The sequence below is a fragment of the Rhyacophila brunnea genome, unplaced genomic scaffold (assembly GCF_057557595.1).
Source record: "Rhyacophila brunnea isolate RB1 unplaced genomic scaffold, BYU_Rbru_1.0 scaffold_28, whole genome shotgun sequence".
Classification (NCBI taxonomy): Eukaryota; Metazoa; Arthropoda; class Insecta; order Trichoptera; family Rhyacophilidae; genus Rhyacophila; species Rhyacophila brunnea.
Window position 1 is genome coordinate 2825743 of NW_028232945.1, and position 72089 is coordinate 2897831.

General features: G+C 25.5%; 1 pseudogene; it reads left to right on the plus strand.

Moving 5' to 3' along the window:
• Positions 1-40978: 40978 nt before the first annotated feature.
• On the plus strand, positions 40979-44503 carry LOC147068689 (uncharacterized; annotated as a pseudogene).
• The last annotated feature ends 27586 nt before the right edge of the window (positions 44504-72089 follow it).

A 72089-nucleotide genomic window follows, 5' to 3' on the forward strand; every position in this document is an offset into this window, starting at 1 on the left:
AAAATAAAAACAAAAATATAGCTTTCATACTTTCTTTGCCATCTTATTCGGTTCTGGTTGTCTTTGTATTTTTATTTTAATAAAATTATCATAGAAGTTAAGATTATCATGATGATTTTTGTATGCTCCGGTGCCAGCGATATTTTATTTTATTATTACTTATTTAATATTTGTTTCTATAAAATTTTTTTCGTTTATATTTTTAAATTCAAATATATTCAATCTTTTAACCTGCATTTTTATTCTAAAGAATTCTAATGTAGGTTGTAATAATAAAATAGTTTAGATTATAATTTTTGCTTTTTAAATAAAAGAATAATTTAAAAAATGTTTATATTATAATTTTCTATTGTTAAGTCTAATTTGGTTCTTATTTTTGTATTTATTTTTTAAACCTTTTAAATCTGATAGAATCATGCCATAAAATATAAAAAAATATTTACTTAAATTGGATAGAAATATAATCGCGCTATTATCTGCAATTTTTTATATATTTATTATTTTCTTTTATTTGCACAAAAAAATATCAATTCGAATCCTAGCTTTTTTAATTCATTAGTTTCTTTTTTAATTGATTGTGAAGTTCTTTAAATTAAGAAAAATTACATAAACTAGAAATAAATTTCCGAACCCAGATAATTACACATATAAAATCAATGAAAAACTATATATGGATATTTTTAATTATTTCTTAAGAACGAATAAAAATGAGTAAAACCATTAAAAACTTAGGAAGGGAGTTGAATATTGATATTTTGTAAAATTGCATATATTTCATATAGTTTTACTTATTTTTGTGGTATTTTATTATTCAAATACATTCAATCTTTTTGTTTTTTAATTGTCGAAAATAATTTAGATAACTATTCCCTAGTTTGATATATCAATTTGATATATAGTTTAAAACGTAAAAAGATACTAATATTAGAGATCAAAAATCTCACAGTGGTGGAAATATGTGAACTTGTATTATAAGCAAAAATTGGCAAGACTACGATCGTAAAAGGTTATTTAACAGGCTAAAATCTTTTTTTTCAAAACACCATGATGTTACACAATTCGAAATATTTTTATATTAAAATAAGATAAAGTATTTCTTAATAAGCATTAGAAGAGTTTTTATTTAGCTAAAACATGATGCTTTCACTAAAATAAATTTTCTGAACTAACCAAATCTTGCATTTTAAAGGTGACTTTATTTATTTCTATGTATATTAATGCTAAAAAAAACTTAGATAATACTTTCGCACCCAAAATAGTGCTAAAGCTTCACATATCTGCAGAAAAATTTTGTTTGTGATTCGCTACCTTTACAAGAAATTTATTATAAAATCTATTTTAATTTATAGTTTAGCTACAAAGAAATCATGTCTTTCACAAATCAACATTTCATCGGGCTATTCTTTTCGTCGTTCTCTGATTTTGTTGGAATATTTATTGATCTACGTAGTCGATTGGAGTCTTCAATGTTTGGGACTTCATTTTTAATGCAATCATCAATTCTTTTTTTAGTTTCTTCATCGTTTTTCGGGTCTTCAAAGCATTTAAATTCGATGTCTCTACATTTTTTTTCTGGATTTTTAGATTCTTTCTCGGAATCTGTTTTACACTTTCCTCTTTGTCCTGAATCTAAGTCTGGCTTTTCAGATTGACATTTTCCCGGTTTGGAATCATTATCTAGTTCAGATCTAGGCTCTTCATTTCCAGAAGAAAAAGGTGGCAGACTTGGATCGAATGTCTCAAATTCAGTATTTGGATCCTGTTCTTCTTCTTGATCAGAATCGGAAATGGGTTTATTGACTCCATCATTTTTAGAATCTTTATTTACAGATGGCTGATCTCCAGGACTCTTATCAAACTCCTCGAAATCAATATCACTTTGGCCATGAGCTCCATCTTGAATAGAGTTCTCACTTTCTGAAGATACTTCAAATTCTCCTGGGTTTATTTCGCCATCTATAGCGCCTTCTTCGTCTACTTTATCTTCTGAATCCTTTTCTTTCTTTTCAAAACAAACAAATTGTTTTTCGTCATCAGGATTACATCTATTGATGATCGTAAAATTAGGAGAGCAACCAGGAGCTTCTGGTTTTTTTGCTTCTTTATCCAGAGGAACTATATTTTCAATGTATGGTTTTATGATGAATCTTTGGTTCGAATTGGAAATATCACAAAATTTCATTTCTAATGATTTAGTGTCGTTTTCACGATACTCCAAGCATTTATAGAACCACCATGGAAATTTATATGTTGGGGTTGTGTGTTTTATAGTAAATGTTCCGTCTTTTTTTAATTTTATTTTCCAGAGACTGTTTATAGAACCATCAGCTTTTTCGCATGGCAAAACACCATTTAAATCTGCGTTCGGGCACATTTTATTCCCATTCACATAAATAAAATAATTTTTATGATCTTTAGTGTCACTTTCAACAATTTTTACGATTTTATCTCGTTTTGGCTCATTAATATTTTTTTCGTCTATAAATTCAAAACTCCGATTTTTGCTATCATAAACTAGGGTGGAATCGTCATTCATAGCCGGTTTAACCTCAATGTCAACATTGATAAATTTTTTGGGAATCTCTGCCATAGCATAAGCTATCATTAAAAATATCATTTCCTTTTTATTCATGTTGAATCAATTGAGTTTTGAATTTTAAACACGATCAATATATTTTTTAAAACTATAAAGACCTATGAAACTATTTTGAGAAAATATAATTTAAATTCAATTGTTAATTATACTGTAGATATGTTTAATTGACCGCGTTATTGTCTTGTATATTGCATGGGAGAATTATATATTGTTGTATTTTATTTCATTTTTAAATCTGTAAAAAATAAAAGATTAATTTGACCATATTTTTCTCAAAATGCATTATATATTGACTTTTTATATTGGTTTTTGGTATTTCTTTTGTTTTAAATAAAAATAAAGTGGATATAGAATATCAGACGATATTGATGGCTTGTATGTATAAATTTAATAAATGATGCATGGATAAATCGTTGATAGTTTTTATACCAAAAAAAAACTTATAATCAATTTAAAAACGTGAATAAACAAGTTTTTATACATGCATATATATGAGAAAGTTTTATAAGATATTAATCTTGAATAAATCGTTCATAGTATTGTTAACAAGTGATATAAAATATATCTACTAAACTTTTATAATCAAATTTAAACATCAATTGAAGAAATCCCACGTAAAAATATGCTTTTTAACAATACTTTCATAACACTTATAGATGGGGTATGTTAAAAACAAATTAGCTTAACGGTATTTTTTGGAATTTCTAATAAAATTATTTTATGGTTTTATAACAATTTTTTATATATCAAATCAGTCTAGAAATATCTTCTGTATTATTAATAATGATTACAGTTATCCTTCTCTGAATTCTAATGTGAAATATGATTATTCAAAGCCATGGCATAAATGAGAAAAATATAGGTTATAAATTTGGTGATTTAATAAATCATAAATGATTTTTTGTGTATTGTAAAGAAAATTAAGATAACACCCGATTTCAACTGTTTATCTTTTACAGATTTTACTGCCGATAAAAAGTTTTATTTATAAATTTATAAAACCGATTGTGTTACTTATATAACTTAATTAGTAGGCACATTAGCGTTTTTCAAATATTTATTCATATAAATTATCCCACAAAAAAATAGAACAAAACATGTGAATTACAAATATAATTTTGTATAATCAAATGTGCCATGAGTATGTGTTTTATTTTTAACAAGAAGGGGGTGCTTTAACCGTATGAATGAACCCATTATCAAACCTCAAATATTTTTATATTGATCAAAACACATTATTAATTTGCACTAAATTAAAAAGAAGCTTTTTATTCGCGTAAAAACACGATTTTTATATTCGTATTGGAAAAATTGGTTGTAATGGGATAGAGACTTTTATATTTTATATTTTGTACAATATTATAAAAAAATACTCAGATTTTTTTATAGGTTAAAACTAAGTAGATTTGAATAATTATGACAAGAAATGTTAAAGTTTTTTATTTTATTTAAAAAATTTATATTTGTAGTATTGAAAAAATATAATACGCTTCTGAATGATAAACAATTAGTTAGTCTCTTCACTCTAGAAAAAATTCATTTTTAGATTTTTTTTGCGCGCAAAAAAGTATATATTTTTTATTCTATAGTTCATTTTATTGTTTAATATATTTCTATTTTACTTTTTATCCCTTTTTAGGGAAAATTATGCTTAGATTACAATTCTTATATAAAAACCCGCATTTATTATATTTAAAAATGATTTCAATGGCTAAAAAATCATATACCACATTTTTTAATGACACAATAATTATTTTATTTATTTTACAATTAAAATTGATTCAAATAATCAAATTTATAGATTAAGATGAATTTTGAGTTATATTTTTGGACCTTATAGATCACAAACAAAATTTTAAAAAGCAAATCTTTACATTGAATATAATTGAAATGAATATTAAAAAATTATGCATTTTAAGGTTTATTGTGCTAAATTATATTTATTAGATAAAAAGAGTGTTTATTTCTTTTTTTAAATTCAAAAATCACATTGTTTTTAGAAATAATGTAATTAGATAATATTTTATGATAGAATTTATAAATAAATATTGGAGTGTTATATATTTTACATATAATTTACATTTAAAGATCTATTAATTATAATTAAGGACATAAATATAGTTTTTTTTTAAAAAAAAGTATATAATTATTTTTTTCTTTGTATCTTGCAACATTTCCTTCTATTTTATATATATTATTTATTTGTGTTCACTTTCGAAATTTTAAAAAAGAACTGTAAATATGGTATCTGATATATACTGCATAAATGATAATAAATTTTTACATTAAAATTACAACTAAAGGCTTTTAATTAATATTTAAGTTTCGAAAAGACACCGCATCTTATATAACAATAATACAGAAAATAACTGGGGTAAGGCCACATTTTAAAAGCTAAATATATTTTTAATTGAGTTTTAACCGTTTTTTTGATCTATACTGGGTTTTTCTATGCAACTATAATCTCTGTATTTGATTTAAATTCAAATTCCATGCATTAAAAAAGAGTAGTTTTAGGTCAATAATTTCCTAAAATGGTAGGGTGTGTTAACCTATTTAGACAATAGTGCCTTATAGTGTTATTTTATCAATGAAAAATTCATAGAAAAATAATTATAAATAAATATTTTTGAATTGAATTTAATAGTTTTGCTTTTATAGCTAATAAAATACACGAAAGAATATATTTTTTTAAAAATTTTGCATTAATTACACATGTACATACATAATAAGAATAAAAATTATAGTAAGAAATATATTTCGACGGTTTATTTGATATATCTAATTATAATCGTTTTCTGTACATTGTCTAAACAATAAAAATCCTTGTAAAGAAGACAATAAACATTATTATGCAGCATTTGTCCTTCAATTGGATTATTCAAAGTTGTATCCACTAAAGAAAATATTGCAACATATCAATTTATAATTTTCTCTGTTAATTTTATGGTATCATAAATTTTAGTTTCTACTTTAACAACATATAAATTTGCTTCTATACTACTAAGCTATAACTTTCACAATTTTTTTAACGACACTGTTCTCAAATATCTATATCGTCATATAAGGACTAAAATCGCAAAGTATACGGATGATACTATTGTTCTGTTATTATTTTTGTCCTTGATTACCTATAAATTTTAAACATCTCTAATTTTTTTTTGTATATAAACTCGCACTAAATATACTAGCCCAATAAAAAACCATGTGCTCCTATTTATGAATTTATATTTAGGATTAAAATTACTCATGTTTTCTCTAGAAATTTCAGATCGAATTGTAAAATAGACAGAAAAAGCAGCATGAAATACATTTTTTATTTTTTCCCATCATTTTTTTAGCAAACTAAAGATGCTTACCACGAAGTTTTTAATGTTTTAAAGCAAAATTAAATGGGATTGTAAAGCTTTTTGGTTGAATTAAAGAAACACTTTATAATTTGTACAAAAGTTGTTATATATTTAACCAATTATTTTGATCGAAACGGTTTTTTCTTTAAACATATCATATATCTGTTCGCTAAATGATATTGATGTACTTGATGAAGAATTTTTTTTTCAGTTCATATTTGTTATCTAAACAGGTGAAATCTTATTTTAAAAATACAAATATGGAATGTTTCATTCAACCTATCACAAATAACAATTTAAAGTTAAAATACATCATGGCAAATGATACATTTAAATTTAGTGCCGATACATACCAGAGTAGTTTAGTGCATTCCGATAACCAAAAAAGAAACGATTTCAAAGTTATGATATATCCACTAAAAAATAATAAATTTAATTTATCTGTTAATGATATTTATTTTTGCTATAATGTTTATGAAAAAAGATTGGAGAGTTGCAAAGATATTACTGATATAGGCGCAAAATGGATTATTGAATATACAGACGAAAAAGAAACACTGTCTCGTATTATATCTGGGTATAGAGATAGGGACAGGAAAAATGCGTTCGATATTTGCCTAACTTTCGAGATCGAAGATACCTTAAACAATGCTTTTCTTTCAAAATGCGAAGAAGGCAATCGAAAACAAATTTTTAGAATATATTTATTAACCAGTGATGAGGTTATGCATGATCCAACTAATTCCAGTTATTTATTGCCAATAAAAAAGTTTAGCTCGCACATCCAGTCTCACAATAAATTTAATGAATCTATTACGTCACCAAGCGATAAAATAAAAGAAAATATAGAGAATGGAAATTTATACGATGCAAGTGACATGTGTAATTCGGATTCAACTGATTTCTCAACATCAAATGATGAATCTTCTGATTCAGCAGGGGAATATGATTGCAAATATGACTATAGTATGGGAAAAAGAACTTTTAATTGTTAATATACTATACAATATTAAAACTGGGAAGTTTGTGATTTTATTAATTTGAAATCATTTTTCACTTATTTATCGAGGGCGAAATTTGTTATAATATCCAATGATAAATAGAAGATATGAAATTAGTTTAATAAAAAAAATACCAAACTTATGCATATTTTTCTATTCAATAAACATCATTTTGGTGTATTCTTTAATTTCTTTTTCGTTATATGATATTTATTTACTTTATAACTAGATAATTTCACGGATATTTCGATTAAACACATCAAAATAGAGACTATTTTTTCTTTTATATAAAAATAAAAAAACTCTAGGCTTTATGGCTAAGATTCTAAAATTACCTATATATGTTAACTTATATAAAAAATTCAAAATTCATCAAAAAATGACTATTTTTTACAGTTCGTAAATATCAACTTATTTTTTACTAAAAATTGCTCATTAATTTTTTATGATATATTAATGAAGTGATGTGATCATCAGTTTACATTCATACTGATATTCTAATGATAATTACTCATCTTATACGGGTTAATGCACCAAATTACATCATTTAAAATTTCAAGTTAATTTGTGCTAAATTATAGCTGCAAAAATATTGCATCATGATGATAAAAGAAATCTAAATTATTTGATCTATGGATCAAAAACTCGACCAGGGATAAAAATCCGAAAAAATATAAAAAAATAAACATTATTTAGTGTAAATAAATATATTTAAAATCGTGTAGCCTAATCAATAATTTTTAATCTGTGATATCGTAGAACTATAATCAAAAAGAATTTTTTATTTTGAATACGATAGTTAATTACTTTAAAATTCCTTTAAAACCTTTATTAATGATGTTTTCTGATGAATATTGATTTTTCGTTAATTAAATGCATTTAAATCTAATTTATGACACATTATTGGGGGTTTTTATTCGCCTTTCAGAGAATTTATCTATATTAGATTAAAAGACTACGACTGTCTGGTGTAATTTTTCAATCTATCTTTCATAATTAAAATGATTTGAGGCTCAAATTCTCTACATAATATGTGATGGTCAAATTACAATTAGGAATTCAAGTCACCATTACCTGTAACGAATGCAGCAAGAACTAGTAAGTTGAACAAAGATTTAAAAAAAACTTGATTTTTTATATATCCACTTTTTATTGATTTAAAGAACTTTAATGATTTTAAAATTCAAGTTAAAGCGATCAGAGCTAGTATTAGTGCAATAGGATGTAAGGGAGGCCGTGATTCTGTTGAAGTTATTGAATTTTAAATATTGTTTATTTCATTTGATAATAATATATTCATACAAATGTAGTTTTTTATTCAAATTTCTCGGCTTTTTACTATATATGAGACACCATACTTTAAGCTAAAATGTTCTTTTTATCCATGTGGGAAGATCAATGTAATAAAAATCCAGCAAAAATCAATTTTATTGTAGTAAAAATCATTGGTTTTGAGAATAATAGCGTCTTTCTATACAGCAGTTATAATTCCAGACTTTTTATGATTTTTTTCTATCATTATTTGTAATTTTTTATGAAAAAAACATAAAGAAATTTGTGCTTCTTTTAAAATATTTTATAAAAGATTACACAAGCAATTTAAACCTTTCTATAAAATTCTAGGTTTTTTTTATCACTGAACCTTTATTCTTATGCTTAGATCTTAAATAATTTTTTATTCTTATGATAATTTTCTTAATTTCTTGTATGAACAAAATAAACTTGACCATATTAATAGATAATTACTTAAATTTCTTTATTCAATACTTAAAATTAATGCATCAAAAAATTGTCTTGATTATCAATCTTTATGCCTAATTCTATTTCTTTTTAATTTTATACCAAATTAAAACTTTTTGTTTTTCGCCATATATATTTGTTTTGTATTCATATTTTATTTCATATTTTATAAGTTTAAATTTTCGATAAATTATTTAAATAAGGCTTGAAGGTATAGTTTTTATGCGTCAAGTTAAGTTAAGAATATAATATATATATCATATTTTTTTCTGAAAGATGTAAGATTTCAATCGTTATTCAGATAGAAAATCAAAGTTTATTAAGACTAGTTTTAAATGCAACAATTTATTTATATTCTTTATAAAGCAATATGCTATTTCTTTACATAAACAATAGTTATGTGATTACTATTTTGTATAGACTGTCTACTAAATTCAATATTCATTCAGATTGTCATTTTAAATTTTCGAATTAAATTTTCTGGATTTTAAATATAAAAAAACCAGAATATTTAGTGATATAGGTCAAATAAAGGATTATTTTTTATTTATGTGTTAAGTTTATAGAACAAATTATATCTTTTGTGACGTAGCCAGGCCCTTGGGAATATTTCACAACTCCTTGATGCATCTTTTGACACCTTTCCCTAATTTATCTTCATCAACTGATCTTCTTCTCTCAAATGAGATGAGTTCAAGTGTCTCGCCAAATAAAGGAAATATATATTTGAAACATAAAAATAATTCCACTATGTGTAAAATCTACATGTTAAGATAAAAAAGTAAAATTAATGTTTTTTTAGACACTCTATAAATCACTACCTATGATTCAATATTTCGTTAAATTTCATCTAAAAACATGATTAGAAATACGTAGTTAAATAACACATACTTCCAGAAATTTTAGTCTTGTCACACAAATTATATAAATATCCAGTATTTACACAAATTATATTTGATTTGATGTGGTTTCAAGCCATATAATGTGTAATATAATTCACTTTAAAAATATTTTGCTCATGAATATGTATTATAATAAATTGTTTGTTTTTGCATTCATTCTGTTATATCATTTTTGACCCAATTTTTATTATACATCATTTCAATAAAAATATTTTTATTTTATAAGATTTTTTTTACACTTTGATATCTTTAAATTCATACATTTATATTTTTGTTGAAAAAATTAAATCTAACGAACAATAAAATTTAACAATAATTTGATGATTTTATTTGGATTGTGGCACTTTTTTAATCTTAAATTCTACACATAAAATAATTTTTACAAAAACCTTTTTATATCATTTTGATATTCCTTTTTGATATTGTAATTTATGGGTCTCATAAATAAAATATCCTAATTTTTTATATAAAGATGACTTGAACTAACTGAAACTTATTTTAGGATATATTCGGAATTTCCTGATATAACAAAAGCGCATTTTTGATCAAAATGTATACATTCAATTAAAACCAACTAAAATAAATTATATTACTATCTAAACAAAAGCACACAAATACATGAAATGTCTTTTTTTATATGTTCAAAGGCAATAAATTATACTAATGAATATTTTATAATCTGATTTGTACTGACTTGGAATAAAAATATTTTGAATAACTGTTTTTTTAATTGTAAAGAAATTATTTGTTTATTTTTATCTGGGAAAAATACCAATCCAGCCATGATCTATTTCTAAGCTTATAAATCCTAAAAATAATATTATGCCCGGCTTTGTGGGTCAAGTTTATAGGATAAAACATTCAAGAGTTTCAAACACATGATCTACAAATTCGCAGAAAATGTAAATAAGAAATAATTTTTTATAACTAATAAAAGTTGAGATTTCAAACTTTTTACGTTGATGTAATATAACCATGTATTAATAGAAAATAAATTATAATATCGCCTCTATACAAATTTAACATTACTTTTATGCATGAAATTTGAATGAAACCAAATAACTTCACGACTTTAACTCTTTATCATCTAGAATTAGGGATTTAAGTTAATTAAAAGATCACAATATATACTTCAAAACATATTTAAGATCTTTAAAATTTAGATTTTGTGATTTATGTTAATCTAAAGAACACATAATATACTTACAAAACATACTTAACTCCTTTTATTTAGAGATGGGGATTTATGTTAATTAAAAGATCACTATATATACTTTAACTCTATAAAATTTAGAGTTTTAAGTTGATCAAATACCATAATATACAATTCAAAACATACTTTAACTCCTTATAATTTAGAGATGGGGATTTAAGTTAATTAAAAGATCACAATATATACTTCAAAACATATTTAAGATCTTTAAAATTTAGATTTTGTGATTTGAGTTAATCTAAAGAACACATAATATACAATTCAAAACATACTTAACTCCTTTTAATTTAGAGTTGAAGGTTTGAGTTAATTAAAAGATCACAATATATACTTTAACTCTATAAAATTTAAGGTTGGAGGTTTGAGTTAATTAAAAGATCACAATATATACTTTAACTCTATAAAATTTAGAGTTTTAAGTTGATCAAATACCATAATATACAATTCAAAACATACTTTAACTCCTTATAATTTAGAGGTGGGGATTTATGTTAATTAAAAGATCACGATTTATACTTTAATTCTAGCAAATTTAGAGTTTTAAGTTGATCAAATAACATAATATACAGTTCAAAACATACTTAACTCCTTATAATTATGAGTTAGAGTTTTAAGTTAATCAAAAGATCCCAATATATAATTTAAAACATACTTTAACGCTTTAATATTAGTTATTATCGAATTTTAAAACATATTCAATCAATAAATTTCGAATACAAAACCCGCCCAATAAACATATAAATATTATAATATGAACTCCACGTAGAGCCCTTTTATGGACAGCGGATTTTTAGAAGGAGAAGAATGGCAGGGTGATGATACGAGCTCAACAAACACCACAGAGCCACAAACACGAAACATTCCTAGAGGATTCCAAAGCAATCACAGGATAGTAGTTCCACTTCCGATCGGTCTAAGAAATATGCTTAAGCGAGAGCTTTACGATAAAGGCGAAGAGCTCCATGAAAAGACAGTAAATATAATTGAGTATGTAGTACAAAACAAAGATAATGAAAATTTGTATACACATCTAATTGAAGCTTTACAAGACACGTTGGATGAAAGTACAAAGATGGTTGTTGGTAAAGTGATTTCGTATAAGAAGAAAGATTGTAGGGATGGAATGGATTGCCGTAGAGGCGATAATTGTATCTTTCTGCATCCACAGGACGATTCAAGAAAAAGGAAAACAATGCATGATCATTTTTTAAAGAGGCCTAGGATGAATTCAAATGATAATGAAGAATATTCTGAAGTCATTTTTAATCGAGTTCCTGAGCCACTTTCTGATATAAGAAGAATTAAAGAATTTGCTAGTCAATATGGTCTTGTACGTGAAGTTAAAAATTTAAAAGAAGGAAAGTTTTTGATAAAGTTTAGGTCCCATGAAGAGGCTAAGAATTTAATGGATGACAAGAAAATTGTTATGAACGATGAAAAGATCACTAAATTCTTTAATAAATATTCGAAGAAGACCACTGAAGATGACCTTTTTGGTCTTTTTGAACAACACGATGAAGTTGTGGCACATTTGTGTGAATTTACGGAACGAAAAGATCTTATTGGTAGATTGAAGTGGATTATCAGCAGAATTAAATCAGTTACTGCCCCAAATGATTTCAAAAATGAACGTAAAGAAAATAATAAGCCCAATAATAACAATCATGATAATTATAAGAAAAATTCTTTATATTGCAATAGTAATTTTATTTAATGAATGTTTAAAATGCCTATAAAAATGAATATATATAAGTATAGGTGAAATATTCGTTTATTTAAATATATCAATAACGTATTAAAAGTTAAAAATAATAGTTTTTAAGTTTAAATTCACGTAATATATCTATTTAATCCTTAAAACCAAGTTCTTCCTTTTAATTTTTAAGATCGTATAAATATAAATTCTATGTCTTTAAGTTTAATTCAACGCCATATATCTTATTTATTCTTAAAACCAAATCTTTCTCAAAGTTTCGTTTTCTATATCGGCAAAATCTATTTTCTATGTCTATTTATTTTTGATTTATGGGTTAAGTTTCATTTATCAATTATATTTATTGAGACGAGTCAGCCCATCGGGAATATTGCACAACTCCTTGATACATCTTTTGACACCTTGCCCTGATCTATCTTCATAAACAGCACTTCTTCTCCCAAATGAGATGAGTTCAAGTGTCTTGTGCTATGCCTATAAGTTTAAGTCTACATAATATGCCTATAAGTTTAAGTTAAATAATATGTCTATAGAAAGTAATGCCAACAGAAGAAAAAGCTTACGCGCACGCAATATATTGAAGAATACGCTTGTACTAATAAAGATAAGAAAAAATCCATTGAGGAAGATTGTAAACTTGATGAGGCGGAAAGAAATTTTTTCCAAATCTGTTCTATGCAGCAATTTTAAGTTTTGCTAGAATAACCCTAAATATCTAAAGATATAATATACTATAAAACAATATATTTTCGTGTTATTTTCTATTATTGTCAAATAAAACCATAGCTTACAATTCCAGAATTATGTTATGTTTTATTATTCTAAAAAATCACGCAGTTTATGTTTAAGCTTGAAATCAAATATGCCCAATTATTTCTGCAAATAACTTCTGCTTCGATTTTAGATTCTAATATTTCCGTCAATGATTGAAATTAAGTTCTTTCACACTAAGTGAATTTAAAAATTGTTTCATATTTTTATATAAAAATTAGCTTACAATGTTTGATTTTAATTGTGTTCTAATATTCTAAAAAACAGAACTCTGGCTTAAAATGTCTACGCACTAATATATTATTTTATCATAAAAAACCAAGCTCTTTATTGCTAAGTATAGTTTTAAATGTGTTCTAATATTCTAAAAAACAGAACTCTAGTTTAAAATGTCTGCGCACTAATATATTATTTTATTCTGTAAACCAAGTTCTTTATTGCTGAGTATAGTTTTAAATGTGTTCTAATATTCTAAAAAACAGAACTCTGGTTTAAAATGTCTGCGCACTAATATATTATTTTATTATAAAAAACCAAGTTCTTTATTGCTAAGCATATTTTTAAATGTGTTCTAATATTGAAAAAAAACCAAGATCGCTCTTAGTAGGTTTGACTTTCGAACTGCTCTGTTATCGATTGACGATAGATACATTTACCTATAAAAGCATGTTTAAAATTTTATATTTTTCTTGGGATGCCCCGATTAACCAATAGTTCTATTAAAACAGATGATTGTTAAAATATAGAAACTGAAAAAACTATATTCAAAAAATAATTTATTTCTGTATGCTGATTATATAGATTGAAAATATTTCAAATTATCTGTGGTGATACCATAGACTAGACAATATATTATAAAATTTCTATTCAGGAATATGATAAATTATTTCAAATTCTATTTCTAGAAACAAAATCGCGCCTCTATTTGTTTTATCAGCATCTTAATTTCATGAGTAACTACACAGAGTTCACGCTTACATCAATAAATACATTCCCCTATATAGAAAACGAGAGCATTCCTTGGAACGACGTTTAGGTAAAAATAAATATTTTATTCTATAAAAAGATGCTGTATGTTAACACAAAAAACAGTTTTTTATTTTTAAAATCGTTAATGTTATTGAAAATACCACTCTATCACAATACAACTATAAATCACCATCAATATAACAGACAAATATATTTTTGAATTATGAACTAGTGGTGTTATATAATTTAATTTGAGAATATATTCATAAAACAGAAATAGCACATAATTGATATTATCATAATTAAAGGTAAAAAATACCAATAGAGCGACCATGCAAAATGTTATTAAACTATATATTTCGATAAAGCACATGATAATAATTTATTAGCTTTTAATCATGAGATTTCGTTTAGGATAACTATTTTTTCTTGACATAATGGGATATTTTTTTATATTAAAATTAGTTATCCCGAAACTCTTAATTTAGGTATTAAAACCAATAATAACCCGGCATTCACAGGTCTATTCTGTTGGGCGAATAGTTAATGTAAACGAAAAATGTACACTTTTTATCAGAATGTAACGTAGAACCATTAATAAATTTTTTAATCGTATTTAAAGAAAAGATGTGCCCAGTTTTCATACACTAATATATTTAAAAATTTGATCTGATATATTACGTGGTATTCCGTAAATACACGCAATAATTTTTCACATCATATTTCACATGTCAAATTCTCGATTTATAAATTTTTATTGCAAGTTTGTTTTACACTGTCTATATCATACAAAATAATAAGTATTATGAGTTTATAATTTAATTGATAAAATTAGAGTTTTTATGCATTTCAATTTATTTATTAAATATGTTTAATAACTTTATTTTCATCTCTGAGTCCTCTTAACATTCCTTTCAAAAGGTAATTACAAAATAATGTTTAACATCTTTATAATACATGCATTGTGTTAAAGTGCAAATAGAATACAAAATCAAATGGAAAAGAAACAATAGTAACACGATTGAAATCTTAAAATATGTATAATATATAAAAAATGGTATAACTTCAGTATAAATATAATCTAATTTAATATGTTAAAGTAAATATCAGTCTAAAACAAAATCAATGGATATTTATGACAAATAAAAAAGATCTTTCTTATAATAGAAGTGGTTTGGTGCTGATAAGAATCAATTATGGAATATAATAAAATAGTAAATATATTTTACAGTTTAACAAAAATTATCCCATATGTTATAAAATGGTACGGTGTGGTGGCACGATATCATAGAAGGTACCTGAAGGAATTAGATGTCACGAACCAGGTTGAGGCATATATTCAAACCTTGGGATTGAGAAAAAACCTTGAATTAATAGGTCTCGAAAGAAGGTGGGGTATTGAAGAAGACTTTGGAGAGAAGAAGATAGCCGAAAGTATAAATACGCTGTGCCTGAGAACAAAGACTAAAATTAAGACCATAAATATAGCCCATAAATAAAAAATACAATTATTTTACAGTTTAAATTTAAGTGCTGCCCCTAAAATATTAGCGAATAATATTATTTGAATTCTTTTTAATAAAATCAACAAAATTGGTCACTGATTATTATTCATAATCATAAAATACATGAGCTTACCTAAATATTTCAAAAGTTTATGTTACTGTGTTATTCGATTGCTTGATTGTTGCTACAAGATATGGATATGTGTAAAAAAATTATAGTTATTTAAGTTTTGAAGATCCAGTCGTTTTGGAATGATTTTTGAAAATTTAAAGGAACAATTTTATTATAAAAAAAAATTGACTAGATCAATTATAGACATATTTGTATCCGGGTTTTTAAAGGAATCGCAGACAATCTCGATATTTTAATATGCAATCGAGGAATAAATTAAAATCTAAATCTTCTATGAGATAGATAAATTTATTCAATGTATTTTTCATTGAAAAATGTGTTTAACTTATAAATGCTGCAGACCTAGCGTAATACAACAATATGCAGTCATGAATATTTTTTTTGCGTTGGTTATAATGAAATTTTAAGTATTTTTTACAAATAAACAAAGCTAGTTTAATAAAAAAAATATGATAGAAAGAAGACTTTTTTAAATAATGATTATATTAGAACAAATATCATATAATTTATACAATTAGCTGATCAAAAGTTTGTGATTGAGTAGCAATGATCATCATAAAAGAAAAGAAACTGAAATTTAAAATTATTATGAAACATGTCTTCCAAACTTATTAATTACTAAAAAAATAGAAAATAATGGCCTATATTCTTGTTTTAGGTTATTTTACTTCTTTAAATTAAAGGTTTCAAATTGAAAACTATTTTTCACATTTTTTATATGCAAATAAATTAATATATCGTACAATTATTTGTATAAAACTTATATAGAATACTTCAGAGAAATTGAATATGGTTTTAAATAAAAAATAATCAATAAGCTCTTATCTCATGTGCTTATTGTAAATACATATATTCAGTATGTATTTTTGTTCGTGCTTTTTCGAATAATTTTAATAGATTTGCGTATATGTAAAAACTTAGCAATTTAGGTTATACAAGACACTTGAACGCATCACATTTGAGAGGAGAAGAGCAGTTTTTGAAGATAGATCAGGGGAAAGTGTCAAAAGATGATTCAAGGAGTTTTGCAATGTCTCAACGGGCTGACTACGTCTCAAAAGATGGAATTAATAAAAAAAATAAACTAAAACCAAAAAACAAAAAATAATAATTAAGTTATATATTTAACATGCTGCTTGGTATTTAAATTAATTATCGTACAAATACCAAAAAAAAATTATATATTTATCGTGTAATTTGGTTTTTAAATTAATGAAATTGGAAGATACTCATGGCGTCATGTTTTTTTACATTTTTATCCCCCTTATTCTTATATTTTGATCCGTAAATTCATTTAAATAATTGTGAGTATACAATAGTTTCCATTGTTTAAATTTTAGAATAAACAGAATATCACATTTTGCAATAAAATATCTGTCGATTATCTATTCTGAGGTTGTAATTCCTATAAACCATGGCATATCACTTAAGTCACGCGTTTCCAGATCTGTTTGGATGTATTTCTTGTGATGCTATATAATAGATTTTATTATAGTTATTTTTAAGGTGTTTTTTTATAAAACATATTGAAGTTTACCGATCGTTTATAATTTTTATCATTTATGTATACAGCATTACATTCTTCTATTTTAATTCGCACAAATTATAATTAAAATACGGTTTCTTTACCATCTAAGATATAACATCATACAATAACCGTAAATATAAACGCAAAAATACATTAAATATATAAAAAATTTTTGCTAGAATTATAATAGAATCCCATATGAAATATTTTTACTTTTTTTTCTAATATATTAGATGTTTAGTTTTAGATGAGGAAAAAATAAACTTATTACTGTTTTCTCTATGAAGATTTTTTATGCATGAAAAACCACAAAAATTCTAATTTATGGTTTCAAGAAAAAAATTCTTTTAAAAAAGAAAAACGATCACCCTTAAAATAGGAATGCAAAACGTTGATTGCTTATCAAAATTTAAAACCGCAGATCCAGAAAATTTCTACGTGAAAACCTCGCTTATCATAATTGCACTTAACGCCCTTGTTTTTTTTTCAATCGCTATATATGAATCAAAGTATGAGAGTAGGAAGAAAAATATCAAAATATACACCAAATTGGCTGTCGGCTATTTTTTGATAATAATTCTCTTTGGTAAGAGTTTTTTGTCAAATGGAATGTATCTCAATCAATATATAAAATATTTTGCGTTATTTAACTTTCTTGCGTCTTCCCTTTTCATTTTTCTTTTCGTGAAAACAAATGAACTTTAAATAAATATTATCTAGGTTTTTTTCTGACCAAAATTATCGATAATTTGTATAGTTTCATAAATTATGTGTATGTAGAAGCTTAAATGTGTTATTATTTATAATTTATCATAAACATTAACGGGTTTGAACCACGACTAACACTAAATATGGCACATTCTATAAAATTCTAGTAATTTAATATATACATGGCATTAAATTTTCATTACAAACACAAAAACACTTTTATCGACAAGATAAGATGGTCATAAAAAATGCAATTTTGGTTAGTCTTGTATTTTAAATAAAATTTATTTCCTGTGTTTTTCAATATATAATATAGCTGCTAAGATTGATTAAACAAATTTTAATTATTGTTTATAAGTTCATTAGAATGATATCCATGGAATGAGAAAATATAATTCCAATCAAAATTATTTACTTCAAGCTGATAATTGGTAAACTGACTTGTGAATATATCTCAAAGCCGTGTAATGTAGGAAATTAATTTAGTTTTAACATAATATTTATATGTGATCGAAAAAATAAACCAGATATGTTAATATCAGCTGATAGAAATAAAATCTAATATTGCAAATTGAGCAATCATGTGATATCATTTAGTGTTTATTTTGAAAGCTATGAATTATATGTCATAACCAAACATCATAGTATTCAAATGTGTGTATCTATTGTTTTCAAATGATTACAGGAATGTCTCTTGCCATATTCGTATTTTCTTTGCAATACAGAAATCTATTCAAAATATTTTGGATGTATTGGTACTTTTAGAAATTATGAAATAGTTGAATTTTAAAAAATGGTTTTCAAATGTTCAAAATTGTCTCTATACATATTTCTTATAGCTTAAAGGTCGATTATATTCAAAATAATAATAAAAATCAAATGTATGTTTATTATTTAGGGATCTATTTTAATTCTAAAGATTGATCGCTTATAATACGTTAAATTATATCGCATAGTAGTTATTTTTAAATATATTCAGGCGAATCAATAAGTTTATTCCTTGTAAAAATGAGATATTTAAATTAACTCTCGCTACATTATAAAAACGTAAATACATTTCTTTTTTATTCCTAAAAAATTAAAATCGAATTTACTTTATTTATTTATGTTTTACTTCTATTACTTTTAGGAAGTTCGCTTTAAACTAATGGGAACTATTGCTTAACTGCTGCGTCTCTCTGTGGGACTCCTCCAGCACTTCTTGTCACCCGTAATCACCGTGGATTGGGCCCTTTCTCATAGGCGGCAGTCATTATGTCGAGGGAATGAGATTTTGTCTACTGTTCATCGCTACAAGTTACAAGCTACAATCACACTCTACACTTACCTATATTCTTGCTGAACGGTGTGGGATCCTTTTCATTCTGTAGGCACAGTTCAACGGCTTACACAGCAACCTCCTTTTCTCATGGCTTGTCAGTGCTTTATGGTTCGGTTCACTGTCCGCCCCCTTGGGTATTTTTCTTTATAGTAAATTCGTTTCGGAAATTAGTGGGGTGGGTGGAAATAGAACCCGCGACCCCTCACACTGGAGTCCGACTTGTAAAGCACTCAACCATACCACCCCTTTATTCCTAAATAGAAATAAATAAATAAATTAGTTTGCTTTATAAAAAAATAAAGGACCCTTCAATGACGATCTAATTTAAAAATATAAATTTTATAAGTGGTTATAGACATACAAGAATTAAAAAAGATTTGCAATAATTAATTATCAAAATTAAAGTAGCTTTCTAAAAATAGTCACATTTTTTTTTATAGATCAAACTACCGAACTTTCCAAAAAATTCGGAATTTTAACTATCTAAAAAAAAGAAAATAATATCGCGCAAATAAGTTCATGTAACCATTAAAATTAGTGAAAAAAAATATAATTACATATTTTAAAATTTACTCATATAATTACATCAGGATCAAAAAAGTAGAAATTTATTCAAATCTTCTATGATTTTTAAAAAAAAGAATTATCGAAAGTTTCATGCATACGGCTAATTGTATTTTCCGTTTAATATCTGCACCAAGGTTTTTTTAGATATACCCAGTGCTCATTAAAATTGTATATACATTGATAAAATATAATGTTCTATTATCTTTATAAATTTATTCCATAGTAACATATGCAATTTTCAATCTTTTTTTACTTTTCCCTTGCAAATTAATTTATTTTTTTGCGAAATTAGGTATCTTTATAATTATGTTAAAAGAATGCATTTTTTGAACTTTTTAATACTTACATGTGAAAAAAGTACGAGGTTCTAAAAGTAAATTATAATTTACAGCTGATAATTTGCTTGATGGATTTTTATTGTCATACAAATTTTAAAAACGAATTCAGGAGGCGGGTGCTATTCTTCTATCCAAACATTTACTTTGCCTGTTCCGATGGCTATATATACAATACATATATTCCTCGTTTTATATATTTTAAATTAGTTAACACAATAAAGGGCTGAGGTATAGTTTATTTATATAACAAAAATTATAGTTTTATACAGCTTCTTAAGAAGTTATGTATGACACTATAGCATGTAGAAAAACAATAGTATTCAGAAAACACTTGAATAGATTGGACTTTAAAGAAAAACATTTAAGTGGTTGGTGTGAAGGAAATTATGGAGAAAAACCATATAAATATGTCCTAAACATAAGAAACATCTAAAGTTTATCTTCGATTATATAGTAAATGTAAACCTTTAAATTCCTTTATAATGTGTGTATAAAATTTCATAAACTCCGCAAAAACGTGTTCACGAAGCGTATCGTTTATAATAATAAATCAATGTAAAATAAGTTACCCCTGGTGTATATATTTAAAAGAGGGAGTTCTGCCATAAATCTTAGTCTAAACTATTAATATTAAATTATTTATAGCCATATTATTTAATTTTTCACGAAAGTGGCTGATAAATGGTCGATTTTTTATGGTAAAAACACACGTAAAACATATCTTTCTATATCGTTCGATCAAATGCTTTATCTATAATGGTTCTTCTTATCAATTATACTTTATCTGGTTTATTAAGAAGCAAGGGAATCTTTTTTTGCCTCTTCTTCACCTTAATATAACGAAACCATCATGCCTTTGAATATAATTTCCAAAATAAGATATACTATTTACAAAAAATATTCTTCTTCATTTGTATTATAATCAAGAAAATTAGCTATAATTATATATTCTGTTATTTTCATTTGTACATTAGTCAAATTCTCAGAATAGTTATATTTGATTTGATAAGAACGTCGAGAAACTTTGCCACATGTATTATTCGTTCTAATAAATTTTATTTTCTGGTTATATTTCGATTGTACGTAATTATTTTCAATTTCGCATATTGGTTTGTGCTACTTACGCTGTATATACAATCAATTATTTTTTATCTTGTTTCTCTTATAAAATAAACAGAAAATCCATATTTTAATTTGAAAAAGTATCGAAGCGTACATATACTTATCTAATGGTGCCCAATGTTCAAACTGCCGACAAATATCAAATTTAAATATTTTATTATTACAAAAAAAAATTAGTATGCCTATAAAATATATCCAAAATAACTCATTACATTTTTTATTTTTACAATTTTTAATCTTTGTTGAGGAACATATTTGTAAATCTTTATTTTTCGGATATTTTGTATTTTCAAGTTATTTTGGGGCAACCGAGTGAGTACTAGTGAAAAAGTATCACGATTATTATTGGATTTAAATTGTATTATAACAAAAAACTAAAAATATTCATTTATCGTCCACCTGTATTTTTGAATGTTAATTGTACTGATTTAGGTAGCGAAAAGATTGGCGGTTTCGCTGTTTTCTATACAGATAACTTTGAACAGTTTTCTTTTATAGATAATTACTGATATAAAGTAAATTTTAAATATTTCCCCCCGTGTACTGGATACATTGTAAATCGAAATATATTGATTTATGATATCTAAATATTCCAAGAATATATTCTGCAAAAGGATACTAACTTATAATAGATTAAAAATAAGAAAATAATAATTTCCTAGTACAAATAAATACATTCATGAATGTGTTTTGCAGAGTTTATAATTCTTAAGTTATTTGTATGGTTATTTCGTTAAATTCAGTAATATATTTTATTAAAAATCAGAATATGTGGATGGCAAATTATGAGGAAAAATATTTTTCGGAACATAAAAAATTATGGGGATGAAAATTCGACCGAAATATATTCAAATAAAACATCTGAGAAGATATATGGAAGAATCCATGTGTATATCTGATACTGTGAGACTCAAATATAAACCTCAACGTCCTCAAAATTTTAAATGCTATCTTAATACGGCTTAAACATTTCAGACAAAAATACATATTGATTGAATCTTAGCACTATCGGTTGAACGCTCTATAATTTATCGGTGTTACCTAAACAACCATACACGTTATAATTGATGTTGGAATCACAAAATAGAAATATTTGGAAAGGAAATATATAACTCTTTAAAGATGATATCTTACGCACAAAGGTAGATAATGAAACAAATTGATTCATCTATTTATAATCAGAAAAAAGCTATGCCCTAAGAAAATCAATGCTAGAAATGTGATTAATATGTTCTGCAATCAAAGTAATCTTCGGTTCTGATTGCTAAAAAAAAAGCTAAATAAAACTAATATGGTACATTTTTAGTTTCTAGGCTTTATATTTAAAATGGTTTTTAATGTAGAAAATTGAAGCTATGGTGAAAATCGAAGGGTTTTTTCTATAAAAAAACCATAATAGTATTGAATATAAAAAAGAGGCAATAGTTAGATGATTCGCTTTCTCAAGCTTTATTTTACATATTTACATGGTTAATCGAAGTTTTAATGGTCACATAAATTAAAGTGATTAATTAGTCTATTCCCCAATACAATAAATTCACTGGAATTGAATACAATATTATTTTAACTTTAAAATCCAAATAAATACAGATATTCGTTTTTTTGTTAAAAAAGTGCTTTATTAAGTTAAATTTATTTGTAAGAAATATATTGTTGCAATTAACACTTTTTAAATATGAAAGATAACTTAGGGAATTTATATTATTCTATTAGCAATGATACTCTTTACAAATTTTAAAATTATTGTGATAAAAAATGATTCGTAGACTCCTATTATATAATTAAAGCCATCTGCCGAATTATTATTTATAGAAGTTGAATATCTACATATTTTATATTTTTTTATATTAAGGGTCTTTATAAATTCTAATATATGCATTAATCTATTGAGTGCGAATATTATTTATCTTGTTTTTTTTCAAAGCCTATTTATCGAAAAAAGAATGTTTCTTCAAATTTTAAATGGTGAAATTTCACTTTTTAAACTATATAATCTCTTTATTATATATTAAAAACTTACATATGAGTTCTAAAATATATACTATATATTAAAACCACTTATAGTCATTAAAAGCACCCAAGATATTCGCCTTTTCCGGATTTTTATATTTTAAATCTGCACAAATATTTAGAAGTTTTTTTATATTATAATTATAGTTTTTTAATTTTATAAAGTTACCATAGCAAATTCCACATCTTTTCATGGCACTAGGATTAGCCTTAAGGAAATTCAAGTTAACATTTATGTTAGATCATATTTAATGATATCATATATTCTTCTGTAAAAAAATTATGCACTTAGCAAGCCGTAAAAATTATAAACAAAGAGAACATACTTTTCTTTTTTATTCATAAATATAAATCAAATAAATGTACATAATCTGCTTATAAACAAAAATACAGCATATAAAATTTTTTAAAAACAAATAAATACAAATTCCATAAGAATATAACAAATATTTAAAGGACAAATATATTTTTAAATAATATATGCACATCTGAATATGCATTTATATGCTACATGTCTGCATATTTTTATTATTCAAGTGTTCTAGCACGTTTTTAAAATACCAAGGCATCTAATTACAGAAACATCTAGGTTTTATGATCATCTATGTCTATTTTTTGTAAATTGAATCGCTCAAAAATTCCTGAAATACAAATTTAGTTGCTGCGATATATTCATTGTTTTATATTTATGCATAGAAATATTGATGTTGAATTAATCTAAAAAGTATTTTATTTTTCTTTATATCATCATTAAAAACAAAAAAATCTAAATCCAATACTATTTTTAAATTTTTAATAATCATCCTATTGCTAAAACTAAAATTTAAAAAATCAGATTTCCAATTTGGATATAGAAGTATAATGAAAATGTACAGTAAATGCGTTTATCAACATTAAATTTATACTTATCAGCCTATAAAAAGTTTACTTATCAAAAAGGGTCTTTTTTACAGATTTCAAGTCATAAAAACCCTTTAAGAGATATTTATGCATATAAATTGCGATTATATTAGGTATTTTTTCCGTATAATTTTATAGAATAATCCTTTGAAATAAAAAAACATAAAAGATCCATGGCATGTCTAAAAAATTAATAGATATTATTAGAGTGAATTTTAATTTATAGTAAAAATATTTTTGTCTTTCTGATTTTCATATTTTAGCTATAAATGTGTGCAAAAACTTATTTTAATAAAGTGTAAGAAATTGTTAATTGGGTGATAATTTAAGGTAGGGTTAACAACTTATACGATCAAATTGTTATGAGGGGAGCATTTATGCTGTTATAAGAAGATTTTTTTATGGTTGATACTAGTGAGGCATATTTCCCATTAGATTTTTTTTAATTTATTAAATAGAGGCACGATGTCAAAAAATATAGACTTTAATACAATAGTGAATTTTTAATATCCCAATATAAAGCAAAAAAATTAATCTTGAACTAATTGTAGCACAAAAACACAGTTAAAATTTTTCTTTATAAATATATTGAAAATTATATAATTCCAATTAATAATCTACAGTTAAATAAATTAGTAATTTTTGATTCAATTTTCTGATAAAATATTCAAAGATTTCTAATACTGCACGCTAAAAGCAATGAAAATTAAAAGAATTTAATTTAAGAGTCAAGCGTTAGTTATGGTATGTTGATAATATATTACCTTATTGATGTATGGAATAATTTTTTGCGTGTTTTAAAATGCTTCAAGACTGTTTTATATTACTTAATGTACTATTATATATTTAATGTTCTAGTAGCAATCATATAAGCTTGATAAATTTGCAATTTTTGCTCAAATTCGGGTTATCGATTTTCAGATCCTTAAAATAAATAAACTTGTATTTTTAGCGGTAATAATACAGAATGTACATATTTTCATATTTTTTCTATCAAAAAAATCGCTAAAAAAAACAATATTTGTAAAAGTAACCGATTAATATGAAAAATAATAGAATGCATCATTTTATTATTTTTAGCGATATTAAAAAAGATCAAAGAATTTGTGTTTCCAAATTTTTTTTTGATTTAAAAGTATTAAAAGCGTTTTTTTGCTTTCGATTGTCCAAGGCGAATATTCACTAGCATTGACATACTGCAATTAGATAGTTCGCTTGCCTCAAAATGCAAAATTTTTATCGGCCTAAACTTCTAATCACATGCTAATAAAATGTTTGTGTAATTATAATGGACCTTGGCAACTTATATGCGCGATATTTATAAATATTATGACAATAAGGAATCAATCGCTATTACATTAATCGTAACTTATATTACATTTATATTGTATATTTAGAATCTTGGTACATCAAATTGTATTTTAAACTATTACTGCTATAAAAACATCGACCATTTCTTGTGTGCTAAGATACCTGGATCCATTTCATAAGAATTTCACACTACAAAATTTGCAAATAAGGAGAAAATCTTTTAATTAACTTATCTTATAAAAAATAAAAGTACAAAACTTTATTATATGTTATGGTTCATCCACAAAATTTTACGCATACATGTTCTTTATAGCTTTTGAAGCATTTTTATTTTTTATCAAAATAGTTTAAAATAATTTTAGGAAATATTTAAATCTTACGTATATTTATGCTCTCTTTATCTTACCTAGATTCACCTTTATATATATTTAATTTTTATGGTTTTATTGCAAGGTAAACGTATATTATAAGCAAACTGTTTTTACTTTGTTGCATGAAGCCATAGCCTGGATTTATATATGGTTTTCGCGCATATTAAATCAGTAAAAATCGAAGTTCGACGGTGAATATTACTTATAAGTTAGTGTTTTTTTGCATGAAACCTGTGTAATCAAATGTTGAGAAACAGCAAAAAAAAGTCGGTAAAAATAAACCACAATAATTCATTTGTTTAATAACTATTGGATATCATATATCATATATTTATTCTTGTCCACCTTATAACTATAACACTTTATATCTTTAGCCTTGTACATATTATTAAATTTGATTGGTGAATAAGAAAAAACCAAATACTTGCAATTTATTATTGCTGCAGATGATGATTTCTGGTATTAGAAATTTTTAATCTCTTAGACTTTTTTCATCTCTGTGACTATTCGGTGCAATGATATCTCTGAATATCACTTAATAAATACGGTTTCTATATATATATACATTCTTTTACATAAAAAACGCAATTTATTCATTTTTATTATTGCTCATTTTAAAATACAGCCCAGATTTACTATATGCCAATTAATTTTATTATTATCTTTTAAAAAAAGCTGAAAATTTAATTTGTCTCATTCAAACAAAAAACTTTTATAAAATTTGTATATTTACAGTTAACACATAATTAATAATGATGATTTCGGCTCTTGATTTTTCTTTGTTTTTTTTCCTATGGTATATTAGGTAAATAACGCTACTCAGCTAATTTTATACATAATGGGATATTATTTATTATGTATTTACTGTTTACTCAGTTTAAATATTTTGATGGAATGATAATATAACTATAGTTAAAATATTTTTTAAACAAATTGCATTAGATTATAACTTTAAATATTATAAAAAAAACGTATATTTAGTAACTCACAGATAACTAATGATATGTCTAAAGAAATTACTCTCAGGAAACTATTATTTGCAGCAATGAAGAAAAAAATTAAAACTATAATTTATTGAAATCAAATTTTAATTTTGTTGTATAGTGCTAAATACAGCTTTTAAAGTAACAGAGAAATAAAGAACTAATGTATAAAATGATATCATAAATTACCTTTATAAAATAAATATGATTCATAACATAAAATAATAATATAACCTTATAGCTTCAAGCGTAACAATAGAGGTTAAATAGAGTAAAGGCCAATGATTATAAAATTTTAAAGGACAGATGTGACGATATCATTAAAATTTGTTTTTGCATGGAAAATATTTTAGTATAAATAAATTATTACAAATAATTTAGTTTCATATTTTCCCCATATCAAATAGTAGTAGGATTTAATTTGATAATAGAGGCGTCTGTAATAAATCCATAAAAAAATAAAATTCATAAGCGAAAAAGAATTATTAGAAATTAATTTTTATAAAATATAGACTATTAGGTCAGTGTAAGCGATTAATTATGTATAATAAGAGATTTTTGGAATATTAACTCCTTACGTATCGTGTTATATGCATAAAAAATATAAATCGTTTGCTATTTTTTATTTTCCAATATATGGATAGCATTTCTTTATCTTAAAGAAGGTGATAAAATCAAAAAATGTGGACTTCAATTATATTTATCCTACTGCTTTCTGCATAATTCACTGTAAATTACATTTCTATTGTTATTTATAAACATTCAAAACTATTTAGCAGAAAGCATTACACAAGAAAAGATTCCATATCTATAAAAACCTTTCAAAAGCGTAAATTTTATTTACAAATTAAAGATTTTTTTGGTTTACAAATCATATTATCAGATCAATTTTTCATGTTTATTATTTTTAGGATAAATTCATTCAATATAGGTTCCATCACAATCTTGTTTTTTTTTAATTTAATTTAGTTTAATGAAAGTCTCTTATGAAAGTCTAATTATTCAATTACCCGCATTTTTCTATTTAATGAGGTTTTTGCATAGAATACCCTTTTGAACCAACTAGGTAATATTAATTATTATTAAAAGTCATGAAAAGGTAATTTAATAAGTAAAAGTCCTACTCTGAAATGAAGCCTAAGCACAATATAAATAAAGTAGTGTTGACCACAATGTAATTATATATATAAAAAATCTATTGATTTTAATCCATTTTCAATATTATCGGTCTTCTAGCAAAAAAGGAATTATATTCTTGTTTAGTATTTTAAAGACGGTGAATATTAGCTAAAATCGGTTATAAATTTAAATTTATGCATCGATTTGCACTGAAGGTGGATATAAGTTTTTTTTCTTTAAAAGTATGTTTTGCCATAATATGTTGCAATATAGGTTCAATGTTTGTGACAAAATTGTAGCCAGCCTGATTTAAATACTAAAGGTTAATATTTGCAATCTATTAAACATATGATTATTCTATTATTATAGTATTTTTTTTTAATCATCGAGTTTATTTTTATGAAATTTCATATTTTACACTATTTGGATGACAGACAGGCCACTTCGTTGTTTTTCAACATACTCTAATAAAAAAATTTTGAAAATTGATTTTTATAGAAAAATTTACTGTTTTTAGAATATATTATTTTCATTATAATTATTCTTAGCCTTTTCAAAGGTTTTTTAATTTTTAAACATCATGTGCCAAAGTGCGTTCGTATATATTTCAATAACTTTTATTATTTTCAAGATTTGTTTATATGTACGCGCTATTTTGGCGTAAAAATGTGTAAATGGTATGCCTGTGTATTCCAAAACTAGTGTTACATTTTTAAAATAAAAAAACAGTAATTTTATTAAGCTTTATCACAGAAATCATACATTGTGCAGCAAATTATTGCTTCGCTCAACTACAAACTTTGGCTTTTACACCATAGATCTAATCTATATTCATATTTTCTAAAATAAATAGGCTATATATCATGAATTTTTTTTGTGTTTTGGAATGGTGTATTTATCTTGTATTATAAATATTTAAATACCTCTCTAATTCACTTTTTGCTTACTTTCATATAGGTATCTAATAAAGAACATTGCAAAATTCATATTTTTTTAATTTTATGCTCTTTCGAAATAAAATATTTATATGTAACTTAAAAGTCAACTAAATCTGTATTCTAAATTTTAAGATCAAAAAGGTTAAATGTAACCTAAAATTTTTTCTCTATGCCTTAAGACATATGTGATGTATATTTTCTTCAAAATCCTGCCTCTGTCTGTCTTTATAGTTGCTATTTATACCAAAAAAACGTCTATAAGTGCAAAATAAAATACCTGTGATGTCCTAAGCTTTTTTTCAATTACATAAAAAAAACGTATATATTAGTTGTATTTGATTAAGATTTTTTTTTAGATATTATAATTCGATCAAAGGGAAACATATCTCAATAAAAATGAAGTGACAAAAATTCACGAGCTGTTGTCTAAGACATGCAATACATAGAATAATGAATCAAAATATTATATCATAGAATTTTATGCGTAATTTTACAATAATCTGAAAAAGCTGGTCTAAAAAATTATGCAAAAATAGAAAAGATCAGTAAAAAATGGTATATAGGTTATACTAAATTTGGGAAAAATGATTTCAGTAAAAATGAATAAAAATATTACATAATTTAGGCTTCTGGAACCAAAATTGTATTTCTATAAGATTTAGACTATTTATACAATGTATTGGGCATATAAAAATTGATAATGCAGAGCTGTGTTTTTCATACTGATTTTTCTGCAGGATTCAATGTTATAATATAAATTTTATGATCACAAAAAATTTGATGCATTATATTAGGCATGAAATATATACAGTTTAATATCCACAGCGTAAATTAAGCTTTTTTTTGCTATAAATTATCAATATATAGGAACGAAAAAATATACTTTTTAAGTTTTAGCTGAATATAATTATATAGCTACGAGTTCTTTATCAAGAAAATTTTTTCCGACACGTGTATTCCTGAATTCAACGATCTTTAGGGGAAACTTGCCACTTTTTGCAGAATTACATATATTCTTATTGCTGTTGTCTATAAAGAAAATTATATACTTAAAATATCAGTTTAGTCTTGAATATTGGATTTTGATTTTCGTTTTGTTGCATAAATATATAGTCTTCGACTCAAAATCCAAATGCAAAACATAAAACCTAACAGCTATATTTTTATTGGGTTGACTTTTATTATCTAAAATTTTGTATTTTCATCACTCGTTTCCCGTAAATCTTGATACTGGCAGATAATATATCGCTTTTTTTTTGATTTTAAACATCTTAAACAACAGAAAACATAATTTAAAATTTTCTACCACTTAAAATTTATTATTTATATAAATCAAATAATGCCAATTATCATAGACTACCGGACATAAATATAATTATAAGTCTATTTAAATTTCTACCATTTGTTAGAATTAGAAGATTTCGACCTTTAGCTTTTTCTATCATTAGTTCTCTATTTCAATGGAAGTTCATTTTTACATCTTAGTTTTATAGACAGGTCTTACATGATCTACATGAAAAAATTTCAAAAAAAATAATTTAATACTGCGAATATATATTATTTCGTAAGCAATTTAATATAAAATCATCATCTAGGAATCTTTGCTGCGCATTTATCGAATATTTGTTTCAATATTTAGACTTTTATTTGCTTATGTTGTTTAATTTCTGCATATTAGATTAGTTTATAGTCTTCTTAAAGGGTTTATTGATTGTATTTGTAGGCAACACTTTCACCCTAGAATTTTGTTCATTCATACGTTCTCTCTTTGCGTGTTCATAATTGAAAACATCTGTTTTGTCTTTTTATACTTATTTGGCATCTATGGAGTTAGAACCCATGTACTTTGTTCCGTTCCAGCTAATATGCTTCATATTTTTTCTACTGTGCGGGCTTAAAATCATAACTCACATTCTTTAATTTCCAATATAATTATTTGCATAACTTTGTGATTGCTTTTTTTCATTTTAAAAAGTTCCCGTCGTTTTTATTGTTAACTTATCCTTGAAATACTTTACCACCTTCAAATTATTGATTGCGTCTAATATTGGTTCTCATCATTTAAGAATAAATGGTGCTGTATTTACAGCTCTGTGAAATTATAATTTGTATGCGCTTGTTGCTTTCCTATAAGATGCACCAATTATTTTCGCCAAAGTATTCCAATCTGCTTGGTATTTGATTGTGTGATTGATTTGCTTTTTCTTGATATCAACTTCTTCGTGATGTCTCGATGATCAATATTACATGAAATTTTATACCATCTACTAATTTTTATTATGTCTATTTTTGAATGTTAGTCCATTATCTAAAAAAATGTAGTCGGTACTATGTGCTTCTCCAGCATAAATTTTTTTAATTCCTTTTCTTCTGTTGCTGTACTCTTACCTGTGACTCTTTTATTTTTCATTCATTTGGTAAAGTGAATTATGGAGATAAAGATAAACTAGTTCCTTGTGTCTCCGGATACTCTACCAATTGTATCAATCTCCCCTGTTTTAATTGTAAATTTCTTCGGATAAACTTTTTCTGATTTCTCCACAAATTCTGACTTTACTGCATAATTCCACCAAAATTTTGACATAATTGTGTACGCATCTCCATTTGAGTTTTTTTATAGTATATTTTAGCTGTTGTTTTGTGTCTGATTATCTAACAAAGTATGATGATCCATATGATTACACCCTTTTCTGGTTGCTTTAGTTCCACCTATCTGGCGAGCATATTTTTTCTTCCTTGCATTGTCTGCTTAAACTTTCCTCAAAATTGACTCACTTTTTATGTATATAGGTGTAAATGTTTATGTAGTCTGTGTGATGTTCTCAGTATCATATGTTAAATTCGAAGCCTCCTTAATATCAGCAGTGTTCTATCTTCTGTTTAAAGTACGATGTGATTTTTGTCTTGAATATCGATTATGATATAGGCTTTTTTTCTTCAACGGCAAATAATTATTTATATGTTGTATTATATTCTTGTTGCGCATTATTTGATTTTTTAATTTACCATGACATATTTTTCTCTCATTTCGTCATTCAATTGTGATAATACATTGCATATGGCAGTATCGCAAGAATCCGCTGTTATCATAAAAATCTTAAACTTTCGGGCATAATATTTTTTTGTTATTTTGTACACCACCTTCTTTAGTTTTTCAAACGCTTTATCAGCCTCTATTGGCCATTTAATTTTCCTCTGGCTTTACATTTCACTTCCACTGAGTAAATATTTCATAGAGGAATTCTATAGTAGCGTAACTATACATAAATTCACAGCAAGAGACGTATTTAAAGAATGAATACATCTATCTGAGTTTTTATTGTGTATTAAACTTTCTTATTGTTATGAGTTTTTTCTGGTTTCATTTATTCGATTATAAACATCATTCCCTATAAAATATACGTTTATTTTTTAGTCAGCTTTTACATACGTTAAGAGACAGCCAGCAGGATTTTAATTTTCCAAGATTAACTTCTAGATGTTTCTTGTGTTCCTCTGTGTTTTATGAAGATTCTATTACATTTCAAGCAAGGAATTGCGTAATTTTAGTTTTTGCTTTTCAATGCAGTGATTATACTATATTGTAACTTCTCTAGTGTGTTGCATAAAACAAAATGTATTCTCGTGAAATCCAAGCTTTCATCTTTTGAGCTAAAAGCTTATTTTTTGTATTTCTCATCTAAAAGCAATTTGACTATATCCAGATTCGCATATGCTACAATACAGAAAGTTTCACTAGCTTTCTATCAATGAAATTAAAGGGCAGAGGATACGTTTCGCTTTTTGTTTTTTCATCTAGTGCACTATAGTCTGCACAAAACTGAATTTTCAATCCTTTTAAAATATAAAACAGGCTTAGGGCCAGAGACTCACTGAGTTATGTGACATTTAGTTTTTTCAATATTTGATTATTTAAACAGCTACTAAGTTTTCTATTTAAAATGTTATTCTGCAGTTTTTTTCACAGATTTGTGCGTTCCTGTATAGATGATGTGTCTTTTATTCGTATATAGGCTATTCAAGATATCACAGTTGTAAATATATATGAAATTGTACGCTTAATATTTTTTTACAGACTTAAAAGACGATCTTGTTGTTAATTTTATAAACAAAAACTAATGTATCCGTAATGCTTTTTTTTATATCTCTTCTAGCGGATATTTAAACTTATGAATTAGGAATAATTTAAAGTGTTTTCTGTGTATCTACGGCATTCTTGCTTCATTTACAAAATTTCTTTTATTTTTATTTATTGTCCGTGTATTTTTATTACTAGGTTTTCTTATTATATCTAATTTTTATTTCTCAATTATTTTCTTCTTTTGCTCTCTGATATGTGAAGGTTTTGTAACTTCATTTTAATCGTTTTTCTTCGGTACTAGTGAAATATCAGCACCTTATAAAGGTGTATTAGTATTTGTTGATCATTGATAGAAATAAAAGCATAAACAATTACCTGTGCTTGTATTTTTATGATTAGAATATTTAAATAAATACCATTTTATTTTATCGATTTCATTATTATCCTTTATCATTTTTTCAACATCTTCTTTCCGCAGAATGCATTTTTTTTAATATTTTAAACATCTTGAAAAATTTTGTGTTTATGTTTCTTTTTGACATTACGGTTGCTGTTTTTATTGTTCTTTCATAGAGTTTAATATACTTTTGTGAATCTGTCTGTGCATGCACCTGTTTTTATGATCTTTTAGCATTTTTAGAATGACATTTGTCATCCAGTGCTCTCTGAGCCTGCAGATCAACATTCATATACAGAATCTTTACTCTGCGGACTTTCTAAACCGACGGAATTGTTTGTTTTGTTTTCTATACACCACAATCCAATTATTATCTACGGCGGGTATTTTGTGATGATTATGTAAACTATAGTTTAAAGTGAAATTTACCAGTATCAATAAAATACACTAATATCATCATTTCGTTGATTTTATCCGTAGACTGTCGGATGGAATTCAAGAGAAACGGTTGGGTCAATGTCATCTATACTTTACTGAGAAAAGGGAACTAATCGTATAAATACTCAGACATGTAAAATTCATTTTCTTTTGTCAGTTTTACTAATTCCTAGTAAAATTAAGTGTTTCTAAATGCGGAGCAGACTATTCGCCCACAGAAATTTACATTTAGGTCGTATAATAACAGCAGCAATTCTAATTTTGATATGCATTTGTGTCATTATATTGAGAAACAGGTCTGATAGAAATAGTATGAGTTTATATAAGCTGCTTTAAGCAGGTAGTTTACGCATTGTTCATTAGATTGACCCATAGACTTGCCGGTGATTTCATAATTATTTATTATATACGATACTATCAACGAAAGTTTCACACTATTATTTTTGATGTTATAAGAACGTTTGATTTAGGAATTCTATTTGTATAGTTTAAATGGAAAACACAGATATTTAATTTTAATAGGCAGACCATCTAAAAAGGAAGAGATTTTCAGCTTGATTTAAAATAATGCTTTATAACGCATAGAAATACATATATCTGATGGTTAAAAATTTAATAATTACAGTTTTTGCTAAAATATGGCATGATATGAGTCAAACTTAAATACTAGTCGAGAAAATTTTATATTCGAAAGAGTACGACTCATTCACAATTTTCTGGAGGTAGCTATAAACGAAAAAAATACGAAATCTTGTGCGATAAAAGCAAGATTTGCATATAAAAAATAATAGATGTCAACCCTTATTTTTTTATAATGCTAAAAGGTTTTATGCGCTTTAGTGTTAGTCTAGCAATTATCGAGTCAATAAATGAGTTCAAATTAAAGTTTAAACATAAAAAAATTTGTTTTGAATAATAAGAAAAAAAATAAAGAAAGATAAAACAAATACCAAAGACTGAAAATCTATTATCGCGTAAAGAGATCTTATATGAAAGTTATTTTTTGCAAAAAAAAGAAAATATTTTTAAACGTTTTCAAATATTAGCATATAATCACAGATACTTTAAGATTAGGAATAATATTAATGCCAGATTTATTATGATTGCGAGGATTAAAATACATGAAATTTCTTGTGTTAATGGATACCATAAAAAAATAATTTACTAAGCCGTATAAAAATACACAGCAACTTTTTTAAACAAAAAAAACATTAAAATGTAAATTAAGGAATAAAATAAGTATGAAATTACATATTACTATATATTTTCCCAATATCATAAATTTTAAATGAAAAACTGGAATTCTGTAAGTAAATGAATTCATAAATTTAAATTTAACTGCTATAAATCTCCTTGAAGCTACATGACTTGATGGGAGATGGTAATATAAATACCATCGTGCTTATTTAATTTCAATCTAGCGCTGCTTGCATGTATTAATCAAAAGCAATGGCGTGAATATAACATATAAATAAAGCATTTTGGATTTTCTAAGCCCCAACATTTAGAGATATGGACGATGATTCGATTAATGATAATTTTAGTACAAGTGAACACATATGTCTAAAGATATTTGCATTAATTGGTTCAATTTTAAATTTGATTTTTATAGAGTGGGTATCCAATATGTATGAAAAAGCAAGCGAAATTCCAGAAAGAAGTCAAAAAATTCACGATTTAGGTTTATTTTATGTTGGTATTTGTGGGATATTTATATTTATCGCTTGTTATAGAAACTCTAAAGGCAGAAACGCATTATTATTTATTAATGCTTTTAATCTTACGGTGTTTTTGTATTTACTGTCAGAATTTATTCATTTTACTAATTCGATCGCTATACCACCACATTAAAAATAACATCATTCTACTTATGAAAAAATTATTTTATTTTTCTTATTTTATGTACTCTATCTTTTATTATCTTTATTTATTGTGTTTAAATTTATTTTTTCATTCGCCTGTTTAATTATAAAATTTATCTGTGTATGCAATTGCTTATCTGAAATAAATGATATCTACACGATTAAAATTACGCATAGGCGGTTAAAAATTTGTACCATAAGCAAATTTATGATAGGCTTTGATTTTCAAGCTATCGGGTATTTTAATTATATTGTGTGTGTTGTCGAATATTTAGTGATTCATGTATCTTAATATTAAAAAAAGTTGAAAGATTCTTTTTCCTTTTTCAGATGTAAGTATTCTCAAAATTCATCAGTATTTACTTTTTTTATTCAATAAAATGATTTCTAAATTTTTTTTTCGTATTTTGATCATTCTTTATTGATTTTTTATTAAATCTGATGAAATCATTATTTGAATATTTCTGAATTAATAAAATTGAATTAACAGGAAAACTTATAATCAATTAGATTAAAATTTCATAAATTATAATTATGGACTAGAGTGAATAGTATTTGGTAGAGATAAAGGAATGTGCTAAAATTTAGAGCAGTTCTAATATTTACGCAACCAGTTCATAAATTGAATAAAGAAAATTAAAAATACGAAATGACATCTATTTTTATTTGGATTAGTTTTTCGAACACTTGTATTTGTTTCTAAATATTTTAGATTTCTCTTTATAACATATTAGCCAAAAAAATTCTTGACCAAATCGTTTTTTCAACTACCCTCTATGTATTTTAAATTTAAAGAGCTATTTCTCAATTGTTCTCCTCTTTATCGTTGTTTGTGTGTATCTTCAGCTTAAATTAGAAATCCCAGCTTTTAATATATAACTTACGGGATTTTACAGTCACAAAATCCCATTTTATGATGTATGCCACCATTTGTGTTTTGCATTTATTTGTAAACCGGGGCGAGTTTATAAATGTAAAAGTTTTTTATAATTTTCATTGGTTCTATACATGATCTCCCGAAACTATTGGAACTATAATTGTAGTATAATCATCGAAGGTTCAATGTTTGAAAAGAGAGCCAATCGCAATTAATAGACTGGTGAAGCACAGAATGTAGCAGTTACCATTATGCTTTCGAATCTTTGGTGAATACGCCAGCCCGACGAACAAAATATAAGTCTAATTAGAGTGTTTTTTTTATGTAATAAACAAGTGTATTTCTGTAATGACAACAGTATAATTGAATGTTAAGATTGGTTTATAATTATAGCAGGATATTTGAATCTTGTAATTGGTTAGTGATGATAGCAGGATAATTGAATGTTAAGATTGGTTTGTAATGATAGCACGATATTTGAATTTTAAAATTTTTGTAATGATAGCACGATATTTGAATCTTAAAATTGGTATATAATGATAGCAAGATATTGGAATCTTAAGATTTTTGTAATTATAGCAGGATATTTGAATCTTGAAATTTGTTTATAATGATAGCACGACGTTTGAATCTTAAGATTGGTTTATAATGATAGCACGACGTTTGAATCTATAAATTGGTTTATAGCCTACATATAAAAGTAGAAGGATTGAATGAAAATAAACATCAACTAAAAATTTCAGCTTCTGCATAAATTAAGAACTGTTTAGATAATTGTGTAATAAAATTTATGTTTTTAATTATCTAGAATAAGGTATCCAAAAAAATGAAAGATGGGGGTAGTTAAGAAAAACAACAAATATCCAAAATTAAAGCTTATTTTTCTCTGTTTAATTCTAATGAATCAAATAAAGGTAATATAATTCTTTTTAGTACATATTATATCATCTTACGTCAAAATTATACAGTAGGCGTAATCGCAATTTATCTTAATTTTCCCAGAAGGAATCTGCAAGAACAGCAAGCCTCCAATCAAATTCTAGATATATCTAGCAATGTTAACAATATTGAATGCACTCGAAAGTATTATAGTCAGAAAAAAAGATTGTGGTGTGAATATATTAAAATAAAGTTAATTGTGTTGTGTTTTGGAGATTAAAAAAGATAGAGTATATGAATAATATCTAAAATTACGTACTGAAGTAAAACCAAACATTAAACTCTTTTTATATAAATTTGTCTATTTAAGTATATAAATAATTATAAAATTGATTATTTCAAGTTACAACAAAAAAATAGTTATTATGTGGTCCACGAATTACAATCCATAATTATTAATATAGCTTGTATCATACTAAGTTAATAACAGGCAGAAAATGCAAAATTTTAGTGCATCATTCTCAAATTAATATATTATGGTATGTTAAATAGCATGATATTTTTTCATATCATAAATTTTTAGTTGCAAAAAGAGCATTTATACCACCCACTTACTTATCTGGTTTTTTTCTATCGACATATATGGATACTTCCAAAAGTTTTTATTTATATTTTTTGGTTTGTATTCTTAAAGATGAAGATAATATTTACACACATTGCATAAAAAATAAGATTTTCCGGTTCGATACAATGCTATTATTCTAAGGATATAAGATGCTGTTGAATATTTATTTTGTATTTGTTTGTAGTTTTAGATTCCCACATTAGTGCAGGAGCCTGTTTCTGCATGATTTTTATAAGAAAAAGCAATAGATTCCATATATAATAATTCGAGTATTGTAAAGGCTATTTATATTCAAAATTAGATATGTTTCCATGATTATTACTTTTGTGTATTGTTAAAAGATATTGATGGATACTTTAATTATAATTCTCATACAGGTCCTACTTTATTTTATACATAAAAAGGCCAGAAGTTAAAAATATGTATTTCACATGATTTATTTTATGAAAAAATGCCCGAAAAGGTTCATATATTCTGTTTTCTGCATGATATTTCGATTTACTTATGTTTATTTCTTCTATCTGATTGTACAACAACAATGAAAGCTTTTGAATTATTATAATTTTAAAATGAAAACTTATGAAGAATTTAATAATATTAAAAGGCTAAAATATACATTTTAAATAGAGATATACGTTTTTTCATCGATTTTATTTGTTTTCTTTTGAAATTTGGACTAAAAATATAAGACTTTATTTATTGTATACAATCCATTTTTAATAAGTTATATAGGCATTATTGTTCAATAGTTGATAATTCTTTCTGTAATATCCAAATTGTATAGTACGATACGAATACATACACAATTTGCTTTAAAATAATTATGTTTATTTCATTTATTTAGATAAGAAGGGTAATAATTGGTTTTTTTAGCATAAAAATCATAATTCTTGTATTTTTAAAAAAAGAATCAAAGTTATCCATATATCATGGTTTATTATTATTAAATAAAACCCAATTTAAGTTTATTTGAAATTCAAATTGAGCTTATTATTTACATGCGTAAAAGGTATCCGTTTTACTTTTTGCATTAAATTTGTATATAAATTTAAAATAAACTTAAATTGGGGTTTATTGGTGGTAGCTTGATTTGAATTTACAAGAAATTGATAATCGTTAATTTGAGGCACACAAAAGAAAAATTTCATAATCATGATTTATCATCTATTAAAATTTATTTAAACTAGCAAACAGAGTTTAATATGCATGTATATTGCAAAATATGGCAATATCTTCACAATAAAAATTTTTTTAGAATAAATTCGAGTTTTATTTTTTTGCTTATCAAAGAGATTCTTGTATTAAATATAAAAAATAAAGTATTTTTATTAAAGTATCTAGGTGACAAAAATAATATCTAATCATTATTTATAATTTAATAACATTACAGAATAAATTAACTATATTAGTCAGTAAGATTTAAGCAGTGGATCGCCTGTCTAAGATAGATTTTTTTCGATCGCCGTACATTAATAAAAATAAAAACGCGATAATCGTGACCGTGATACTTAATGATTATACATGGTGCTTATTATATGAAGAAAAATATAAATGCAGCTATATTTTTGGGTATATATTTGCAGTTAGTTTATACATTTATAAAATATTTCTGGTCTCTGCGCTTTGCATGATAAAAATAACGAAAAGGCATTATCTTAGTATAATTTCAAATGTATGTTATAAATTTATAGGAACAAAATAAAGTATCATAAGAAACAGCATGTATACAAATAAATGAACATCCCGTGTATTACCAGCGTTTTCACGACTCTCATCGAGAAGCATGATTACATTCCATAAAAAAATAAGATCAATTATTCCTGTTAAAAGCTTAATTCATGTGTACAATAAATCTAGATAAGATAAATTTGAATACCAAGATTACTCATAAAATATTCTTTTTTATGGTGGTATATATTACCAAAATATCCTTTTATTATTGATCTATATTATTGACAATCTAAAAATCCTTATTTTCCCCATTATTGTATAAAAAATAGCCTTTATATGATATTTTTAAAATGTATCGACCTATCTTTTATATAAGTATATTTCAATTTATCTTTATTAAAAATTCTTTATTTATCAAGAAAAAAACATGCCCAAATTATTATTTTATAAAATATCATGTTTATTTAAATCCGATATTCATAAAAAAACCGTAAAACATATCTGAAAATTCGTAAAAATAAAAGCATGGTCAAATATATTATTTTAAAGTACATCATTTTTATCTAATCCAGTATCGATAATAAAAATCGTTAAACATATTGAAAATTAGTAGAAAAAAAGGTGATCAAATATATTACTGTAAAGTGCATTATTCTTATTTAAATCCGATATCCATAAAAAAACCGTAAAACATATCTGAAAATTCGTAAAAAAAAGCATGGTCAAATATATTATTTTAAAGTACATCATTTTTATCTAATCCAGTATCGATAATAAAAATCGTTAAACATATCTACAAATACGTAAAAAAAAGCATTGTCAAATATATTACTGTAAAGTACATCATTCTTATTTAAATCCAGTATTCATAATAAAGTTTTATACTAAAGATATCTAAAATTTATTTTAAAAAGTATTCATCTTATAATTAGATCTAGTTTAAAATTATAAATTTGATTTTATCTCAAATTAGTTTTAAATTCGATATTGTAAATAATATTCTTGTTGTCCATTTAAAATTCTTTTTCTTCACCCATCATGAACGAAACGGATTCTCTTCTTACAACATCTGATGCCTGGACAATACTTTCGACATACTTTTCGCGTCGAGGAATAGTTTCCCAGCAAATAGATTCATTCGATGCGTTTTTATCAACGACGTTACAAGAAATAGTAGATGAAAATAAAGAGATCCGTATCCAGACTACAAACGAGAATCTCAGCACAGAAACAATATCGGTTACATTTAACCAAATCCATGTACGTACGCCTCCTGCAATTTACGAGAATGATGGCAGTTCGACTATAGTTTTACCTAAAGAAGTACGGTTAAGAGATTTGACATACACCTGTCCCTTATTTCTTGATATTAGTATGAAACGGATGCGAGAAGATCCAGAAGAAGGAAGGAATGATTTTGTATCTGATCAGCATTCTTATCACAAGGTGCCTATAGGAAATATTCCAATCATGGTTAGATCTTATCATTGTGCAGCTTCATATCATGCTTCTAGAGAGGATGTGGTTTCGCATGGAGAGTGTTATTATGATAGTGGTGGTTATTTTATTGTAAATGGGTCGGAAAAGGTTTTAATTTCACAGGAAAGAATGGCGACCAATACTGTTCATGTATATTCCAAGGGTGGTGTTTTTTTTGCTGAAATACGGAGTGCGCCTGAGATAGGAAGTAGAATGGCACGGCCTTTTAGTGTAAAGAAAGGTGCATCTGGGCTTGTTTGTGCGCTTCCATTTGTGAAAGGCGATATTCCAGTAGTGATACTTTTTAGAGCACTTGGGTTTATTAGTGATAAAGACGTTCTGAATTTTATTTTGTATGATCATTCTAATGATGACAAAACCAAAGATACAAATGATAAGAACCGCAACAATACAGGTGATTCAAATCATAATAGTGGTAAAGATATAAATGTTTTTGAACGCGAAGTATCTGAAATTCTCCGCACATCAATAGAAGATGCTTTTGTCATTCAATCCCAAGAGGTTGCTCTTGATTATATAGGGAAAAGATCAACACCTCCAAACACACCTCGCCAAAAAAGATTATCATTTGCTCGTACAATTCTCGAAGCACATTTTCTTCCTCATATAGGAACACGCGAATTTCTCGAAACGAGAAAAGCGTATTTTTTAGGTTACATGATTAACCGTCTTCTTCTAGTATCCTTTTCCCGTCGAGAAATAGACGATCGTGACCATTACGGAAAAAAAAGAGTAGACATGTGTGGTTCATTACTTGCATCGCTTTTCCGTACGATTTTTAAAAAATTTACGATGGAGACACAGAAACATATGCAGAAGTGTTTGGAAAATAATCGTGATTTTAATATTGCGATTGGGTTAAAGACATCTATTATTACGAGTGGATTTCGGTATGCATTAGCTACAGGAAATTGGGGTGATCAGGCTAAAGCCATGCAGGCCAAAAGTGGTGTTGCACAGGTTCTTAATCGATTCAATTATGTCAGTACCATGAGCCATCTTAGAAGAGTTAATACTCCGATCGGAAGAGATGGTAAAATAGCTAAACCGAGACAGCTACATAATACACATTGGGGAATGGTATGTCCTAGTGAAACACCTGAAGGTCAAGCGTGCGGACTTGTAAAGAATTTAGCTGTTATGTGTTACATATCTGTTGGAAGTGGAAGTGGTCGTATTTTTGAGGCATTGGATGAAATGGGGGTCATTCCGTTGGAGCTTATTAGTGAAAGCCATAAGGAAAAATGCATGTCTAAAGTGTTCGTTAATGGTGTATGGTGTGGTGTTGTTGCTGATGCTAAGAAAATGGTAGATAGTCTCGTTTTGATGAGAAGGTACTCTGAAATATCAAGTGAAGTCAGTATTGTGTGGGATATTAGAGAAGACGAAATAAGAATATTAACGGATTCGGGAAGACCGTGCAGACCAGTTTTTGTAGTGGAAAATAACGAGGTGAGAATTGATAAAGAGAACCTGAAAAACGGGCTTAATTTTAACGATTGCTTGAAAGAAGGAAAAATTGAGTATCTCGATGTTGAGGAGGAAGAAACCGCCATGATTTGTATGTCCCTCGAAGAACTTCACTCAAAGAACCCACAAAACAACAACCAGAGTGCACTTAACACCAATTCAAATAGCGCTAATTTGAATAATGTAGTCAGCTACACACATTGCGAAATTCATCCTGCAACAATTCTTGGAATTTGTGCCTCCCTCATCCCATTCTCAGACCACAACCAATCACCCCGTAACACATACCAAAGTGCTATGGGAAAACAAGCAATGGGATTATACGCTACAAACTACATTTATAGAATGGACACACTCGCCAATATCCTATTCTACCCCCAAAAGCCATTGGTTGAAAGTAAAACCTCTCGAATGCTTCAGTTCGACAAAATGCCAGCCGGTCAAAATGCAATAGTAGCAATCGCATGCTATTCTGGATACAACCAAGAAGACTCTATTGTAATGAACCAAAGCTCAATAGATCGCGGAATGTTTAGATCGTTTTTTTACAGAACATACACGGATCAAGAAAATCAAAAGCCTGGTATTGAAGAAAGTTTCGGTAAACCGATTCGTGGTGAAGTAATGAAAATGCGAAATCTAGATTACAGCAAACTAGAAAACGACGGTTTAATATGTGAAGGTGTGAGAGTAACAGGAGACGACGTCATCATCGGAAAAACCAAACGAATCAGAGAAAAAAGTAATGATGAAGGTGACTTGTATATCACCGTAGACAGCAGCACAGCCATGCGAAGCACCGAATCCGGAATAGTCGATAAAGTCGTATACACCTCAAAAGAAGGCTACAAATTCGTTAAGGTTAAAGTACGCTCTGAACGTATTCCACAGATGGGTGACAAATTTGCTTCTAGGCACGGTCAAAAAGGAACAATCGGAATAACATTAAGACAAGAGGACATGCCATATACCAGCTCTGGTCTTATCCCCGATATAATAATCAATCCACACGCCATACCAAGCAGAATGACGATAGGACACTTGGTTGAATGCTTGTCTGGAAAAGTGTCTGCCCTGAAAGGGGAATACGGCGATGCTACACCATTCAACAAAAATATGACTGTAGATAAAATATCAAGTGAATTGAAAAAGTTGGGATATAATAGTAGAGGACTCGAAGTATTTTTTTCGGGGTTTACGGGAAGAAAAATGGAAGCACAAATATTTGTCGGACCAACATATTATCAAAGGCTCAAACATATGGTTGACGATAAGATACACGCTAGGGCTAGAGGTCCTGTACAAATACTCACGAGACAACCTGTCGAAGGAAGATCAAGAGACGGCGGGCTTAGGTTCGGAGAAATGGAAAGGGACTGTATTATTTCACATGGGTGCTCATTATTCCTCAAGGAAAGGCTACTGGATGTTAGTGACAAATATCGGGCATGCATTTGTAAAGGATGCGGAGCTATGTCGACTATGTGCCCATGCGGTGGCGAAATAGTAGGCGTTGATGTGCCGTACGCATTTAAGCTTCTTGTACAGGAACTTAATGCAATGAATATTGCCCTCTTCTTTGAAATCGAATAACAGCATTAAAAATTTATTTATTTTGTTTTATGCTAACATTGATTTTATTTATAGGTTAATTTGATTATTAGCTTTTTATATAGTTGTTTTGTGCAAGCTAAACTTTAGATTGCTCTATAGAACACATTTAGCTGATACTTCTTTATCTAATCGTTTTTACAATCTTTCTCGATGTATCCTCTTCTCTCAAGATTTATTAGTTAAAAAATCTTTAAATCCTATTGTTTGTGCGTATGCTCCCATTCAGTTGTATCTTTATTTATTAATAAACTACTTTGTTTTAAGCTATTTTTATTTAATCCTACACTTATTTTTCTTTAACTCTCATATATAATCCTATGTATATAAATTGTTACAAGATTAGGTGGAGAATACCTTTATCAAAGTATTTTTATTGGATTTATTGTATGTCTGATTTTCTTTATATGTATAAACAGTCTGAAAAGAATTCCGATGTATTGAGTATCCCAGATGTAAAGGTTTTTTTTGTTTTTTGTCGATCATATAACACACACCAAGATTCAAATTGAGGGAAAATTAAAGATATCATATAGAAAGTCTTAACACCACGAATATTATCATAAAAACCTATTGATACAAAATTTAATGTTAGGAAAGCGATAGTCTACTACAAATAATAAGGCTGTCTGATATATTTGAATAAAAAATTGCGAAAGAAAAAAAATTATGAATAAGATGCGAATGAATGAATTATTATCTAAATCCGTTTCATAGAGCCATCTTAAAATTTTATCTGGTTGAAGTAGTATAAGAAAGAAGAAAGTGAAAGGATAACGATTATAAATTCGATAAGATCATAATTTTTATTGTGGGAAAATATCCGACTTTCCGGCTCTTTTTAAAGAAAACTAGAGCTGGCTCTACACTTCCGATTGGGTTCATTCTTCTGTTTTAAAGATTAAAAATCTTTCTCTTTCAAGGCTTATTAATTTAAGTGCTTTATCAAACCCAATATAATTCTTTTTGACTCATGATGTCTAAATTGTCTTCAATGCATCTCCTATCATTTATTTATTGAATTTTCTTTTTTGGCTTCATTATGTTATCAATTTTCTTCTATGTATCTTCTATCACTTATCGATTAAATTTTCTTTTTAGTTCTCATTATGTTTATAATTTTTTTAAATACAAGCTTATCTTATAAGACTTATCATTTAAAGTTCCTTCTTTTGGCTCATATCTTTACATTCTTCTTAAATACACCTTCATCTTTCAAGATTTATGAATCTCTATAAAATCCCAAATTTATAACTGTCTCATCATTTTTACAACTGTTCATGTACATCTTACTTACAATGACTAATCAATTCAAGCGTTTCATTCTGTCCTATCTTTTGAGCTTATGATTTAACTTTTTTTGGATATTCCAACACCTTTAAATACAACTTAAGGTATTTTATGACCAAACTATCCTATGTTATGATATATTCTGTTATGCAAGTATATTATTTAAACAATTGAATATAAATCTATAAATACAGAATAATATTGATATACGGAACTTAAATCCTGAGTATTTTGCTATTCTTATCTCTTACAATAAATGATTTTGTATTAGAAACGAAAAAATAGTATAATTTATTATTATTGTTAAATTAAAGCTGTCAGTGTATTTTTACCCATTTTGATCAGCATGAGCTTGAAAGTATGGTTATCTATGTGGGATAGATCCATGTTTTTCAAACATCGCACCATTGATATCGAGATGCTTCTAAAGATAATATAATGACTTCTGAAATGATTAAAACGAAGTATTATTGCTTTAAATTCCAAAATATCTGTTTGTATCTGGGTATGCCTTGCTTTAATATTAATCCCATGGTTAATTAATTATTTAGCTATAGGTTAAGTTTCTATTTATCTATTAGACGTGGTCAGCCTATTGGGAATATTGCACAACTCCTTGATGCATCTATTGATATCTTCCACTGATCTATCTTCATCAACTGCTCTTCTTCTCTTAAATGAGATGTGTTCAAGTGTCTTGCGAAGTTTGAGAGCTTGCATGTATGCTTCTCCTTCGTTCGGGATTTCTAACACCTTAACATATTTTTTATGATATTTTGTGACCACCCCATCCCAACTCATCACATTAGGTAGAATTCTTGTTTTGCATTTGCAAATTAAACCAAATTCATTCTTCAATATGTCATACTTTCTATATTTTTCATTTTCGAGTTCTGTTAAGTTGTCAAGGGTAGTTATACCTATTTCAATCAACATAATAATATTTATCCCATAGCTAAATAATTTCATTAAACATGTCAAAGTCTTCATTATTAATTATATTTGATTTCATGCTTGTTCACAATTACATTATTAATATACATTATTACATGTTTCGAGATTAATCTACCTTTCATAGTCATTTCGATTTGATCGTGTCAAGTATTTGCTGCCTCAACATTGTTTGTATTTATTTTAGTATTGTTTTATAAAACCAATGTATTTATTTTGGGTCAATTAAATTGTATAAACGTCTAAATAGAACTACATGGAAGTCTATCACCCATTTAAAATTATGCCTTTTTAAATATTTATTCGATATTTTACCTTTAAAAGCCTTCATATGTCATAAATCGGTGTGTCAAATTGAATCATATGAATACCACCATCATAAACACAAAAAATTAGATTCATTGTAAAAAATACTTTGTGTTTTATCAATGTACATAATAAGCCTAAAAAATTAAAACATATATATATTAAGAAAATATGCATCTATAACCTGAGTATGTTAGAAATATGAAGCGAATAAAATACAATTTTCTAGCAAATTAATTCCCCCTATTTTTCTAATGAGAACACAAATAGTACCATACACCATAGAGTGAAACATTGTTATCACAAAACAAAATTTATTATATAAATGTTTTTGGATGTTAACTTTAGCATACGCTGACACCATGGGATTGAGGAAAACACTTGAATTAATAGGTATTGAAAGAATAAAATAGTAAAAAGTGCCTATCAAATTTTTATTATATAGAGGAATATTAATTTCTACTTTAACAACTATTAATAGCTAAAAAACAGAATTAACCCGAACCAATAAATTTTATTTAAAGACAAAATTTTGTTGTTTAAAAAAAACAAAAAAAATATATGTAAACGCAAAAAAAGATTAAAATAAATATCTAATTAGAAAATAAGTAGACTAATAATAAATTCTGTAAATTCTAAATAAAGTGTATATAATAACAAAAATAATTATGTGCAATTTTTTTTATGTGATATCGTTAATCATAATATAGCAAAAAGAAAGGATTTAAGTGTTTGGGATTATTTTTATTTTCTATGTGAAGTTGTTTCATATATAATTTATAAGCATTTTATTTTTAGATCAGATTGAAGTGTGTAAATACCATGATTTTTGTCTTTTAGTATATCTCCTATTATTATAAAATTATATTACTTTAAAGTTTTCTTGAATATTTTTTTTATTAATAAAATATAATAGTGGGGTGCTTGTTACAAAATAAAATACATAGAATACATAATATAGGATATAAGAATTGTGTGATTACCTTGCCATTTATGTTTCATAAACATTTAACTAGTGGCACGTGATATTAATTTGCGGCTGATCTCTTCAATAAGCATCATTTACAGATTGAAATAATAATATTGTCTGATACAACCCTAACAACCACTTATTTAATCACATAAGATCGATGTTTTTTATTGAGAAGAAAAAAATTTTGGTTGTGGTATTAAATTTAATATCTTGGGTTTTAAAACTTTCTAGTATAATTTGAATCTGTGGACAATAAAACTGGTCTTGTTTTGTTATATTATAATTTAATTCATACGCAAAAGGATATATCTTAGAGGTTTTTGTAGTAGTCCAAGTAAATCGGCTCTACGAGTAAAATTTCTGAACTTTTTATGCTTGACCGTTAGGTTGAAAAAACATTGAAAGTGCGAAGTCAAATTAACAGATAAATAAAAATACCGAACGTTACTATTAAACAAGAAAAAAACGGTAATTTTAGTTATAGCTCAAAATAGTGTAAATATAAATCAAAAATTTGCCAAGATATCAATTATAATATATCAAGAATTATAAATCGATAGCAGAATTTAATAAAAATGGTGTTGAAATATCTATTAATGAATTATTCTCTAATTTTATTTATAAAGTTATTATGTTTGTTAAGCGGCAAATAACCATCATTTATAATATAAAAATAGACATAGGACAATTTGTCGTATATACGAAGAAGAATAAAATTAAAAACCAAATATAACTATTAATTCGTATAGAAACAGGACAATTTTTCGTATATACGGAGAAGGATAAAATTAAAAACCAAATATAACTATAAATTCGAATACTGTTGTGTTATCTTGTTTCTATTGCTTTTTATAATAGAATAGAGTGTATAGAAATAAAACTAAAGTAGAATTAAATCATATAATTTTAGTTTTTACTGTAAAAAAATAAATCAAAATTTTATTTTGTGTTAAAGTAAATGTTTTCTAGGTACTAATCTAAACATGGTGTGTATATACATATAAATAATTACCTAAGATATCATTATGATATCAGAAGAAACTTGAAGTCACAAACTAGATGTGGTATGTATATAAACCTTGAAATTATGAAAAACAATTGAATAAAAAGGTTCTTAAAGGAGGGTGATTATTTAAGAAGACTTAGGAAAAGAGAATATAGCCAAAAGTAATAATATACTGTGCGCTCAGGAAATAAGGCAAGTTGTGTTTGAAAAAAAAACTTAAATTATAACCATTAATTTACGCTATTAGATATATATAAAAATTACATAGTATATTGAAGTAAAGTTGGAGATTGTTTTTTCTCCGCGCAATCATTTGAAATATTAATATTTAATTTTATTTTTTAGGATCTAATTTCTGTGTGTTTCTTCAATAATGAACTCTGTTCGTTCTTATAAATCATCAATAATACGTTTGGCGATATATTTGACTATTTCTAAAACAAGACATGGCCTTAAATTATTACTACAGCACTGTATTATAAAAACGCGAATAAAGCTTAAAATTGAATATTTAACGTATTAAAAGAAAAATAGAGCCTTCGTTAGATGTTAATTTAAAGTAGCTAAAATTTAAACATATTTATGTCAGAAAGTACATCTATAAATTTAATTATTATCTAAATATAAATGTATTCAATATATTATTTTTTAAAACTGCATCATGTTTTAATAGTAACTAGAAACATTCATAGCATAAAGATCAGCACTTTCTTTTGGAAAAGCTAAATTATTACAATAGAGCCACGACACGAGAAATTCAACTATATAAATGATGCAATATCAAATAATTTAATTTTTTCGTCCAAAAATATCGTCATAAGTGAAATGCTAAGCAATACTTTTTTGTTAAACCGTCAATAAGTTACAATAATAAAAATTTAAGCATTTCAAAATTGATCAGATATTTATGTTGTAAAATATCTACACAAATAAATCCCAGATAACAGCTGTAAGTAAACGATGAGGTTATTCGATGAAAAAACTTGAAATATATTTAATCAGGACATTAGATGATATCATTGCGAATTATCTCAGATAAGAAGGTTTATATTATTCGAAAAAAATTTAATAGTTCCAATAATTCGAGAAAATGAATATCAAATTCTAAAATTTTAATTGAGAATATCGCGGCAACTCATGATTTTATTCATCCTTATTTTTAAAATAAATTTACCATCATTAAGATATTTATTTATTTAAATATTTTGGTAAGTTATATACTATTCCATTTGATAATTTATGAGAAAAATGTAATTTCGTATTTTTAAATAAATAAAATGTATATTTAATATTTTTAAAAGCTCGATACAGAGAAGAGGCAAATTTTAGAGCTTAATATGTGATAAAGAAAGATAGTAATACCTATTCTCAATCTTTAATAAATATTGTAAATTAATGTTATCGTGGTATTTTATTGAAAATACTCAATGTAATTTAAATTATGCGTTTCCTTGTTATAAATATGATTTCACGGGCAAAAATAAACAGATGTTTTCTCAAGCTATAAAAATATAAAGTAGACAAAACATAATGTGTGTACAATTTTATTTATTGACCTATAGATTATCGATTTTTTGTACTTTATTACAATATCAGATGGTTCTTAAACTTTACCAAAATTTGAAATAGAAGCAAATTTTCGAAAAATATGTTTAAAGAATTTATTTGGATAGTGGAAAATACTCATTTAGCTTGATAAAATTTCTATTTCTTACAATCATCAAATGATATGATATTTGGTCATAATTTAAAAAAATGAGTCAACATCAATATGTTTTTGTTTGTATATAATTTATATGTTAATGAATATTTTTTTCGATGATACAATAAATATATGATAGAAATGAAATTATTAAAAAAAAATCATCTAATCGTCTAAAAATTTATCAGGACCAAAATATCTATTATATTTTGCATTTCTAAAATTATCCAGTTTAATTAGCACTTCAACATAAATAATATGCAAAATACAAGAGCGAATTAATTGTAATGTTCAAACATAAAAAAAGAAGTAAACTTTCGGATTTCAATAAAAATCATTGTTTATACCATTCAAGTTTTTAAAACCCTATTTATTTGTTGAGAAATGAATTCTCTATGGACCTAATTCCTATTTTTTTTACAACATTCTGCAACATTAAACACTAAAAATATATAATAATGGCATAAAATAAATTACAAATCCAAACAATTTTTCATATTGATACTTTCATGGCTTACTAAAACATATTTAATCGCATAACGCAATTTAAAATTATAATCTAAGAATTAATATAAATATTACCATTCAAAATCATTTTATAATAGTTATGTAATTGAAACGAAAAAAACGTGACAGTCTAACCAAAAATGGAACACTTTGATACAATGTATTTCTTTTGAAATACTGATTTTGCTATAAAATATTATATGAAATAAGGATAGTCAAAAATAGAAAATAACGATAACAAAGTTATTATTTTACGATTTTGTATTTTATTTGAAATATAAATTAGGTGTATATCTAAATTTTCTTTTATTATCAATATAAATGTTAGAGACTGGAAAACTCTATGTTTATAAAATAAAGAAAGTATAATGAAATATGATGTATATGTGATTTATTTTATAGCTACATTATTTCTTATAATTTTAGTTTTTGTTCTCATAGAAACTTGCTTGATCTCTCGTGCGCACAGCATATAAATACTTTCGGCTATTTTCTCCTCTCCGAAGTTTTCTTCAATACCTCTCCTCCGTTCAAGACTTATTAATCCAAGGTTTTTATATATGCCACAATCTGGTTATAAATTTGTGTTCTTTCAGATACATTTTATGATTTTTTATTACCGTGATGTATATATATAAAATATTTATTTGAAAATTACTTAAAATTATTAGATACATATATAAAATTAAAAGGATTAATTTCGAATATTAGTATGTATTTTTGAATATTGCTTAGTTTGAGAGGATATTATTCCAAAATGAATGTTCACAAAAAATTATTATTACTAACCTTCTTATCAATATTTTATGACAAAAACAAAAAAATAATAATAAATATAACTAAACGGAGACGCGATGATATCAAAGTAATCATTGCATTGACTGAAATCTTACTAAAACAGTTTAATGAAAACAATACATACAATAAAAATGTTGTGCTAAAAAAATCTTTGAGAAAAATATTTTATCGTAAATAAACGATAAATTAACAAATAAATTTCACGAAAGCCACTTTAAAGAAAGTAAAATTTTTATTCGGTCAATTTTTGAGCAATATTTCTAGCACAAACAGCAAACCCAATGATGCTTGCTATATTTCGATAACAATAAAGTTCTTTCTTGAAATAAAAAATTTAATATTAAGACTACAAATAATAATCATCAAGAGCTTTCATATTTGTGTGTAGATGTAAAAAACTTCAAATCGGTTATTCACAATTATTAAAATATAAAAAAAAGTGATGACGTAATGGTTTCAAAATATTGAATATAATTTTCCAATTTCAGGAAGCAGTGAAAAATGTGACAAATAATATTATAAATCTTCACATAATAACCTTATTTATGGGTTAATTTGTAATTGTAAATTTATATTTTATCTTCAAGCTTAACTTGATTGATTTCTAGTGAACAAATCATATATATACTCTTTGATACATTCAATTTTCTTAGATCCTCTTCGTACTTCTCCTACGATGGAATAAATAACTTTTTATATGTTTATATTTTTTACAAGGCATTTAATATCTGTTTTAATGTTAACAAATAACAACAAACTTGGTTTATATGAATAAAAAAGACAATCTTTTATGCAATTAAAGTTGTTCATTTTTTTTCGTTTAAAAATATGTTTTATAATTTCGACAAAAAGAAAAAATCAGGTCATACATATTTCATCTGTCATTGTTTTTTAAGAGCTATAATAATAATTCTTTATTCCCAATATAAAAATAATGATAAAAATCACCCCTTACTATACTTATGCGTTAACGAAGTAATAAATTATTTGGTTAAGATTCAAAAGCATACCATATTAAATGTAAGACACAAAAACCGATAAGTATATTTTCGTGTCAACTATTATTTATGTTATTATGTATTTCTTGACTAAAAACTATAAATTTTTATAATTAAAAATAAATTACTGTGCGATAAACACATCAAATTTTTATGTGAATGAAAAAAATTTTTGTGATCTCAAGAAAGTTGTCTTAAAAGTGAAGTTGAAAAAAAGCTTTTATATTTTATATTTTTATCAAAAAAAATGTTAGAAACCGAATCGCAAAAAATAAATCATATTAATGTTTTCTTCATACTTTAATTTGTTTCGCGTAAAAAAAGTTTAGTAACCACAATTGAATACGGAATAAAACCCATAAATTTTCTTTATAATACCATTTTTACCTACGTTTATACCAAAAATAGCTATAACAAAGCATAATAGATGCAATAATTTATAAGTTAATATTATTTTTTATTTATAGGTAAGTTTCTTTTATCAATTCTATCCATTGAGACGATGTCTGCCCATTGGGAATATTGCACATTTTCTTGATCATATTTATATGCCTTCCTATGATATATCTTCATCAGTTTCTCTTCTTCTCTCAAATGAGATATGTTCAGGTGTCTTAATTGGTAATTGTTATCATTTCTATATAAATTATATCTAGCAAAGTATATTGTTAAAAATATAACATTAAATTCTCTTAAAAAATTAATTTTTCTCTGTAAACATTACTTTCCTCACCAAGTGTTTGAGAAACCAAGTTAGAATATATTTAGTTTTAGAGTAAATTATTTATGAAGAAAAAAATACATCTTTTTTTATAACCAATATTTCTAACGTTGATATGCAATAAAGTTTCATTCTATTCTATTTTGCGATATAATATTTAATATTATAATAAAGAATTTGCAGAAAAGTTGTAATAAGAACTTTATTTTGATATAAATTATAATAAATATAAATCCAATTTTTTCTGTACCATAAAATGCTATAAAACAGCGATGTCAAATTAATTCATTGGTTTTAATCATGAATTCTCGAAATAAAATAAATTTACATATGCATAATAATTGTAGTAAAACATATGTTAATATCCAATCAATTTTTATTAAGCCCTATTCTAAATATTCCAAAATAAAAATCACAAAAAAAAGATTTTTAACTACGTTTTATCTGAATGATATGTGTTTTGGATATAAAAAAATACAGATATCAGAAATTTTTTTTTTAAAAACCATACAATAGCACTTAATATATATTTTCATATAAATGGTAAAAATAATATTATTAAAAGCAGAAAAAACCCTTAATTTGTGAAAGAAATTGCTATTTATAATAAAAGTTATAAAAAAATATTACTTCATAGTGAGGCTTCATAACATTAGAATTACGATTACAAAAAACAAAAAATCTTAAAATTGTCCATCAAACATATATATTGAGGTTTTTATTGCATATTTCCAACAAAAAATAAAAATAAAATATTTTTCTTATAAGTGATAGTGTGTACCAATGATGAATTCCTGGACAGGTAAACAATATGAAAAAAAATATTATGAAATTTACTTTGTTTCTTTATGTAAATAAAGGCGATTAATATATTGACACCAAAAATATTATAAAAAGGAGATACTGTAAAATGATTTTGATGGTAAAGAAAGAATTTATGGTAGTTTTATATCTTATATAATAGGTTTACGAGCCCAAGAATGTGTTTATGGCATCGTATTCGGAAAACAAACTTCTTTTTATTGATGAAAATATTAAAGTATACGTATAAATAAACAAATATGCATTTTATAAATTTAAAGAAAATAATTGGATTAAGCACAGATATAATACATTCTCATTATATATCGTAAAATTGAATCGAAAATACACAAATCTACATATAAAATACACGATTTGTAAATATAGTGGAAATATATATGTTTTTTTGGAATGAGTCTTAAAATATCAGTGTATTTGAATACTTTTGTACTTTATTTTATAGTTCTCAAGATATGATTTATATAGAAAATGTATAAGTATTTTTTTTGGGCTGAGCTGCATATCGATCACAATTGAAATATCGTGATCAAACTTTTGTTTTTTTTCTTCCAATTAAATATTGATTGAAAGTCCAGTTAATATTGAATATATATTGCTTTTTTTCTATAAAGCTATTTGGTCAAAAACATGTTGGAATTTTGACAGGTTCATTTATTTTTTTATATGAAGATAACATTTTCGTACAAATTTAAAAAATTAGATATAAATTTATATTATTATAATAAAATTCATTTTTTTTGGTAAAATATTTAGCTCGCAATTCATTATGTTCAATAATATTATAGATTGGATTTAATTTATTTGTAATTTCGAATGTTTAAATAATACATGCAAAATATAAGCAATACAAGAATATATATAGAGATATTTATGTATTCATAAATACCAATTCTTTTCAAAATGTTAATTGTTTAAGTTTTTGTGTTTATATTTTATCTGTTAAGTTACAAGTAGGGAAATTGAATTTTTGAGATGTTTTTACTATTTTGGGGATTTTTTAATATCGTAAATGGAAAATATATGCATTTTTTTGGATTTTTATTGAATTTTACAGGAGATACTTAAATTACTAAGTAATTTTAATGAAGGATTCCAAGTATTTGGTCAAAAACGACTAAACGACTTTTTTTAAAATTTACAAAATACAATACAGAAATTCCGAGACTTATTTATTCAAAGAATAGCTATGGGAACTGGTGAAAAATTACATACTTGTAGTGAATCGGAGCATTAATTATAAGCCTTGCAAAAAAAAATCAAGTTTATTGAATTATATTAAAGTATATTTTTACTGTTTGGAATTCGACACTTATATTGCATTATTATACAACCATTTTATTGATTATACAATGAAGTGTTTATAAGAAGCGTCAAAAATTTTTTCTACATTTTATAGAAGTATATCTAGCTTTGTTTTAGTTGTTGTAAATTTAGTCCATAAACTAAATTATGCCTATATCATTTTTCTTTTAAATTTGAATTTAAACAATTTAAACAAAAGCTAATCTTTAATTTGGGTTCTAAGCCTTGATTTAAATAGTTTTCTCTGAAAATTTATAAACATAATATTTTATATTCGAATTGAAGATATTTGAATATTTATAATTTTCTTTAATCGAGTTGTTTCCATTGAGACAATGATTTCTTTTAAATTTCATGATTTTAAAGTTTTAATCTTAGATATTCAATTTGATTATTATATAATACATTAATCTAAATATTTCACTACTTTTATATTTCATAAATTTAAAGTATTATCATAAGAATATTCAATTTGATTATTAAATAACACATTAATCTAAATATTTCACTACTTTTATATTTCATAGTTTTTAAGTTTTAATTAAATATTCAATTTGATTATTATATAATACACTTAATTTAAAGTATTTTTTTTCCTTTTAAATTTCATAATTTTTAAGTTTAAATTTTATATAATATTTTTATTATAAATATTTTTTTTATTTTGAATTCGAATTTCATAATTTTACTTAAAATATTTTACACTAAGAGCAAAACAAGAATATTTAATAATAATGACTTTATTGAAATTCCATCCAAATTTCCACATTCGGTGTATTTGATAAATTATTTAAATATTTTCTTGTCAAAGATTTAGATCTGAGACTACGAAAAAAAAGAAATAAAATCGATGAGCTATAAATAAATCGAAAGCCCCCTCAAAATAATGTCATTACCTTATTTCTGTCATTCGTGTAGAACAGTCATAGATCCTACAAGCAGAATGCGATGTCCGGCATGTGATTCCGAGTTTCTTGAGTTATATAATACAAATCGAAGTGGATTTAGTCCACCCGGTACTGATATTCATGATATTTTTAGTGCATGGATGACAACAAGCGATCTTTTACCAAGAAATCGTTCTAATTCTAGAAGAAGAACAAATGTTCCACTCTTAACACAAACAGAAATTGAAGAAGATCTTCGAGCAATGGGATATGGATCACCACAAATTGAAGAGATAACAGGGGATGATAGTAATGCACACCAAGGATTAATATATGATGATGATTATGACCCGGCAGATGATAATATAGAAATATTTGAGAATTCAGATAGTTCTGTCGAAGAAAGTATTCTACAATTCCAATCTGAATCGGATGAAGACTTTGGCAATGCTACCAATGATATACAAAATTTATTAAATAGGATTCGGGATCATCGCCGACGAGGAGGAAATTCTGGCACTTGGCAAAGAAATATAAGAAGAGGCCCAGTATTTGTAAATTATGAAACTATATATAGCTATAATGATGGATCGCCCCGGAATGAAGAAAGAAGAAACACGAGACGTACTTCTGGATCACCCAGAAGATTCACTGATATTTTAAGATCATTTTTTGATTTTGGTTCTGCTCGGACAAGAAATTCTCATATAAGAACAGACAGAAGAAATTATGCTTTCGGTAGAGAGTATGAACAAATTCTAACCAGGCTATTTGAAGAAGGAAAGCCTTGCCAAAATCCAGCCAGTCAAAAATTTATTGACAGCCTAATGAAAGAAAAATCGATAGGCAAAGGAAAATGTAGTATTTGTCTTGTCGAATATTCAGACGATGAATACATTTTTTCATTCAAGTGCGGTCATTATTTTCACTGTGACTGTATGCTCGAATGGCTTAAAATGCAAAATACATGTCCTGTTTGTAGAGCTAATCTCGAAGATTTGTCTACTTGATATCAAAACATATATTTAAAGTGTTAACCTATTATATTAGTTTACTCATAATAAATATTAAATTGTAAGCAAAAAAATTATACTTGTATCCTCCATTCTATTTAAATTCTAATCGAATTTACTTTATTTATTTATGTTTTACTTCTATTACTTTTTAGGAAGTTCGCTTTATATACATAGGAACTATTGCTTAACTGCTGCGTCTCTCTGTGGGACTCCTCCAGCACTTCTTGTCACCCGTAATCACCGTGGATTGGGCCCTTTCTCATAGGCGGCAGTCATTATGTGGAGGGAATGAGATTCTGTCTACTGTTCATCGCTACAAGTTACAAGCTACAACCACACTCTACACTTACCTATATCCTTGCTGAACGGTGTGGGTTCTTTTTCAATACTGGAGGCACAGTTCAACGGCTTACACAGCAACCTCCTTTTTCTCATGGCTTGTCAGTGCTTTATGGTTTATCCTTTATGGTCCACTGGCCGCCCCCTTGGGTATTTTTCTTTAGAGTAAATTCGTTTCGGAAATTAGTGGGGTGGGTGGAAATGGAACCCGCGACCCCTGACCTAGGGGTCAGACTTGTAAACCACTCAACCACACCACCCTTCCTCCATTCTATAAATATTATTTATTTATTTATGGGTTAATTTTCTTTTTATCGATTTTATCTATTTAGACGTGTTCAGCGTGTTCGGAATATTGCACAACCTCTTGATGCATCTTTTGACACCTTCCTCTGATCTATCTTCATCAACTGCTCTTCTTCTCTCAAATGAGATGAGTTCAAGTGTCTTGCGGAGTGTGAGAGCTTGCATGTATGCTTCTACTTCGTCCGGTATTTTTAACTCCTTAACATATTTTTTATGACTCCATTTTATAAATTTTATTATGTGTAAATTTGCTTTTGTAATTTTTGATTTTATCTTCAAGCTTAAATTGATTAGATTCCCGTAGACACATCATATCCATACTCTTGCCTATATACTCTTATCTTAATCTACTCCTTTCAAAACCTCTACTCCTTTCAAAACCTCTCCTCTTTTCATAACCTATTAGTTCATGGATGAGTTTTCCTCAATCCTATAGTTTGAATATATGCCTTGATTTGGTTTGTAACTTCGAGCTCTTTCAGGTAACTTTTATGACTTTGTGTTACAGCACCTATCCATGTTTAGTCATCCTCCATTTTATATCTTTATTGAATTATAATGTAACTAAAAGAGTAATCGACAGCAAAATCAGATAAACTTTAATTCTTTGGTTTTTTATATACAATTATTATTGCTATATACACAATAATTCTTCGATCATCGTTATTACTATGGTTTTATATAAAATTACTATCGCTATTGAATAAAATAAATTTGCAACTATCTTTATTACCATGGGTTTAAATACCTCGATATATTGATAACAACAATTCTTCAACTATTGTTATTATATGGTCTTTATATACAATTGCCATTTCTAATGAACACAACAATTATTCAATTATCTTTATTACTATGGTTTTTATATACAATTCTTATTGCTAATGAACCCAACAATTATTCAATATCGTTATTAGAATGGTTTTAAATACCACAATTGCTATTGATAACAACAATTCTTCATTTATATTTATTCCTATGATACACAGTTTATTACTTTTTTATGCATAACCTTTTCTATATATCCTCTAAACTACAACTTTTTTTATGCACCATTAGACGTTTATACCTTTTATTGTTGTTAAACTACAACCTTTCGGATTTTTTATATAAAATTTTGATTTCTATCAAATACTTGGTTTTATTTATTTATTTTAAACCTATCTATGGTTTTTTTAAATAGACGCTTCGAATACTATGAACGAAAACAGTTTTTTATTTGTTATTTAAATTAAAACCTCTACTGACTTTTTTATATAAAAAATTTGAATACATCTATATGCCCATTGTACTTTCATAAACTTCATAACTTTCATGAAAGAATAAAAGACACTTTATTGGGTGGAAAAAAACCTTAAACACATTTTTAAAATTATATAAAGCACTATTGGAAGTATATACTCAGCTTGAACACAATACCATACATTTTTATAGTCAAACGAATAATTTAAATGCAAACATAAACACTTAATTCTTTCCGTAAGCAATACATTATTTCATTGATTGAAAGGACTTATTAGCAGCTTAGAAAAAAGAGGAGACATAACCAATAAAATAATAAATTAGCAAACAGAAAAATATTCACACAACATGAATTTTTATCGTTGGATTATAGTTTTTGAGAAAAAAATAGAAAAAAATTAGAATTACAAATATTTCCTATATATAGAAAATAAAGCGTTTGTGTTTTTTATTAGTAATATTAACACATAATTTATTTTTGTTTTTTAAGGATTTTTAGCATAAATTTTTTTTAAAAGCTAAATATTATATTTCAATTATAAATAATTTTTGAAAAATGAAATTAACTTTTTTAAAAAATAATAAACATAATATGATCTTTTTCTGCAATATTAAGATAGAAAAAAATATGTTTAATAGGTTCACTTAGGAAGTGTTAATCTCAATAAATTATAAAATAATTGTATCCTTCGTAATGTTTTGAAAATAAACCACATATATGCATATAATAAATAATTTTTATACACCTAAACATGATGGCGTGATATGGTATAGTTAAGAAATAATATAAGCTACATATTGATAATTGAGATTTAAACTAAGAATACTAAATCACAAAAACAATAGAGTCGTTAAGAAACTAGAAAAAATTAGTATTGATGGTAGTAGAAGATTATAAAAAGAATTTAATCCATATAAAAAATATTTTATCTCTGAAGCCATCTTAGGTTTTCTGAATGAGAAACGCCAATTAGATAAAAGCATCACTTAAAAGCATCGATTATTTTAAAAATATTATATAGGAAAGTTCGCTTGCTCTTTGAGACCATCATAAGTTTTATCTGGTTGAAAAACACACTAAGACGCAATCATTAATTACCTATAAATTCATAGATAGATTGTGGTTTTTATTACAGTTAAAATACAATTTTTATTGTGTATTTTATATTTTTTTGTTTTAAATGCATATAAAATTAATTCTTTGAAAGTAAGCCTCTATCTTCTGCAGCAAAAAAAAGATTATACCCTCAGGCAGAATAAAATTATCAAAAAAATTTACGTAAATCGTAAGCAAAAACGTTTATATAAACAAATTCATACATATATTATTTTTTATCATGTTTGTACTTTAACTTAAGATAAATTGGTTTCTAGTGCAGATGTTTTAAATTTAACTAAAACAGAGGTTTCTTTAGAAATAATAACAGTCTATTAAAATCATATAAAAATTTAATTGTATATTGCTTCATTTCTTTTTATCGATTTCAAGTACATATATAGTTAAATACATATAAAAAATCTGTAAAAACCAATAATTAACATCATAAATATCATTAAAATTAACAGAATAAAAACTATTAAAAATTAACAGAATAAACACTATAAAAATTAACGCAATAAACCAATTAAAATTAACAAATTTGTCAAGCAGACTTAAATATTATAAAAAGCGATTCCAAAAAAAAACCAATAAATATTATTTATCACATAAATAAAACGAAAATGAACAATATTTACAAATATTTCAAGCGAATATTCAATATTATAGGAAATGATCATATAAATAAAATATCGAAAAAAGAATGAATACTGCAATGGATTAAATAAAAACCCTATATAATATAAAAATAAATGTAAAAAAATATATAAGGTGATTAAATTTCATTGTTTTCATCAAGAGCTTAAAATCAATTGTTTAAAAAGTATTACTCAGAGCTAATTTTTTTTTGATAATTAATATAAAATAAACACCAATATAGATTTCTAATTTTTCAAAAAAATAGAATAGTAAGGTTTTTTTTGTGAGAAAATGGTTTTATCAAATTTATACTAAAAAATATTAATAAAAACCCACACTTTTATAATTGTCGTTATATGATATAGTTTATACCATGAACTTAGAATTTCAATAAATAAAACGAAAAAAAACCCTAAACGTCTGTTGCAAAACTCATCAAAGGTTAAAACTAAATTCTAATGATCAATTTCACCTAACCAATTGAAAAAATTTATAAATACACTATTCACAAACTATAAATGGTATTGAACTCTTGCATTCATGTTTTATATTTTGAAATATTTGTGATAAGATAAAATAACATCACTTATAAACACAAAAAATTGTGAACCCCCATATTTAAATTCAGACCAGCAAACTAAATATATTTGCATACTGTTTTAAAACCATTAACTGCGTTTTATAAATGTATCTATAATTAAATGAGAAAATTTACTATCATTATGGACTAGAATAAATAATCAAATGATTAAAATAATTATTGCATGAATAAGCTCTCATAATTTTGAAAGGATAAAAAAATAATTTCCATTTAAATAACAGAAAATTCTGTTATAATAAAAAACGCCAATTATTTTGATAAAAATAAAAAGAAGCTAAGTAGTATGTATTCATCGACAATCCAGCACCAAAAAAAATAAAAAAACAGAATATAAGCTCTGACCGAAATTTAAAATAATTAATATATTCAATATTCAATTTTCAGAATCCTAATTTTAGAAACATCAATTTTATGCTTTTGGATTCTTATCAGAATTATTTTTCTTGTTATTTAGAACACAATAAAATAAATTTTGAGTAAACTTATGAAAAAGGGGCTTTGCTATATATCAATTTATAACTTATGTATATAATACATATAAAATCTCTTTTACAAAGAATATCTCTAGTTGGGTGCATTCCGTGATTATTACGACATAAATTTGATTATTTTTTTAATATGCTACTAATTCTTAAAATACAGATAATTCAAAAACATGATTACGTTGGCTCAAGTATATAGTCAAAGATTTTATATTGAAAAAAAGAGTCAACTGGCATTTTTGTAGTTTTACACACCCAGAAACCATCCTTTGCAAGTAAAAAAAGCCATGAACATGGCCCCTCATTATGATATATTAAGATTAAAATTATATTTTTAGATTTTTAATTTGTAGAATGAAAAATTTAAAGCAAAAATAACACAATCACTGTTTTTCATCTATCATTCGACTAAAAGAGTTGAGAAATAACATTGATCTACTTTGCAGATAAAGATATAGTACAATGCGTGCATCGCAATAGTACAGTTATTTTATTAGTGAATTTTTTGTGTTTTTTTTAAGTGTAGCTATGAAGAATATCGTTTTCTGAGATAGCTCGACTTCACACATATCTTTATCTTTAATAAATGTAAATAAGACATATTTAACTAAAATTCATAGAATTTTGGTGAATATTAAAATCAGCGTAAATGATTCTGAAAATAAATTGTGTAAATAAAGAGCATTGTGCAGGTGATCAAGCAACAATCACCCGAAAACATCATCGAAGACTTCTCTTTATAGAAAAAAATACATAATGTAGATAAAATGAAATGGCAGCAAAATTATTTTTATGTTACTGAGCTAAAGAAATTCAAAATCAACATAAAGATACTTCGATGCCAGTAATATTTAAAAGGGTTATAAAATTCTGTCTAGTTTATACGAATAAGCGTTAGCGTTACTTCAATCGGCAGTTTAAATTTTACAGCAATTGGGTGCCAGTTATGAAAAAAATTGTGTCAATATATCCATTAGTTTATATAACGAGCTTCGATTCATCCAATAATGACTTTAAGAGGATTATTTGATTCGAAAAAAGGGTAAAACTGTGAAATATGGTTTATAATTAAGAACGTCAGATAGAAAATAGCATTTTAAACCCCGTCAATTGATGATATTATAATTTTATACGTTAGAAAAATATCTTTTTGTCATTTTAATAGTTGAAATATTTTTCTTGTTTATTCCCGGATCGATTTTACCATGATTTACGATCCAAAACCATGTTATGCCTGAATATAAGCTAATTTACAAAATTATAAATTTTAAATTGTGGCCTAAATTGTATTTATATCGCCGATATAATAATTTTTTTCAATACATAAATAAACCTCCACAAAACATAAAGAAAATATAGCTTATAAAAGATTGGATTTTTGTAAATATTTCTTACACCTCAACTTAAATGGATTGTATCAACAAGTATTTATAACATCAAAAACCCCCATTTGTATATTTATGAATCATATAAAATACATTTGAAAGGCAATAGAATATTATTTATTTGCAGTATAAAAAATTAATCAATAATTTTTTCATATTTTTACCATTACCATCTGATTAAACACATGATTCTTTAAATTTATACCATTATGAAATTATACAAAAAATTTGAATTTATATTGCCTTTTGTAATATAAATTTTATGAGTTCCATATATTATATTGATGAGTCACACTTTATACGATTTTATAATCTTCCTGTTTATTTGAAACTAAATGCCCCTACATTTTATATTAAAATTGAAAAACAAAAAAATTCTCAATGAGTAAATAAAGCTATAAATACGCTTGACACAATATCTATTAGTTATAATTTACGAAAACCATTATTATATTATCCACCAATATCAATATATTTGTCTTATAGAGAAACCCATCCCAAAAAAAAATTCTTAGAATAAAGATCTATAATAATGCAATTTTCAATTTATGATGATTTTTGTTACACTTTACAATACTTACAATCAAAATATTAATTTTATCCAAAATATTTCAACATCATTTACAAAATTAACACCGCCCATTACATAAGCCTTAGAATATGCATAAATCGTGTTTAATACAAAATTCCTTTTCTTCAAAAAAATGATAAGTTGGGTTCGCATTAATTTAAAAAACCTTGAATGTGTATAATTCTATATAAATAAATGTAATTTTCTCAGTTCATTGGATATTTTTTAGTGTTTCTTTTTTCAAATCAAACTTGATTTTTAACGATTTTATGCAAAAGGAATTTTTTTTTTTGAAATATTATATATTTTATATACAAGCGTTTTTATTCTTTTATGAACCTCTAAGAAATAAAAAAAATATAAGAGTACATAATTAAAAACAAATAAACTATGCTTTTTCCCCTAAATATTGCACATTTTGCAAATTTTATGTTTTTGATTTTATCTTTGGCGAGGTAAAATATTTATAAAGTATATTAATGTATTGATAATATTTTTATATTTAAGAACAGATAATTTATTAATTATAAGTTACTTTGATTTTTAGCTCTTTAAATTGATATTATATAAAATTATGATTTCTCTGTAGAATAGGCTTGCTTAATAACAAAATTTTGTGTTCTTTTAAGAATAAACTTACAAAATATAAAAAAAAGTGGAGTTTGCATTATAAAAATAAGATAAAATTTATTTATTGCTATGCTTATATTTCACTTTTATAATTTTTTTATGAAACGTTATTTACGTTTTTAAATTTCAATAAAACGCCTTTCCAACGTATTAATTACATACTTACAATTATGGAATTACTTCATAATAGTAAGCATTTTTTCGCATATTTAGCTGCATATTACCGGTTAATAAATAAGGTCTAAATTTATTTTATATAATTTGAATAATTAGGATTCACTCCGCCATTTAATAAACCAGGGTTTTAGATGATGAATCAAACAGCATTTTTTGAAGAAGCTATAGACTTTTTATATGTTATTTTATCTTTCGGAACATACTGATATCATCAAGGATGTTATTTCGATGCAAACTTAGTATAAAATATATACAATTCTTTGTATTATATAAAACGGCGTAAAACCTGATATATAGCAGAAAAAAATACTAAATATCTATGCTTATCTAGCGCATAAAAAAAGATTAATTTGTGGAGTAAAAAGTTTGCATCATAGGTTTATATGTCTTCTTAGTACAAAAATACTGCTTATCTGTTAAAATTATAATTGATCGCTAAAATGGGCACAACTAACTATTCTAAAATTTGCTTATTATCTCTGATAAATCCCCACAAATTTAAAAATTAGGATTAAGTTATCAGCTTGTGCCTATTTTTCTTTGAATTATTTCATGTCTAAAAAAATACATAAAAAATCACCTTTGATGAAAATCTCTACAAATTTGCGATAAAAATGTGGCGCGCTACCTTTTGAGCATAGGGTTAACACAATTTTAAGGCAAATTTTGAAAGTTAGCGACAGCTAGTACAAAGTTTTTTACGAAAAGAAAAAAATTAAATTTTCTGGCAGATAAAGCAAAATATTGATCATATTTAAAATATTTTAAAAGTAAAAAAAATAGTTGGTATTTAGATTAAATTTATTTATTAAAATGTTGAATGAATTTCATGGAAAAAAGTTCTTGCTGTGTCTGATGAGTTTTAATAAAGAAATTTATGTTGTTTTTGAAAATAGCAGTCATCATTAATCTTTAAAAACATGGAAAAAGAGGCTTGAAAAGAATGTAACGTCGTTCTAGAGAATTGCGTGTATAGATAGAACAGCGATGTTCTTCAAATAAGAGTATATTATAATATAATATAACCCCGATCTTTCTAGAAAGAACAAAAATCCATAGAATGAACAGATTTGAAGCTTACAGCACACAATTTTAAATATAAATTTCTTGTGATCTAATTAATAAAATCGTTATATATAACAAGATTTCTGCGAAATCCCAACATAAAGTTTAAAATAAAACAAATTCACATTTAAGCTAGAAAACTTGTGAAGAGATTCAATATTGATATAGTAGAATAAAAGCAATAAAACAACAAAAATATAAATTATTATATACTTACAATAGTAGATTCCTGTTCAAAGTTTCCATGGCTAATTTCACAATCACTTTAACGGATTATCGAGGTGGAAATCGAGTTTTACAACGCTTTTTAACTCCAAAAAGTCGACTTAAAAATTTAAAAATGCATAGAAGAGTAATTGATAAACAATGAAATGAATATTTATAAAATATATTCAAGAAATCGGCATCAAAAAACAAATAGACAGATAAAAAAGTCTTGCTAAACTCTTAATTATATCTTTAGAAACATATCATCATGGGGGTTAATGAAAACAAAAATCAATAGAATTGAGCAAAATGAATTGAAGAAGGATTCAATGATTATAATCTTGTCAAGCATTCTGCACGAAGAAACGTTTTTTCAACTGTTGTTCCAAATTCCCGTCTTAATGCAGTCTGTAGTATGGAAAATACTGATATGAAAAAAAACAGAAAAACTGCATACAATGAATTAAAAACAATTAGTAAATGATAATTTTTTTCACATCATTTTAAAGACAAGATATCAACTAATTTTACAGACTTATCGATAGTAGACGAACAAACTTTTTCCGATACATTTATATAGATAAAAATTTATAGTCGAAACTAAGATCATTCTAATCTAGCAGGAGAATTTGATAATGATATAAAATCAATAAAATTTAAGCTGTTAGCATTTTATTCGTATGAGTACAATATGAAAGCTTATTTATAAAAATCGAGTCGAGCTTAGCAATACTGTGAGTGTTTTTAGTATGCCAAGATTCGAAAAAGTAGGCTTGGCTTATTTTATATTTTTAATCATGATTAAAAATTAATTATCTATTCTTTTAAAATCTTCTATTAATTTATAATATATTTATATGGATTTTTGAAACCAAAGAATTTGGATGAAATTTAAATAATTACAATCAAAAGTATATTTTTTTTAAACTCGATAAGAGAACAAAGCAAAGAATTTATATTGAAAACAAAATGAGGTAATATACGTAATTTAGATTTTAAGCTAAAAAGTATTGTTTTTAAAGGAATACATTCTTTTTTTCTAATAAAAATTCAGTTTGATGGAAATTATAATTTAGTATTGGACTTTATTCTTGAGTATTTATGGTCTTTTATTAAATTATATTTTTATTTTGAATTTGTATGGCTTATTAATTGTTTCTATGAACCATATATTGTAGTTAGAAGCATGATTTTCGTTTAGTCTTATTGATCAGAATATAGCTCGATATTATATAAATTTATTTATCTATTGGATTATAATATCTTTATTTTTTTGAAAATTTAACATTATAACTATGCTAGAATATTTTTCTTAATTGGGTGTTTTTGTAGGATTTTGCATAGGTCAATATCCATGTTTGTATGGCGTATTTTTGATTATTGATTTTATACATTATTATATTAAAGAACAGTTTAATTTCATCTTTATAACATCTTTTTAATGTAACCTTGTAAATTTATATTGTAATAAATTTTAAGACAACACAAAAAATAGCCATCGAAATATTTTGGAGGTTTAGTTGTTATTTTTATACTGAAGTATACGGTTATATTATAATTTTTTTTATTCTACCCGTTTCAATTCATATCCCGTTGTCGCAAACTTCTAAGGTGGCGCGCTCCTTTCGCCACAATCAATAATATAGCTTGTAATGATAAGAGATGGCCGATACGATACAATCCATTCATTCTGAAATTATCGAAGTGATGAACTCTATGGTAAATTTATGCAGAAATTCGAAACAACTAAAGGCTTACAGTAATCTTAATTTAAGCTTTCGGATTCTGTATTTGTGCCTAATTAACATTTTTACTTATGCGCCTTTTATTGGTGTAAACTGTTATGTGTGTGGTAATTAAATATATGCATATTTATATAATAACGTTTAGAAGTTTCATGTGCAAGATTAATTTCATAAATGTTACCAAAATGAAATCTTAATAGCAAAATCGGGAATCAAAACCACTATATTATTCCCATTTTTGAATACCATGGAAACTTATTATTTATAGAGATCACGGTTGTATATAAATCTATTTTTACCAAGCAGCCAACTTCAGAACCAACACATTTTCATGCTTAGATAATAGATAATGATAAAAATTATCTGCAACTTCAATTTATCATTTATTCAAACCATTTATATTCAAACTATTTATATGATTTGAACCCATATAAAAAATCGGATTTGGTTTCTTTAGATTCAAATGGCTTATATTTAAGTTTACAATATTTATATTTGGTTTTTATAGGTTGATTTTAACTATTTTGATGATTATTATTTGATATTTTATAGAGAGTGGAGACAATGAACGCCATTAGAAATTGAAATATCCATGGAAATAATATATCTGGGAAAAAATATAAAGAAATTATTATTTGATTTTTTGTCATTTTTGAAGATTTAGACATATCAATATATAGATTAAAATATTAGAAAAATCCTTTTTTTTATATTTTTTGTTTTGAAAATCTTTAAATTATATTTGTCATTTATTCATATTACAATTAGACTATAAAAATTTTTATTCATAAAAGAAAATCTATAAATGATGTATTTCAAGAATCAATGTCAGTTTTAAATTTTTTCGATGCATTTGAAGTAGCTGCCCCCAATAAAAATTAAATAAAAGCGCAAAATAGATAATTAAATGGTTATAATTTTTTTTAACTTTCTAAAGATATTTCATGATACAATAAATTGCATTTATAATGCCATATAAATCCAATGTTAAGGATCCAATCATTAATATTTTTTGATTGAGAAATAGAAATACTTTGTTTATCATCTAAGTTATACGTCTTATATGTTTGAAAATAATATAAAAGACAATTTAAGATTATTACGCGCATTTTCTGCCCCTTTTTTCTATTTTTAGAGTTTCATACCTTTTTATCACCATGATATCACCAAATCAACCTATATTGATAATATATACTCAAAATTAATTATTATTAGGGATTGATCTATTTGGATGTGATTTATTCGTCAAAAGACATCAAATTTATCAGTTAACCTTTAACTCTATTTCTAATTACCCAGTGGCATTGAGGTTGTATTAATTTAAGCAAATTGTAAGTAGATTCTAATAAACGTTATAAAATCCATGAACTGAATACTTTTTAAAAAAAATCACATATAAATCTTTATTACGTAAAAAGAATATCTTTATTTTTATGCCGCTTTTGAATTCAAAAATTTAGGTGGGGTGTTAAATTCATAAATAAAAATAATGTAAACAATTCTTTTAATTTTTATGGTGAAAAAAAAGCAATACAAATAATTCTAAAATGTTATATCTACCAAAATAACCTAGAATACTATCATAAAATATTTAAAAACCGTTTTATTCAATCGATAAAGGATGCTTAAAACAAACTACACCAAAGATGGAATCGACTATTATGTATTTGTTTTGTTTCGATAAAATTTTTTTAAAATCATGTAGGAATCTCAATTTTTTAATTATAAATAAACCCTTTTACATTCAAATTTTTACATGAGCATTCTAGAAAGAAAGAATCGGATCGAGTGGTGTCGATTTTTGAATTACCTTTCAAAATTCCTTTAAATTTTTGATTGGCTTTCAAAAAAAACACATATATAATTGAATGGAATTAATGAAAAAATTCCTTTGAGCGATCAAGTATATGTATAATTGAAACACAAAGGATAAAAAGATAGATTTACCAAGTAAATTTTGTCAGATACATGATAAACTTCTGGAAAAAAAGTAGAAATGTCTGGTATTATACTATTTTTCATATTCACAATTTTATAAAATTAAATTACTTGATATCCATATGAGTAAAGTACCTAAAGATATTATTTGTTATATATAAGCTATAAATGAGAAAACATATAAAAGTAATAGATAAAATTGGTAAACTACTAATCTAACAAATTTTAGTTCGTTAGAAAACATAGATGGTTTATATATGATCATATAAATCGATGTAAGCATCTTCGGAAGCGAAAAAGATTAAAAGGATTTTGTGGATAGCGCATGAAGATTACCAATATTTGAAAGAAAATAAACCAAGCATTGAATTTCGGGCTGAGAATTGTAAGTAACTTTAGCGTTTTTTTAATTATCTTCTAATTTCGTTCAACTCATCACGATTTAATTCTTACATGTGAAAGGATATATATAAGAATAAAATCAGATTTTTTAAGCATTGTAAAGTTAATATTGGCTTTAAAAATAAGTCCTATATGCAGAAGGCTATTCTATAACAATCGAAATGAACAGGCAGGAATAACACTAGCATTTTCTGCCTAGAGCTTGAACGAAAAAAGATACATTTAAACTCTGTAAAGTATATGATATTGCGAAATTATGGCTTTGTTCCCCCTCTAAAAGCCTTAATAAAATAACCTTTTGAAATATTTATGATTTAAAGCTATAAATACTTTGCGTTACTTATTTAATAGGTTATAAAATATTTATTTTAAAATCAGTCCAAATCTACCTAGAAATAACAAGGCATGTTTATGTAATATCTTTTTTTTTCAGCTTTAATTAACGTGTTGAAGATGCCAAGATGGGCACCGCTATGTGGGAAACATCCCCATTCCATCAATACTGGCTTTTATTACTTGCACTTGCATTCGGACATCTTGTAAATATTTTATGCGTCACAGTAGAGTTTACGTTTCCATCATAAATAAAACTTACAATATGTGTCAGTATAACAGTGTTTTATGTATCTCTTGCAGCTAGGTGGCTTATATTACCAGCATGGTAATATCGATTTATTTAATTATGAGCATTAAGCTCTAAAATCATTTTAATTGAAGAATCTAGATTCAATTGAAAAAATTAAAGCATTGCTGGTTTTTTAATGATTATTTATTTATAAATTAAATGGATTTAAATTTTTTAAAAATAAAAACTAAACATTCTTAAGCACCTATACTATGATATAAAAAAACTCTAATATTACATGAATTAAATATAATAATTTATTGTGTAAGTTATTATAATTGAGGTTGCCTTTGGGACAAAAATTTCTTTATTAAATAGTTAACGTTTTATAGCATCAATATTTACTATCTCCAAAAAATTTTAGTTTAGATTGTACATAAAGTAAAAAAAGAAGAGTATAATCTTCTGTTTAGATTTTTATATAAAAATTACAGGATTGATTATGGAGTCTCAAACATTGAAAAATATTTATTATAAATAACTCTACACGGAAGCACCATTCTAACCGGTTTCTTGATCGAATATTGGTAAAGGTTTTTAAATTAAAGTTTTATTTCCGTTTTTTTATATAGAGCATCATTTTTTCTTTTATTTTTAGATTGAATCTTGGATCGTTGAATTTTACCTAGATTATTTTTCTTATGCTACGAAAATTTTATAAAAGAAATATAACAATTTATCTTTTTATGAGTCAAAAAAAAGAAGCAAAAAAGCCGAGCTTTACACTTTTTAAGATAAAACACATATTACAAACCTAAAGTATATTATATTATCAAAAGAAATTTAAAATTAGCAAGAATTATTCATCAGCTAAATATTATGAATCTTCTTTTTTA